The sequence below is a fragment of the Callospermophilus lateralis genome, chromosome 5 (assembly GCF_048772815.1).
Source record: "Callospermophilus lateralis isolate mCalLat2 chromosome 5, mCalLat2.hap1, whole genome shotgun sequence".
In the NCBI taxonomy this organism is placed as follows: Eukaryota; Metazoa; Chordata; class Mammalia; order Rodentia; family Sciuridae; genus Callospermophilus; species Callospermophilus lateralis.
The window spans coordinates 74,500,515-74,572,362 of record NC_135309.1 but is presented as its reverse complement, the minus strand read 5'-3'; the positions used below and the strand labels follow the sequence as shown (position 1 = coordinate 74,572,362).

General features: G+C 40.6%; 2 protein-coding genes, 1 long non-coding RNA gene and 2 other non-coding genes across 5 annotated transcripts in view; 1 reads left to right on the top strand and 4 right to left on the bottom strand.

Moving 5' to 3' along the window:
* Window positions 1-24,447: 24,447 nt before the first annotated feature.
* On the bottom strand, window positions 24,448-52,929 carry Etf1 (eukaryotic translation termination factor 1). Its single transcript, XM_076856889.2, has 11 exons — window positions 52,809-52,929; window positions 52,545-52,648; window positions 34,314-34,489; window positions 33,867-34,006; window positions 30,570-30,708; window positions 30,173-30,363; window positions 29,024-29,153; window positions 28,279-28,434; window positions 27,884-27,948; window positions 27,051-27,198; window positions 24,448-26,760 (listed from the first exon to the last, which is right to left on the bottom strand). Exons 2-11 carry the CDS (start codon window positions 52,628-52,630, stop codon window positions 26,678-26,680), a joined length of 1,314 nt encoding a protein of 437 aa, XP_076713004.1. The 5' UTR covers window positions 52,631-52,648; window positions 52,809-52,929; the 3' UTR covers window positions 24,448-26,677.
* Window positions 52,930-53,162: 233 nt separating this feature from the next.
* LOC143399274 (uncharacterized) lies at window positions 53,163-57,146 on the top strand. Its single transcript, XR_013091397.1, has 3 exons — window positions 53,163-53,855; window positions 55,509-55,580; window positions 56,978-57,146. It is a non-coding gene; the product is annotated as an uncharacterized LOC143399274 (long non-coding RNA).
* A 4,584-nt stretch (window positions 57,147-61,730) lies between these two features.
* Hspa9 (heat shock protein family A (Hsp70) member 9) overlaps window positions 61,731-71,848 on the bottom strand; it is a 14,739-nt gene continuing 4,621 nt past the window's right edge. Inside the window, exons 8-17 of the mRNA XM_076856887.2 lie at window positions 71,258-71,420; window positions 70,512-70,604; window positions 66,963-67,172; window positions 65,414-65,641; window positions 64,859-64,963; window positions 64,203-64,320; window positions 63,851-63,945; window positions 63,102-63,194; window positions 62,789-62,929; window positions 61,731-62,503 (exon numbers count right to left, since the gene is read on the bottom strand). Of these exons, the coding sequence (XP_076713002.1) occupies window positions 62,426-62,503; window positions 62,789-62,929; window positions 63,102-63,194; window positions 63,851-63,945; window positions 64,203-64,320; window positions 64,859-64,963; window positions 65,414-65,641; window positions 66,963-67,172; window positions 70,512-70,604; window positions 71,258-71,420 (1,324 nt within the window). The 3' untranslated portion in view covers window positions 61,731-62,425. The remainder of the gene's footprint in view (window positions 62,504-62,788; window positions 62,930-63,101; window positions 63,195-63,850; window positions 63,946-64,202; window positions 64,321-64,858; window positions 64,964-65,413; window positions 65,642-66,962; window positions 67,173-70,511; window positions 70,605-71,257; window positions 71,421-71,848) is intronic.
* On the bottom strand, window positions 65,260-65,331 carry LOC143400566 (small nucleolar RNA SNORD63). Its single transcript, XR_013091480.1, has one exon. It is a non-coding gene; the product is annotated as a small nucleolar RNA SNORD63 (small nucleolar RNA).
* LOC143400567 (small nucleolar RNA SNORD63) lies at window positions 66,291-66,365 on the bottom strand. Its single transcript, XR_013091481.1, has one exon. It is a non-coding gene; the product is annotated as a small nucleolar RNA SNORD63 (small nucleolar RNA).

Genomic DNA, 71,848 nt, shown 5'->3' with positions numbered 1-71,848 from the left:
ACCATGTCTCTAAATAGAATATAAAAAAAAACAGGGTTGGGATGTGGCTCAGTGGTCAAGTACCCCTGAGTTCAATCCCCAGTATCAAAAAAAAAAAAAAAAAAAAAAAAGTTTTGTCTAGAAAGCATTTACTAAATACCTGCTTTATGTCAGGCACTGAGCACAGGAAGATAAACAGGATAAACAATGTAGGGCAGCACAAAATTGGGTGGGGGGGGGATTTGGAAATAAATAATTACCAGACAATGTGATATATTAGAGGTGTGTTCAGGTCAGGGAGTGACTAATTCTGTCCAGGAGGAGGGATGTAGGAACAGGGTGGAGAAGGAAGACTGGGAGTCCACAGAGGATTTCCAGGCAGAGGGAACTGCAAAGCATGAAGGCAAAGAGGTGTGAAAGACCACAATGCTCAGGTGCTCAGGAATCGTGAATTAATAGCAGTGTAGTCAGGAAACCAGGAGAGGAGGAGCAGGGAATAGCTGGAAAGACAGGTCAGGGCCAGATTTAGAAGGACCTCAGTGATAGTGCAATGGGTTGTATTTTTCCAGAAGACAATTTAGTTTGACTGTGTTTGTGGGTATGTGAAAGGCTGCATACTTCCACTTCCTCCTTCTCAGGAGGTCCTAGTGCCCCTATTCCACTTCTGATCCAGCTGTTGCAGTAATAACATTAATTGAGATTGATCACTTCAGATTCTATGCATGCTTTTCATGTTCAGTTTGTAATACAGTATGAACAAACCAGAGATAGTACATACTTGTAATCCCAACTACTTGGAAGGCTGAGGTGGGAAGACTGCAAATGGAGTCCAGTCTGGGCAAGTTAGCAAGACCCTATCTCAAAGTAAAATAATGGAAGGGAGGGGCCAAGGATGTAGTTCATTGACAGATCACTTCTCTGGCATGTGCAAGGCTCTGTATTCAATTATCAGTACTGCCCAAAATAAATAAACACAAATAAACAAATAAATAAATAAAGTATGAGCCACCTCAAACTCAATTATTCAAACTTAACCAATTTTTTTCCAAGTAAGATATGCCTACTAACTATGCTTTCATTTCATTTCTTTCTCTTTTATTTAATATAATTTATTTATTTTGTATCAGAGTGGGCCTAACCTCTGAGTCACATTACCAGTCCCTTTTATTTTTTTATTTTGAGATAGGTCTTACTAAGCTGCTTAGGGTCTTGCTAAATTGCTGAGTCTGAACCCAAACTTGTAATCCTCCTGCCTTTGCCTCTTGAGTTGCCAGGCTTATAGGCATGAGCCACCATGCTGGGCTTTTAAATTTTTTTTTATGTGGTGCTGGGGATCAAACCCATGACCTAGTGCATAGGATGCAAGTGTTCTACCACTGAGCTACATCCACAACCCCAAGCCTCATTTTTTTTTTTTTATTGTGGAAACTTTCAAACATTCATAAAAGTAGGAGGGAAATGCATAATGAACCTCCCTATCAACCAGTTCAACAATTATCAATTCAAATGTGGTCTTGTTTCTTCTACACACTGGATTATGATAAAGTAAATTCCAGACATTATATTATTTCTTCTGTAAAAACTTCACTGTACATCTTTTTTTAAAATATATTTATTTTTTAGTTGTAGTTGGACATAATACCTTTATTTCACTTATTTATTTTTATGTGGTGCTGAGGATCCAACCCAGGGACTTGTACATGCGAGGTGAGCGCTCTACTGCTGAGCCACAACTCCAGCCTTTCACTGTACATCTTTATAAGTATTCTAAGTTCCTTTGTTTATTCAGGATCTCAAAATATCACACTTTACATTTAGTTGATATGTCTAAAGTTTCATTTCAGTCATAATAATCCCTCTTATTATTTACTGAAAAAAATGGGTTATTTATCTGAAGAATTTTCCACTTTTGGAATGTGTTAGATTGCATTGTATTTTAATTTTTGTTTAATATGTCTTTTTATCCCATGAATTTCCTGTTAACTAACTTTAGACCTAGAGAGTGGGTCAGATTCATGTGCAATATTTAGGTGATGCTTTATGTTTATATAATAAGTTTTTGGTTTTCTCTTTCCTCTAGCTCTTTAATTACCTGGATATAATTTTTTTCTTTTTTTTGGGGGGGAGGGGCTGGGGCAGTAGTGTGGATTTAACCCAGAAGCACTCAACCCCTGAGCCAATCCCCAGCCCTTTTTATTTTATTTTTTAAAATTTTGAGACAGGGTTTCGCTAAGTTGCTTAGGGCCTTGTTAAATTGAACTTGCAATTTTCCTGCCTCAGCCTCCCAAGTCACTAGGATTACAGGTGTGTGCCATTGTGCCCAGCCTGGATATAATTTCTAAAAATTGCAGTATAATTCATATAACATTAAATTCTCCATTTAAAAAAAATATTTTTTATTTTAGTTGTAGTTGGACACAATACCTTTAATTTATTTTTATGTGGTGCTGAGGATCGAACCTAAGGCCTCGAATGTGCTAGAGGAGCACTCTACTGCTGAGCCACAACTCCAGCTCTAAATTCTCCATTTTAAAGTGCACAATTAAATGATTTCCAGTGTATTTGCAATGCTATACAACCATTGCCACTATAAAATTTGAGAACATTACAATCACTTCCAAAAGAAACCTGCTACCTATTAGCACCCATCAGTGTATCACCTGACAACTACCAATCTACTTTCTATCTTTATAGATTTGTCTAATCTGGAAATTTAATACAAATGAAATCACATTGTATGTGGCTTTTTGTGTCTGACTCCATTCATTTAACATAAACTTTTTAAGATTCACTTATGTAGCATGTGTCAGTACCTCATTCCTTTCAATGGATAAATAATATTCCATTATATGGACATGACACATTTTATTTATCCATTCATCAGTTGATAAACATTTGGATTGGTTCCACCTTTTGAGTATTGTGAATAATGCTGCTGCTATGAACATTTATGTACAGGCTTCCTTATGTGCATGTTTTTTCAATTACTGTAGGGGTTGTCTGTTTTTGTGATGTTAAAGTTGATTGGTGGGTTCAGGTATCATTGGTAGTATATAAAGTGCCCCTCTACTTTTCAGCCCACAGTTATAGGTATCTCCCCACTTTTAATTTTTTTTTTTTTAAAGAGCGAGAGTGAGAGAGAGGGAGAGAGAGAGAATTTTAATATTTATCTTTTTTTTTTAGTATTTGGCGGACACAACATCTTTGTTGGTATGTGGTGCTGAGGATCGAACAAGGGCCACATGCATGCCAGGCGAGCGCGCTACCCCTTGAGCCACATCCCCAGGCCCCTCCCCCACTTTTAAAAAATTTGTTTTTAGTTATACATGGACACAATATCTTTATTTTGCTTATCTATTTTTATGTGGTGCTGAGGATTGAACCCAAGGTCTCACACGTGAGAGGTGAGTGCTCTACCACAGTGCCACAACCCCAACCCTCCCCCACTTTTTTTGAGAGACAGGGTGCTGTGTTGTCCATGTTGACCCTAAACTCCTGAACTCAAAGGTCCTCCTGCTTTAGCCTCCAAGTGTTAGGACTATAGGCGGATCCCACCACAACCTGCCTTCCTCCACTATTGACGATACTTGTCTAACTCCATTATCTCATTAGGAGTTGCAAAATGGTGATTTTGTAATTCTATCATTCCATTTGCATTTATTAGTCAGAATTTTTCTCTACTGAATCATAGGTATAAAAAAAGGCAAGATAAATACTTGACTCCTTTCATTTATCAAATAATGATATTTTTTACTTTCCTGTATGGAATCCTAATAAAATTTTGAGTGTCTACATGGTTAAAGTTCTCCATATTGTTGAAAAGAAAGAATTATGATTCTGGAGTGAGAAAATGAAAAGTTATTCTGAACAGGTGTCCACTTAATGCCCCACAGTAATACTTTTAAACATCCTCTTTTCTTTCCTGGCTTACCTCTCTCTCTCCCTATTCCCTTCCCCTTCCCTGTTCTTTACTGTATAGATCAATATAACTTCTTTGCCCAAACTCTCCTTCCTCCTGGCCTGTTAGGCTCACATCTTGTTTTTTTCTCACAAACTAGCACCCCAGCACCCTATTTCAAATCTACATTACAAAAGAGCTGGTAAAGGCCAAGCATTGCAACTGGGGAGTGGGTCTGAATTCTAAGCCGGAAACGTTCTGTGGTTGGGTAAGAGAGTAACACTCACACTTAAAAATTTTATTTCCATCACATGTATTGTCTGCAATGACCATGCATCACATATGGTGGAATAAAAAATAAATAAGATGTTTTAAAAATAAATAAAAGAGATGGTAGGGAAGGAAGTGAGCACAGTTCTTTCTCACTTTACACTTTCCTTTCCTCTCCATAGAGACTGCTGCATCCTTGACTCTGTGTTCCAGGGAAAGTGGAGTGGAACCTTTCCTGTGACTCAGGATTTGAAGTGTTTCCCACCCCCACAGGCCTGCTGCGGGGGTGGGAGCAATGGAGTCATGCTCCTGTACCAGTGCAGAGGAGCTCTGAGAAGGGCTCTGGAATCAAGCTACCAAAGGCCTTCAGGGAGAGAGGAACACAGGTCTCCCATCTCCTGGACTAGATCTGCTGGGCTCTCCATTCTGTCCTCAAGAAACATCTCCCTGGGTCTGAGACCTCTGGAGGTTTGTTCAATTTCAACACCTTGGCATCCCTCAGGAAAATCTCAAGGCTTGGGAAGAATAGTGGAACTGTATCAAGGCCTCCTGCCTCAGGAGTCTGCTATTAGAATGGGAGGCCACTGACATTGAGTTCTAAGAAAGACCCAGACCCAGGGCCCCATATCGCCCATCCATGCCTATATATCCTGATCCTATAAGCACTCTGGTGGTGAGTCTTGAATTAAGCCAAATGGACACTGGGCAGTTTTTTTTTTTTTTTTTTTTTTTTTTTTTTTTTTTTTAAATCTGTGTGCTGAACACAAGGAAAATGAAGTGTGGGCAGGTTTTTGTGATCTCAGTCTTTCTGAATAGGAGCCCCCACAGGAGTGAAGAAGCCCTGGTGAGTCAGGAGGCACAAGACAAAGTGGTTAAACTGCAAGTGCTCACACAGATCTGAACTCTAATCCTTCATTCTGCTCTTACATACTTACTGATTGTAGGCAAGTTCCTGATGTCACTGAACCTTAGTTTTGTTTCATCCTTTTGTTTTCTATTTTGCAGTACTGGGGATCAAACTCAGGGTCTTATACATGCTAGGCGAGTGTTCTACCACTGAGCCTCAGTTCTTATCCACAGAAAGTGGGCATATGTGTTCATATCATTGGTTTGCTGTGAGGATAAATGAAACAATGTCTATAGGATCCCCAGTCACTCTCATTAAATGAGTTATTAGTATTAAGGAACCCATAAACCTTACTTTTCTTTAAAACAGGAATAGGGGTTGGGGATGGTTCAGAGGAACAGAGGCTTGACTGGGGATTAGGATTTATCTGAGGGATGGGGATTAAATGAAATAATAAATGAAGAGTAGTTGACACACTATGAATAAGTATCAATTATTGACACCTCCCTGTTTTTTTTTTTTTTTTTTTTTAAGGTCACAGCTCAAGAGTTTCCTCCTCCTACTGCTTACCTCCTTAAAGTTTTCCAGTTGCCAGGAAATGACCCTTCTTATCTTTTTGAAGGAAGACTCACTGATAGAAGAATGACATCTAGAAAAAATCATGTAGGGAGCTGGGCACGGTGGCACACTCCTGTAATCCCTGTAGTTTGGGAGGCTGAGGCAGAAGGATCATGAGTTCGAAACCAGCCTCAGCAACTTAGTGAGGCCCTGTCTCTAAATGAAATATTAAAAATGGCTCAGTGTTTAAGCACTCTTGTGTTCAGTAGCAGGTACAAAAAAAAAAAAAAAAAAGCATTTAGAGAGAGTAGATCCTGGGGTCTCTCTCCTTCCTGAGATCTGCCTCTCAAAACATTCCAACCCACGGCTTTCTTATTAGTGTTTCTCTTGGGCCAAGCTCTGCCCAAGGGTTCATTTTAGCGTTTTCTGAAATCCCTAGAGGATCAGTATTAATCTTCCCTACCTATAACATGGCAGCTCAAAGCCAAGGGCTTCCCAGTCAGGGAGAGAATGAAATGGAAGTTTCCTCCTTTTATCTGTGTCTCTCTCCCCTCCCTTTTGCGGGGGAGCTGACTGCTCGCTCTGGAGGGACTGAGGGAAGCCGGGCTGGCTCTAATGTGATTTTGCCTAGATGAAGCTGGCAGCTGGGAACCACTTTTCCTCGGCTTGCCCTCTGCTGGGGAAACTCCATGACGGAGATGAGGCAGCTGGCAGGGAGAAGCCTCTGGATTGAGGCTGCCGGGCTGCTGCAGAGCTAGGCAGGGACACGCAGGACCATGTGGGCACAGAGACAGATGCTGATGGCACCTTTCCTTTCTGAGCACTCCCTAGAAGGGCGATGCCTTGGTGAAGGATTACTTCCTCAGTAGCACAGAAGAAAATACAAAAGAGCAGAGGACATCATGGAAAGGATTTGGTACCTGGTGTCTCAAGACTTTAATCCCAATCCTGGTGTTATCACTTCATGGTCATGTGATTTTTGCTCTCAAGTTGTTTAGTGTCTTTGCTCAAATTCTAACTTCCCAATTTAGAAAACGAGTGTCAAAAACCTTTCTCATAAAACTGTGGGGGAGAATTAGTTGAAATAACTATAGGAAACTGGAATATGGGCGATGGTTAATAAGTGTTCATTTATTCCACAGAGAGGCTGAAGCAAAAGGAAATCACTGGATTCTGTAGGTTTTGTGATTTATCAGCTTATTCTATAAGATGAGGCATTGGGCATCACATCATTGAGTGGATGCCTGATTTTAGCGAAAATGTTTCTATCATTAACCATGGGATCCCCAGAGGCTCCCTGATACTCTCTGTCTCAGAATTAGTTTCTCTGGGTATTGACACCCAGGGCAGGCGATCCAACCTGCATCTCCCTTGAGCCCTTGGCTGCCCTTCAGGAACCAGTCCTTTCTGGTACCAGAGCCACATTTCTGTTCTGGGGAGGACTAGATGACGCAGTTACCATGTCACCCTGTGGTGTGTATGTGTGTGTTGGGGAGCTGTGTCCATGCTGGAATTGAAAAGCATCCTGAGGGCTTTGACTTTAACAGGGAAGGTTACCATGCCAACCACAGCTTCCTTGCCCTACAGGGATGAAGGGAAACAAGGCCATGGGTGAAAGGCATCTATTGTGTATCCACAAACTTGTTTGGAGCCTATTAGGGGCTGCTAACTGCTGCTCAGCAGGATAGGGCAAGGGAGATTCAGGTTAGGTTTCAGTGGGACTTGGGACAGGCAGGTCTGATGAGGGCAGGGCAGAGTCAATGAGGGAGAATCAGGAAATGCTTTTCTGAGATTGATATCCATCTTCTGGTGAAATGTGTGGGTGTGGTACTGACAGCAGGTGTGGGAAGGGATGCTGTCCTAGATACAGGTTCTGGCTGTGATGGGAACTTCAACTTCTTCCAGGTTCTATTTGCCCTTTTCAGACTATACAGGAGGTCACCTATGCTTTAGAGGAAGTAGAGAAGGGTAGGGACAATAGGTAGGTAGAGCAGTGGCTGAACTGAGAAAAAGAGTGTCAGTGCCACAGGATGCTCTGGTAAAGGCATTAAAATCTTGGCAATAAGGTCCCCAAGACCTGGGGGTGTGGCTCAGTGGTGGAACAGCATGCCTAGCTCGCTGGAGGCCCTGGGTTCAATCTCCCAAATCAAAAGAAAGAAAGAAAGAAAAATAAAGTTCTAGGAGGACAGGCTCACCCAGGGAGGGCAAAGCTCCCAGAAGAGCGGCCATGTGCACAAGCCTGCATTTCCAGGTTAGGCATTTTACACAAGTGCACACACTCCGTTTCGTTTGATTCTAACAGACTTGCAAAACAAGCATTGTTTCCCCCATTTAACTGAGGACTTGGAGGTTCGGAGGACATAAGCACCTCTTCCAGCGTCAATCCACTGGTAAGCGGAGAAACTGGGATTGGAACTTCCTGTGTGAACCCCCCAAAACTCCAGACCTTAAGGGTGCCTTATTTTCTTCTGGAAAGATCTTTTTCGAAGCAGTCAGCTCCATGTTTCCCCATTCATTTAGGCTTCTCAGAGGCCCAGTTAGTTGGAAAAAGGATAAAGAGATTCAGACAGCTGGTGTCTGGGCAGACTGTCCTCGTCCACAGCTTCCAATAACCCAGTGGCCACCGTGGACCATGTCCTTCTAAGGGGGTGGTTCTGCGGCATCTTCTCATTTTATCCCCACCACCCTCCGCATAGTAGGGGCCGCTCAGAGACGAAAGCTCTCGCCCAAAGTAACACAGCGACTGCGAGGCGGAGAGAGGTTCCCGGTCGGCTTCCTAAGCGTCAGGGCAGCGCGGGGCCTCGGAGGGCCGGTCTGCAGTGCGCGCAACCCCGCCGGGCTGGAGTCCCGGGCTCTGGCCGCAGCGCGGGCTCAGAGGTCTGCGGCGGCGGAAGCGCCTCCCTATCAGGCGGGATCCCCGCCCCCGGCCCGCCCCGGCCGCCCCGCGCCATGTATGGTGCTTCCTCCCCGAGCCCTACAAGGCGCTTCCTTCCAGCCCCAGGCCCATACAAGGCGTTTCCTTCCCGGCGCGTCTGGCTGGCGGCCCGCGGGCGGCTGCGGGCTAGAAGCCCAGCCCTCGGGGGCCGCCCGCGCCCGGGAGCCCGAGGCCAAGGGACCCAGCCAAGGAGGGGGCGGCCTCGCCCCGTCGCCGTCCGGGCCCAGCTGAGGAAAACGTTGGACAGGCCGACTTGGGAGTCCCTTGGGAAGGCGCCTTCCTCCACCCCGCTAAGGTCAGAGGCTCCCACTGTCCTCTATCGTTTTCCTATTCCCACCCCTGAACGCAGCACATCCTTGTTGGAGATCCTTAAGCGGCCAGAAGCCCAGGACCTGAAGCCCACACTCCATGCGTGGTGTCAGAGCCTGCTGGCCCTCGATTTACCTTCCACCCCTTGCATTGGGCAGGTTGGTCTTTGGTAATATCTAATTGCTTCTATTTCTCTCTCCTTTTCTTTCCGTTTTTTTCACTCCCCCCAGCCTTTAATCAAGCTGTTCCCTCTGCTGGAATGCCCTTCCCGCACCATTCTAGTGAAACCAATGCTGCTGCTACCCATCCTCTACTTGATTCAGACGTTGGCTTTGTGGAAATCCTTCCCACGCCGCTCTATAGGTCCACAGACCTAGGTACTTCCCAGTGTCACACATCATTTGTTTATTGCAACTGTGATTTGGTCTTACTCATCTTTGAACTTGTTCTTACCTCAGAAAATGAGTAAGCCTGAAGAGGAAGAGGACCCTGTTAACAGGCCTCTACAGACCGTTTTCACCTTGGATAGAGGTTCTTCACTTAAGGTCTGGTCTCCAGGATCTCTGACCATGGCTCCCTGTGCTCTGGGGTTCACAATCCTCAGGTCCCTACAAGAGTAGTTTGGCTCTGTAGGGGATGTTGGGAGTGGGGTGGGGTAGTGCCCACTAGGTGCCCTCACCACCCAGAGGGCCTCTCTTGTTCACCCTGACAGCTCTGACTATCCACCTCTGTAAGAGCCAGCAAGCCCCCACAGGTGCTCCCTACAAAGCCTTAAATTTGGCCAGCCACCAGGTTACTGTGATCTGCCATGAGCAAAGGTCAGAGGGACCAGACTTCAGCAGAGACCAACAACACAACTATCATCAAAGTCCAGACTCTACTGGGAGGAGACAAGCCAGCTCCCATATTGCCAGCTGGACCAACCCGTGGCTCCTGATTTTTCTGCCTCAGGTGAGAACCAGAAAGAAAGCAGAGCTTGGGGCTGGGTAGGGGGAATATGCCAGAACAGGGGCTTCTAGTGCCAGATAGCCTCTGGATTTGATCCAGAATAAAAATGACTCACAGGCTTGTAGTTTGTACTAGTTGCAAGTGTACACACACACATTCGTGCTGTAACTACAGCACCAAAGTTAAGGAGTTTCATATGTCTCCCCAACTCCCTCTGAGAGAAGATCTCAAAGGTCTAGGAATTGGATTTCAGATAAGACCAGGTTTCAGGCTTCGCAACCACCGTCTATGGTACCTCTTGCTTTGTTTTCTACCTAGACTGCAGCTCCCCAAGCCTTCCCCAAGCCTTCTCTACCGGGCTGCTGTTTAGGATTGTGGGTAAGAGACCAGGCTCAAAGGGGTTCCTTTCCACCCTCTCTCCTACTCCTGCCTTCCGCCCCCTGCTGGCCACTGCCCTTTCCTGCTCCAAGCTGAGGGCAGTTCAGGGTGAGGAGGCGGTGCTTGCTCCTTACAGGGCTGGGAGATCCCCAGCTGGAAACCAGTTAGCTATTTATAACTGAGCCTAACTGAAGGGGAAGGCCTGAGAGGAGGTGTGGAGCTTCTGCAGGCTGCTACAGAATTTGCAAGAACCCCAGGCTTCTGCTTAGGCTGGCCTTCTGTTCTTTTCTGGGTGAGGGTACTTTGAGCCTCTGAAAGCTCTATGAAGCTTAAGGATCCTAGGCTGTTTTCTGACCTAAAAAATAGGACACGTGCTTCAATTGCCCTGCACTGGGAATTTAGGCCCTTCTCATGGGGAGTATTGAAAACTGGAATTGGTAAAATGATACTTTTTTTTGTGGGGTGGGGGGTGGGAATACCATGTGATGCACAATAAGATGGTCTCTGATATTTCCATGCATTTTTCTTATTGTATTCCTATGCTTGCCTTCTCAACCAAATTATATACTCTATAGAAATAAAGAGAGAGGAACTAAATCTCTTGATAATGGTACCAACCCCTCCTTACCAAGACTGGGTTGGGTGCAACTTTTGTTTCCTAACCCTACAAAACCTTTCCATTGCCTTTTGCTTTTGCTTGCCTGGTTTTGCTACTATTTGGTGACTTCTTATTGATATGGACTTATCTGCCTTCTTGATAATCCCATTATGGCATAGTAAACAATTGTTGAATGACTGAATATGAATCAGTGATGGCTAATTCTGCTTGTGGAATGCTTGATACATACTTAATTGTCAGTTTTTCTTTAGTATCAGGGGTTAAACTCGGGGATACTCAACCACTAAGCCACATCCCCAGCCCTATTTTGTATTTTATTTAAAGACAGAGTCTCACCGACTTGCTTAGCACCTCACTGTTGCTGAGGCTGGATTTGAACTCGAAATCCTCCTGCCTCAGCCTCCCGAGCCACTGGGATTACAGGTGTGTGCCTTACCAGCTCATTGTCACATTTAATCAGTGTTTTATAGGTTGGAAAACAAACTTGGCTGGGTGTAGTGCCACACATCTGTAATCCCAGTGATTTAGTAAATTGAGGCAGTAGGATCACAAGTTCAAAGCCAGCAATTTAGCAAGGCTCTAAGCAATGTAGTGAGACCCTGTCCCAAAAGAAAGAAAATAAGCTGGCTATGGTGGCACATTCCTGTAATCCCAGCAATCTGGGAAACTGGGGCAGGAGGATCGAAAGTTCAAGACCAGCCTCAGCAATTTAGCAAGGCCCTAAGCAATTTAGTGAGACTCTCTCAAAATAAAAAAGCATAAGGCCTGGGTCTGTGACTTAGTGACCCTGGGTTCAATTCCCAGTACCATAAGAAAAAAGATTAGCTTTGGTCATTATTTTTAAGTGCCTTCACCCAGATCTTTTTTTCTTTTCCTTTGGTGATAGTGGGGATTGAACCCAGGGCCTCATGTATTTTAGGCAAGTGCTTTACCACTGTACTACATCCCTGAGCCTTTTTAAAAAATTTTTTGAGACAGGGTCTCACAGAGTTGCCCTGACTGTCATGGAACTTGTGATCCTCTGCATCAGCCTCCTGAATAGCTGGTTAGATCTTAAGTGGAGCTGTGATAAGACCTGGTGTCCGACTTCAGAGTAGTGCTTAGAAGAAGGCTGCCTCCGTGCTGGCATCCAGTCAGAACCTGGTACCTGTGACTGCACAGCAGCCAGGTAGGTGAGGAGGGACACATGGGGTATTTGACTGGGTTCTGCTGGGAAACTGAGGCAACACAGAGACCTTCTTCAAACCCCGATTCTTGTGATCAAATCAGAAAGATTTCAGACATGTTGTTTAGAGTGACAGGCATGAGTTTATTAGAAGGGATAGGAATGGGGCTGAGGATATAGCTCAGTTGGTAGAGTATTTGCCTTGCATGCATAGGCCCTGGGTTCAATCCCTAGCATCACACAAAAAACAGGGATAGGAATGGGGAAAAGGAGAAGGACAGTGCACTTCTCCCGTCCTCCAGTTTTTTTCCTCCACATTTTTAAAATTAGCCCATTATAGTTGTATATAATGATGGGATTTGTTGTTACATATTTGTACATGTATAATATAACTATATAATTTGGCTAATATCCTTCCCAGCACTTCCTCCCTCCCTCCCTTCTACCCTGCCTTTGTCCTTTTCCCCCAGTCTATTAATCTCCTTTGCTATTCACGCATGGCTTCCCACCTTTCTTTTTCTTTTTTCTCTCTGGCATCCACAAATGAGAGAAAACATACAATGCTTGACCTTCTGAGTTTTCTGCCCTCCAGTTTTATTGAGGATCCCAAGGAGGTTTCCAGAGAGTCCTGCCCAGGTGCGCAGGACTTGGCCTTTTGTTTTTTTTGTAGCCATAGATGTATTACCGCTGCTTGCTTCCCTGAAAGCTGAAGTATAACACCAGAGAAGCACGCCGCGGCAAGTTTAGAGTGGAAAGTGGAAGCTTTATTAAAGGACAGCAAAAAAGACTTCTCCCCAGAGGAAGAAGGGGACCCAAAAGGTGGAACCTGTGGAAGGGGGAGGTTTTCCCTTTTTTATAACTAAGGTCTTCTTTTAGCTTTCCCACACTCCTGTCCTTTGTTTTCCTTTATCTTTCAGTGAAAGAATGCAGGTGGGAAGGCCCCAAAAGGTGGGAGATAGGTGGGCTGGAGGATTAATCTGGGCAGGAAGGGTCTGGGGTGGCTTTTGATTAGCATTTCCCTGTTTGCTGGGAGCTGTTTCATTAACAGTTCCTTAGAATGGGTTCTGGGCCTTGGGGACATTAACATTTCAATTTCCACAAGTATTGCTTTGGTTTCCTGGACTCCATTCTCTATAATGGCCTCCATTTTATTTATCTTACTTGGTATTAGACCCGATTTACCTAACTACACTAACTACCTATCTGTAAATCTGGCTTCAGATGGACATCATGTCTTTTGGTTTGTTTATTTTTATGTGATGCTAAGGATCAAACCCAGTGTCTCACTCATGAGGACAAGTGCTCTGCCACTAGCTACAGCCCCAGCCTGCTACCACTTGACTTTTGACTGACAGCAGGATGACATCAGGTTTTCAAGTCCCTACTGCCATTACCACTCTAAGTGACTTTGGCCCATGCTGACCCTGCTGGAACCTGTTCTTACAGATTTTATGGTTAGGGGGAATTATCCTTATCTACCCGAGTTCCAGGTGTAAGGGTCTCTCCTTCAGTGTAACTTGTGTGTGAGTGTGTTTTTTTTTTTTTTTTTTTGTACCAGGGATTAAACCCAGGGGTGCTAAAACAGTGAGTCACATCCCCAGCCCTTTTAATTCATGTTTATTTTGGGACAAGGTCTTACTAAGTTACTGAGTCTGGCTTTGAACTTGTGATTCTCCTACCTCGGCCTCTCAAGCCACTGGAATTATAGGCATGCACCACCTTGCTCAGCTAATTTGTATTCTTTCATGCCTACATTTCTTCTGCAGATAACAGGTGGTTTGCTGAAGAATGTAACATATCCTGTTGACTCAAGCCAGGCAGTACCACAGATAAATTGCTTTTTAAAAGAGAAAGAATGTGGGGGTCAGCACAGTAGGCTGGGTTTTATAGAATTCTTCCCTTAACCTCATGTTCCCACCCTCAGGTCTTTCTGTCCCCTATCAGCCTGAGCCTCTCCCTGCCAAGCTTGCCTGTCTTGTGATTAGTGTTCCCGAGCCTGGCTCAATGACGCAGATACTTCAGACGGCCAGGAAAGCTGCCAGGGAATCCTCCTCCTAAAAAGCTTATGGAGAGAAAGACCTGCTCTCATCTGCCAGTGGGAGGATCCTGAGGTAGCTGCTGTTGAGGCTGGAGTCGGTGGTTGGGCTGGAGGGCTGAGCGACAGGTCACTGGGATTACTGGCATGTGTGGCCACACATCCACCAGGCTAACACCTCTATTTAAACTTGAGGGAATGGAAAGAAAAGTTAAAAACATGTTCAAGACCACATAAGTATGTGTAAGAATTAAGATCTTACCCTGGACTGCTGGCTCCAGTGTCCAGTTGTTAATCCTGAAGTACTTTTAGAAGTAAACAGGAAGGGTAAAAGAAAAGTGTTAGGGAAAGAAAGGGGGCTGTTCCCCTCTCCAATCATGGAAATGCAAATGAAGATGTACTCCACCAAAAAAAAAAAAAAAGATACTTGAATAGTTAATAAGCATATGAAAAGATAATGTCATCAGAAAAATGAAAATCAAAAGCAGAATGACACCAGCCATGAACAATTTGAAAAAGAGATGAAAAGAATTTAATTTTCAATACTATCCAAAAGAATAAAATACTAGGAATAAATTTAAACAAGGACATAAAAGATTTATACACTGGAAACTATAAAATGTTGCTAAAATAGATTAAAGAAGTCCTAAATAAACAGAGAGACGTCTTAAGTTCATGGATTGGAAGACTTATTATTATTATTATTATTATTATTTTTTAGAGAGAGAGTGAGTTTTTTAATATTTATTTTTTAGTTTTCGGCAGACACAACATCTTTGTTTTTTGTATGTGGTGCTGAGGATCGCATGCCAGGCGAGCACGCTACCGCTTGAGCCACATCCCCAGCCTCTACTTGATATTATTAAGAATGGAAATGCTATCTAAAACAATCTATAGATTCACTGAAATCCCTATCAAAATTCCAATGGCCTTTTTTGCAGAAATGGTAAAGCACTAAATAGCTAAAACAGTACTGAAAAAGAAGAACAAATTTGGAGGGCTTGCACTTGTTTTAAAACAATGCAGTTGGGTGTGGGGTGCACACCTCTAATCCCAGCTACTTGGGAGGCTTAGGAAGGAAAATTGCAAGTTTCAAACCAATCTCAGCAATATATGAAGACTTTGAGCAATTTAATGAGAACTTGTCTCAAAAAAATAAAAAGGTAAGGCATCCCTGAGATCATTCCCCGGTACCAACAACAACAAAAACCATTTACTATAAAACTACATAATTCAAAATAATATACTGTTATTAAGATTAGATATAGACTGATGGAATAGAATTCAGAGTTTAAAAACTATCCCACATGTCTGTGGCCAACTGATTTTCTCCAGTAGTGTCAGGACCATTTAATGGTAAAATAATAGTCTCATGAACAAATGGTGCTGTGCCATACATAGTGGTCCATACTTGTAATCCTAGCTATTGAGGAGGCTGAGGCAGGATGATCAAAAGTTTGAGGTCAGTCTGAGCAAATTAATGAGACCCTGTTTCAAAATAAAAATCTGGAGATGTAGCTTACTGGTAGGATGTTTTCTTAGCATATGCAAAGCACTGGGTTCAATCCCTGGGATCACAGAACAAAAACTGGGACTGGGACAACTGGGTATTCATATGCAAAACTATGAAGTCAGACCCACCCTCCAATCTCACACCACATGTAAAACAAATGAGCTAAAAGGTAAAATTCTTAGAAGAAAACATAAAAGTAAATCTTAATGACTTTGAAAGTTGCCAAAGGATTCTTAGATATGGCAAAAGAAAGAAAAAAGATAAATTGGATTTCATCAAAACAAAGTTTTAGCATGGTGGTACATGCCTGTAATCCCAGCAGCTCTGGAGGCTGAGGTAGGAGGATGGCGGGTTCAAAGCCAGCCTCAGAAATTTAGCCAGGCCCTAAGCAACTTAGTGAGACCCTGTCTTTAAATAAAATATAAAAAAGGGTTGGGGATATGGCTCAGTGGTTGAGCGCCCCTGGGTTCAATTCTTAGTACCAAAAAATAAATAAATAAAATACAAAGTTTTGGGATTGGAATATAGCTTAGTGGTAGAACACTTTCCTAGTATGTGTGAGTCCCTAAATTAAATCCCCAGTAGAGCACAACAAAATAAATAAAAAGTTTTGTGCATCAAAGGACAGAATCAAGAAAGTAAAACAACTTACAGAATGGGAGAAAATATTTCCAAATCATATATCTGGTGAAATTCTAGTATCTGGAAATATGTAAAGAATTCTTATAACTCAACAGCAAAAAGACAAACCAATTAAGAACAAGGAAAGGACTTGAACAAACATTTCTTTATAGATATACAAATGGCCAACCCGCAACAAACAAAACCATTTATACAAAGATTTACATGTGCATTTTCATGGTGGCATGAGAATTTCTCCAGCTAAAAACTAGAAACCACCTAAATATCCACCAATGGAAGAGATAAAATGTGGTATACATACAATGGTATACTACTTCTCTGCTATTTTATTCATAGTTCTAATACCAGATATGTGGGATTTTGTTTCTATACCAAATAGTTCTCCAACTCTCCAAACACTATTTGGGTTTCCTACCATTCAAATAAATTCTGACACTCATTTACCTAGAGTTAGGGCAGACCCCATGGCTTTAAGGATCAGTCCCAGAAGACTACCTCTATTTCAGAAGACAGGCACAACTCCCAGGTTGCCAACTATACTTTTTTTTGGTACCCTGGATTGAACCTAGGAGTGAATAACCACTGAGCCACATCCCCAGCCCTTTTTTAATATTTTATTTAGAGACAGGACCTTGCTAAGTTGCTTAGGGCCTTGCTCAGTTGCTGAGCTGGCTTTGAACATGGGATCCTGCCTCAGCCTCCCAAGTTGCTGGAATAACAGCTCTGTGCCATGGTGCCTGGTCCAGCTATACTTCTGATTGACTCCTGGCTCTAAATCATGGGTTTCCATGACCCCCTCCTCAGGTTTGATAATTTGCTAGAATAGCTCACAGAACTCATGAAATTTGCTTACTGGTTTATTATAAAGGAATACAACTCCTGGGTGAGGAGGTGCATGCCTGTAATCCCAGTGACTCAGGAAGCTGAGACAGGAGAATGGTAAATTCAAGGCCAGCCTCAGCAATTTAATAAGAGACTGTCTCAAAGTAAAAAATAAGGCTGGGGCTGTAGCTCAGTGGCAGAGCGCTTGCCTAGCATGTGTAAGGCACTGGGTTCTATCCTTAGCACCACATAAAAATAAACACATAAAATAAAAGGCATTCTGTCCATCTATAACTATAAAAATAAAAGTTAAAAAAAAAAAAAAGGAGTAGGGATGTGGCTCAATGGTAAAGTGCCCTGGGTTCAATCTCAAGTACCAAAAAAGCAATAAAATTTAGGGGCAGCCAATTGGAAGAGATGCATAAGGCCAGATATGGAAGGAAATGGGGTTTAGAACTTCCACACCCTCTCTGGGTATGACCCCTCCCAGCATTTTAATGTGCTCTTCATCAACCTGGAAGCTCTGAGAACTGTCTTTAGGAGATTTTAGGAAGGTTTTGTTTTTGTTTTGTTTGTTCGTTACTGGGGATTGAACCATTGAGCTATATCCTAAGCACCTTCCCTTTTTTTTTTTTTTGTACTGGGAGTTGAACTCAGAGGTAATTTACCACTGAGCTACATCCCCAGACCTTTTTATTTTTATTCTGAGTCAGGGCCTTGCTAAATTGCTGAGTGCTAACCTCGAATTTGCTATCGTCCTGCCTTCCCTCCTGAGTTGCTGGGATTACAGGATGCACTACTGCACCCAGCATCCTAAACCCTTTTATTTTTAATTTTGATGCAGAGTCTCACTAAATTGCCCAGCCTGGTCTTTTTTTTTTTTTTTTTGGTGCCCAGGATTGAATAAAGGGGCACTCGACCACTGAGCCTCACATCCCCAGCCCTATTTTGCATTTTATTTAAAGACAGGGTCTCACTTGCTTAACTCCTCACCATTGCTGAGGCTGGTTTTGAACTCCTCAGCCTTCTGAGCTGCTGGGATTATAGCATGCACCACCTAACGCCCGCAGGCTGGTCTTGAACTTGCAGTCGTCCTGCTGTGACCTCCTGAGTAGCTGGGAGGTGCCACACTGTCAAGTTTTAAAATTTCAATATGGTAGACACGGTGGCACAGCCTATAATCCCAGTGAATCAGGAGGCTGAGGCAGGAAGAGTGCAAGTCCTGGGCCAGTTTTAACAATTTAGGACCCTCAGCAATGTAGCAAGACCCTGTCTCAAAATAAAAAATAAAAAGAATTGAGGATATTGCCCTGTAGTATAAGCACCTTATGTTTAATCCCCTCCTCAAAAAAGTTTCATTATTTAGGTGTGATTGATTACATCATTGGATATCAGTGATTAATTTAACTTCCAGCCCTGTCCCCTCTTTGGAGGTGGAAGGCTGAAATTTCAACTCTCTGATTGTGCTTTCCAATTAGTCTTTTTGGTGAACAGTCCCCATTCTGAATCTATCTGTGCGCACTCAATCACCAGCTCTTTCATTAACCTACAAAAGATAATATATTTATAATTTTATTATACTACCTAACAATAAAAATGAACAAACATGAAATAACAAATGTACTTAATCTTTATTTTTATTTATTTATATGTGGTGCCGAGAATCGAACCCAGTGCCTCACACGTAAAAGGCAAACACACTACCACTGAGCCACAACCCCAACCCAACAGATGTATTTAAAAAAATTATTATTTGAGAGGATTAGGCAGGAGGTTCACAAATTTGAGGACAGGCCTGGGGATATATGTGGCTCAGTGGGTACAGCCCTTGCCTGACATGCATGAGGCTCTGGGTTCAGGTCTCCCCCCCCCCCCCCCCCCGCCCCCAACTTGCCTCCCAGAAAGAAAAGAAACAAAAACACATATTACAAGTTCAAGGCCAGCCTTAGCAATTCAGTGAGACCCATAGCAACTTAGCAAAACCTTGTCAAAAAATAAAGGGCTGGGGGGCTGGGAATGTGGCTCAAGCGGTAGCGCGCTCGCCTGGCATGCTTGCGGCCCGGGTTCGATCCTCAGCACCACATACAAAGATATTGTGTCCGCCAATAACTAAAAAATAAATATTGAAAAAAAAAATTAAAAAAAAAAATAAAGGGCTGGGGATATAGCACCCTGGGTTCAATCTCCAGGGCCAAAAACAAACAGAAACAAAGAAACAAACAAAACAAGTCCAAGTCCAATATAAGTAGTGGTAGCAGTGAGGCATGTTTGTGGGATAAATAGAAATGTTACCAGCAGTTTAGACAGGGAGCATGCCTGGATCTCAACTGCCCGGATTAGACCACCTATCCACATAAGAAATAGGCAAATGAGGGACTGGGGCTGTGGCTCAGGGGTACAGTGCTTGCCTAGCACATGTGAGGCCCTGGGTTTGAACCTCAGTACCACATAATAAATAAAATAAAGATATTGTGTCCAACTACAACTAAAAATAAGTTAAATATTAAAAAAAAAGAAAATAGGTAAATGGTATACAAAGGGATATGCAGTTTGATCAAATTTAGCCAGCTAGGATCCAGGCAGGTTCCCTGACTTGACTGCCACTAACAGAAGGCTGGAGGAAACAGTTTCTGAAGGTCTTTGCTCAGCTCCCAAGAGAGAAGCAAAATTACCATGCTACTTCGGAGTTGAATTGGAGCAAGGAGCACAAGTATGCTTTTTTTTTTTTTTTTTTTTTTTTGACGTTGCATATGGAACTCAGGTCCTTGGGCATGCTAGGCTAGTGCTGTTATCACTGAACCACATACCTAGTCCCAGAATGCAACTTTACTACGAGTATCTTTATGGCCGCCTCTTTATGCAACTCCTATCTTACAGAACCCATTGTGTAGGTCTTCCAGGTGGCTCATCTTGTCCCGCTAGAGAGCCTAGGCTGGGGACTTATTTAGGTCTGGAGAGCCATTAATATGGGGCAGGTGTCCTGTCATCAAGCCTTGATTCCTCTGCATTCTCCAGCCTACCTTTTTTCCCAGGCAGCAGCAGATCTGCAGCTTTGCCTGTAATTTAGGAGCATCTTGCCTCTCTAGTTTAAAACTTTCTCTGGGTTCAATCCCTAGGACATAGGGTGGGTTGGAGAGCCTGAGACCAGGTAAGGTATCTTAGCAGAGTAGAAAAGGATGCTGGGAACCTGGCAGTTGGGGAAACTTAGGTTGAGCTATTTTAGAAACCTGGGGACTGAAGAGTCAAGTTAATGTATAGTCAAGCCAACCCTGACTCAGGGAAGTGACTTCAAAATAGATTTCATAACCCCACCTAGATGTTAGCCACCTTTACCCTCCCCGCACTGACTTTGGTGTTATCCATTCACTTGCTCCCTCTGATCCTCCCTTTTCTATATCTGGAGAGAATGGGGCTTAGCAGAAGAGTAACAAGATCATCCATCCAGATTTGGAGTTGAAACATCAGGTGCTCATGTTGGCTCTGCTAATTTGCTGAATGGGCCAATAGGCCATTCATTCTGTTGCTCTCTGGACTTCAGTTTTCTTCTCTCTTCAACAAGGGGATGAGGATGAAGTCCAAGGCTCTTTCCAGTATTAAAATGATGATTTCTTAAGGAATGAAAGTGTTAGGGTACCACAGAGAAGAACTATAGAAGGGTGCAGTATAGACAGATTCTTAGAGATTCTTGTCCTTTCTGAGAATGGGCTCAGTTTCCAGGTATAGCTTTGCCTTCCCATCACCTAGCTAAGGGTCAACCCTTGCCCAGTTAGCCCTTGTATTTCACAGTACCCCATCTCCCCACCCAGCTCTGGACCAACCTCAAGGCCGATTCTATTACCAAGGCACAATGATAGCATCTCCTTTATTGGTCCTGCCCCTGCTCCCTTCCAACCTTGGCCCCAACTCCCAAGTCTCATCCTCCAGGCCCACTGGTTGACTCATGAAGAAGCAAATGAAAGTGTCAAGTAACTCGTGAACCATTTACAACCCCCAAACTACACATTGTTCTATAATGGGTGTTCATTAATGATCCTAAACTGTTAAAGACAATGGAATGATGCTGTTTTTCTTTATTTCTGATATTTCAAAAATTTCCTTAATGTTTGTCTTATTTTAAGCTTGATACATTAATATATACCTCCTAAGGAAATAAGTAATATATAACCACAGAAGTTTTTAAATTTAGGAGCTTTAATATTGATACTTTTTTCTATAGTCCACGTCAGGTTTTGTTTTCATTTTTTGGTACTGGGGATTGGACCCAGAGACACTTAACCACGGAGCCACAGCCACAGTCAATTATTATTATTTTTTCGTATTGAGACAGGACAGGATCTTGCTAAGTTGCTGAGGTTCTTGCTAAACTGTTGAGGCTGGCCTTGAACTTGTGATCCTCCTGTCTCATTGGGATTACATGTGTGTGCCATCACACCTGACTACATTTCAATTTTGTTAATTGTCCTATTAATGACATAATTTTAAGAGCAGGGACAAGTCAGGCAGGATAGTGCCTGCTGGTACTCCGTGCTGGCCAGGGTGCTGAGACAGAACTGCTTGAGCCCACGAACTTGAGCCCAGCCCAGGCAATGTAGCAAGACCTCATCTGTTAAAAAGGAAAAAAAAAAAAAAAAAAAAAAAAAAAAAAGCAGGTGGTAGTGATACAGTGGTACATGCTTTTAACCCTAAGTGGTTTAGGAGACTGAGGCAGGATGATCAAAAAATTGAGGGCCAACCTGGACAACTTAGTGATAAGTCATAAAAAGGGCTGGGATGTAATCTAGTGGCAGAGCACATCTGGGTTCAATCCCCAGTATTGCAAAAATAATAATAAAATGAAAGGGGTTGGGATTGTAGATCAGGGGTAGAATGCATGCTTAGGATGTATATGGCTCTGGGTTTGGTCCCCAGCAACACCAGAAATTAATGTTTTACCCTCCCCACCCTTTTGTGGTATTGAGGATTGAACCCAGGAATGCTTTATCACAGCCACATCCCCAGCTCTTTTTATTTTGAGACAGGGTCTTACTAAGTTGCTTATGGTCTCGCTAAATTGCTGAGACTAGTCTCAAACTTGCAATCTTGCCTCATCCTCCCAAGTTGCTGGGTAACAGGCATGTGCCACCACACCAAGCTTAAAACCCCTTTTTAACAACATTTTTTAAAAAAGAAAATTATATAATGCTCAACAAATGTCATTGCCTCTGTCTATCTATGTATGTATCTGTGTATCTATTTTGGTGCTGGGATTGAACCCCGGGCCTCATGCATGCAAGGCAAACACTCTACCACTGAGTTATATCCCCAGCCCCTGACTGTAGTTATTTTACAGATGGATAATTCAAAACCCAGATTGCAGAGTGCTAAGAAAACTGAGCAGACTCAGTGAGACTCCTAAGTGCTCCTCCCTGTTCCCTCATCCTTGCTTTCTTTAGTAGACTGTCCTCTCCATTTCTCCAAAATTTAAGGGCAAAGCAAGCTGTCCCAGGCACCTCTTAGAACTTTTTAGAAATCTGCTGTCCTTCAGATGAAGCAAAATTCTTCCACTGCCATTGTGGTCTAGCACCATCTTGTGGCCTCCAGCACAAACTCACTCTCGCCACTTTAGGTCTACAGTTGGAAACAAAGCATTCACCGAGGCTCTCATCTGAACCCTAGCTAAGTCGCCAAGCATTGTACCATGGACTTCATATGTCTTTGTCTATTTAATGCTTAAACAAGGCAACATTATTACAGGTAGAAAAATTGAATCTTAGGGACATGGGATAATTTGCCAATCTCCTGGAGAGTCAGGATGTCTATTCCTATGAGATGTGAAACTCCTGCTCCCCACCATGCTAGCCTGATAAGTTTCACAGCTGGAAAAGCACTTCAGATTTAAGACCTGCCTTATAGTGAGAGGGAATCTGGACAGGAAGGGACTTGTTTGAAGTCAGAAGACTAGCTAATGGCAGAGCCAGAAAAAGGGCTTTATTCTGGCCTCTTAACTGAACCTGCCATGCAAGTTCAGGGAAGTTCTGTTGAAGATGGCTCAACCTGAAACTGTTCGCACCTATACCTCAGTCCCTCTGTTCAGCCAAATCTTTAGCAACTTAAGGCACCAAAACACCTACAAAATGAGCACGTAACTGGCTCTATTTCATTGGCTCTAGTATCAGTTTCACACCCTTTGGCTGGAGTCAGTTCCTAGGTCTCTTTAGGCACAGGATGGGGCTTGGAAGCTAGAAGTCTCAGATGGCATGCATTCAACTTGGCAACAAGGGAGAAGCTGGCATGAGGCTTTAATTCCACCTTGGCATTCAGCCCTGAATCTACTGGGCCTGTCTAGGAGTGCATGGTATGGGAATTAGAGCCAGGGAACAAAAGATGGCAAGAGCTGCAGGCCAAGACAGGTGAGCACTGCAGCCCACACATCCGGCTGGCACTACTGTGCTGCCTTCCAACAATTTGGCTTCAAGAACATCACCTAAAGATGAATTAGAAGGAAAACTACTTGCACAGGCATGCCTGCCTCTTCTCAGAGTGACTAGTTTCATCAGGGGATTTTATGGATCAAATGAGAAAATGGGTGACAGTATGCTGAAAGAGAAGTGACAGAAAAAATGTTAAACTGACCAGTAATGGCAGTTTATCTCAAATCTGGAGAAAGTAAACCATGCACCATCTTGATTCCTCAACTAGGCAGGCATCCTAAACTACCAAACAGAAGAGGCTTCAAGCAGCTTGAACTCTGGGGAAGGAAAAGAAATCCTCTTCTAACCTGGTCTAGAAGCTTTGCTCTACAGGGCCAGCCCAACTTGCTCTTGGATGGTCTTGTTATTCTCCTACCTACAAGATACCTATTCAAGATAGGGGAAAGCATTAGGAAAAGGCTCAGGCCTAGTTAGTTTTTATCAGAGATGTTCTATTATAGGACTCAAAGGCAAGCAGAATCAACTTTGTAATTGGGATAATTTTTTTTACTTTATCACTATTAAAACCTCTTGGTCGGGCTGGGGATGTGGCTCAAGCGGTAGCGTGCTTGCCTGGCATGCGTGCGGCCCAGGTTCGATCCTCAGAAACAACCATGTTGTTTCTGCCAAAAACTGAAAAATAAATATTTAAAAAAAAAACCTCTCTCTCTTAAAAAAATAAAATAAAAAAAAAAATAAATAAAACCTCTTGGTCCATTTTTTCCCTCCCCCGCACCCCTTTTTTTTTTTTTGCAGTGCTGAGATGATGGGCATCTAAAGCTTCATGCTTGCTAGTCAAGTGCTCTACCACTGAGCCATACTCCCTACCTTTATCACCTGTTAATAGTTTGGCCTTATCAACTTGAATCTCTTTCCTCTAATATAACCTTGGGATCATGACCCCCAGACATCCTTTGAAATACCTTTGCACAGGCCAATGTAGTGAAGAAACTAAAGTCTAAGGCTGCAAATTTATCAGCCATGACTAATCTGACATAAACTTCAAAGACCTCTCATACTGTCTCTAAAGTTCAGACTTTTCTAGGAAACAGTCCTAAAAAATCTCAAGCACACAAAGTATATTCTTAAATATGGTTTAATACTCTTCTCCATTTCTGTACATCACAACACCAAGATTTCGCTGCTTAGATCTCTCTGCAGAGGCTATAGAGAATGCAAAGGCTACGTTTTTCACCCCCTCTTATTTATGTGTTTGCATGTGTAAGTGTAATACATACCAGTATATATTGATACACACATCAATATATAATGCAATATATATCACCGAAGAGAACACATTGATTAAAGAAATACAAAAATTTGGCATCATTTCCAAACTTAAATAGTAAAAATAAAAACTACAAAAGGAGCTGCATACCCTAAATGTATCATGTGAAACAACAAGCATATTCAAAAATGTAAATTTACATCCAATTTCTCTGGTCTTGTCATATCACATTAGACCCATTTACAATGGCAAAACCCTAAGGTACTGCTGTGAAGAGAGCATGTTTACTTGCTCTTGGGTGTTCTGCAAACAAACAGCAGAGCCCAAAGCAAAAAGCCTGTTCCGGTGAAACCTCCCACATCGGTGAACACCAAAGAATTGACTCTTCTCGCTGGGGGTTGAGACATCAGGTTATACATTGACAGACAGTTATTTGGACCTCAGAGCACAGTGTGAGAACCAGAAGCTTTACATTTAAGACATACTCCCTTCATTCAAGTGAAACAGGATTATTGGAACGATAGGCAGGTCTGTAACCTGGGAACAAAGAGTTGGTTCAGACCAATAAAGCTACGAGTGACTGAATCAAGTCAGTGAAGAACAGCAGTCAGGCACTAAGTGTTGAAAGTACCCAATTTGAAAACCAAATGCACCCCACTACCCTAGTCACTGTGGGGGTGATACCAATTGACTTAAAAAACCTTTGGTCCTTCAAAGTCCATTCGGTATACACTTTCTCATTGTTAGCACTGGGCACATCCTATACACTTTGTTCACTGTCACCACATCGAGCACGCCATGACCTTGCATGGGCTGGGTTCTAGTCCACCTTATAGCCTAGTTATGAAGCATAAGCTTCAGGTTTTCAGGCCAACTTTTTAGATCCAACATGGTTTAGTCCATTGTGCCAGAAGCTGTGTCCCATCCCTTCCCACCCCTTCCCTTCCCACCCTCCTCCCATAATTTCTCATCTGAGAGGTGCTTTTAAGTCCCACATTTGAAACAGATGCTCAACCCCCACCAGGGGTTTATAATTACATGCACAGTCATACATGTCTTGTCTGTCGTCCCGGTGAAAAATCTTGCAGTTCATTTAAAAAAAAAAAAAAAAAAATCAAAACATTCACATAATCTCATGCCACCCAACACAAGGAAACACGACCACCTCCCTTTTTACCAAGGGTAGAACCAAGCAAAATAAAATAATCTTTAAATTTCTTTGCTTCCACTAAAATTGTTTGTTTTATTTCTCCCAATCCCAGCAAATAGCACAGAAGCCCAACCATATCCATCCCAAACTGATTTCTAGTAGGCTAGGTTTATGGGGACCCTTGTTAAAGTAAATGATACAAAGGGCTCCCAAACATTGGGCACAAATGTGTCTGCCAAACAGATGAAAGTAAACAGTGCACTGGCCTCAATGCTTCATGAGTCAGTTTGACTTTACAATGCAATCTGCATCCTTGAAACTGACAGTTTGGGGAGGGGGTGTGTGGGAGTGAGGTTGAAACTGCCTCCTATTAGCTCACCCTTTCAACATTAAACAGAGACCAAGAGAGAAATGGTTCCAACATTTCACCACATGTATTTCTTCTTATGCAGTCTAAGCTGAGAATGCCATGTAAATGGGTCACTGCGAAATGCAGCAATTTAATTTTTCTCCAATCAAAATAAGAAACAAACCAGTATGATCTCGCTTCTATTAACTTTTGAAGGTTTACAGCAGTTAAAGTATTTTGCTTCTATGTATGAAGGTTAAAAAAATCATTTTTTTTTCATAAAATACAAGAGCAACCAATTTCACCATCGAGTAAAAGTAAAAACTGGGATTCTTTTTAAATTAGTCCAAAGTGGCATTTAGGAACTTAGTTGCAGGCTGCTGCGCTGACACCATGACAAACCAATGTACAGGGTTGGGTCTGGTTTTGTTTCGGTTTTCTTTTCAGTATCCAATGCTCATGGATTAAGTTCTGGAAATGTTCCAATTGTAAGGCAGGGATCTGTTTGGATTCCACCACGGGTATGCTCCTTGGGTTGGATGCTGGAGGGTGAGGCACATTTTGCCGGACCCATGTCGACTACCTAGTAGTCATCAAGGTCAAAAAATTCATCGTCTCCTCCTTGGTATTCCATTCCCTGGAAATCTACTCGGTACCGCAAGATACCTAGAGAAAAAAATCAAAGGGTAAGTACCAAAGTTCATGGAATAGGGAGGGGTTGCTCTATAAGGGAAGTCCATTCATTTGCAGAATTATAGAAAGCAAAGAGTGACTGATTAAGATTGTTCCAGCTGGGTGTGGTGGTGCACACCTGTATTCCTATTGACTTGAACTGCCAAGTTTGAAGCCTGCATTGATGTAGATCATGAGTACACTTTACCTGAAATTACTTAATCCAGGAGAGGCCCTGGCCTGAAACCCTTGTTTTAAGTTATATTTGCTGATTTGCTACTCACCTCCAATTCCACCAAATCCTTTCACAAATTGGGATCCTTCTTGTGACTTATCTGTGACAATTTCCAATGTAGCTCCAAATTTTTTATAGTTGTTAGCAAACCATTCCAAGAGGGGCATGCTCTCAATCAGCTCATGTTCCTGCCCCGTCTATAGATGCGACCATGAGAAACAAAAAAATTATACACAATGAAGTTCATCTTAACCCTCTCAATCCCCCTTTCCACCACTCTAATTCTCCTACTCATTATGCATATGTATAAAATGTGTGTAAAATAAAGTGAATTCTAGTTTCTGGTAACAGAACTGAAATAGCAGAGAAATTCTGATTACTTTAATACTTCTCAGGCTCTACCCTTTAATGAAACATTAACAAATTCTTCAACTTATGATTCCTACTGTTGATTCCAGAAGTCATGCTGTTGCTCACTCATTCACACCCCAGAAGAAGCATGCCACAAATGCTTTTGGGAGCAGCTTCATAAAGGACCAAGTCCTCCAACTCAGAATTTTAAACTGGTGATACATTTACATCAAATGCAGAGAAGCCACTGCAGTGGAAGAACTGATAAAAGCAAAGAAAGCAGTATAGGTTCACAGATTGAATATATTCAAATTATTTCAAGGATAACAACAATGTTTTCCTGACTGCTTAATTACTTAAAAAAGATCTGCAGTTACCATTCCTAGGCCCCCTTCCTTGGAATCAGATCAGTGCACGGCAAATAGAAGCTGACCCCTTCCTGCTGACTCCCTAACTAATATGAGGTTTGGTCTCCCAAGGCTGAGAGTCTGTGCTTCCTTGCATTTATCACCAAAGAAAACAATCACATACCTCTTTGTCTGTGAAATGAGATTTATCCTTCTCTTGTTCTGGAGTTAAATAGAGAATTTTCTCCTCTGTAGTATTAAAAGGAAACAACAACAAAAAGAACTTGTTAATCTGGCTCTCATGTATTAATAGGTATGAGCCCTGTGACATGAGATGAGAAAACATCTCCTGGACTCATTGTATTAACCTCCTTTTCTACAGAGTTTAGCATGCACTCAGCATCTACCAGGTACACTACTTCTACCATAAAGACATATCAAACAACCAAAAGAGAGTGGTACATACAACTGCCTTCTGGTTGCTTCTGAAATCAGCCACATGTCCCCAAATGCCCACCCCAGATTTCCAGCATACACAAGAAAGTAACAAATAACAATCTTATTTTCTAGTTTTCTTACCTTCTGTGCCTTGGCAATGAAGAACATATCTCATTATATCCAGATTTTCATAGACTATTAGAATCTCTACAGCGCCCATTTCCAAAGCCTTTAATGTATCTTCAACACCAAAGCAGTACTTGCCTGTGTCCTGACTAATTTCATCAAAGTATCGTCCTGTGGATTAGAGACAGGACAATAAAACATACAGTTGGTTGACTATCCACAAATTCAATGAACTTCAGATCAAAAATATTCAGGAAAAAAGTTACATTTGCTTATGTGTATTATGTACTTAGGTCTATGATGGATGCATCTGTACTGAACACATACACCTTTTCTTGACATTGTTCCCTAAACAATATATGCATAACAATTATTTACATAGTATTTATGTTGTAGTGGTTATTATACATAATAATCTAGAGATAAAGTATACAGGAGGATATGTGTAGATTATATGCAAATACTAAACCACATTTTATATAAAGGACTTGTACATTCAAGAAGATTCAAGATTGTGAATCTTCTGCAGATACTCAGGGATGATTACATATTACATTTTCTCTTGTAGCTACAAACACTTATTAGACCTAACAACTAAGGAAGATTAAAAATGATTCCATGAAGGCAGAAAAATTTATGAAAATTAAAAAAAAAAATCTTCTATATTTTCAGTGCCTTTTCATAACATAACATACAGTTATGTACGTACCTACATTTACACACAAATATAATGAGCAAAATAGTTGCATTTCATTGATACCTATTAATTTCTTCTCTTGAATGAATTTCACGTTGGAGAGGACTTCAGTAGATAACTCAATAGCTTGGTTGAATCCATTTTCACCACCATAGGATATATCAACTAATTTTAAAACTTTTGATTGCAACCTCTGATACAATTAAAAACAAAAACAAAAACATTAGCACTTCAAAATACCCAGAGGTGCTCAACCTCTCAGCCACATTCCCAGCCCTTTTTATTTTGAGACAGGTCTTGCAAAATTGCTTAGGGCCTTGCTAAGTTTCTGAAACTGGCTTTGAATTTCCTATCCTCCTGCCTCAGCCTCCTCACAGGCATGTACCTTGCTAGCTCTTTCACTTAAAAAAAAAAAAGAAAAATTTTTAAGTTGCAAGCAACACTGAGCCTCAGCCCCACCCCCAGCTCTCACTTCTGAACCCCTATCACAAACCAAAGATCCCCTGAATTTAAATGCTTTGATCCTTTTATGGGGGCACCAGGCATTGAATCCAGGGCACTCAAACACTGGGCCATATCCACCCACCCCCCTTTTTGGTATTTTATTTAGAGACAGGGTCTTGCTGAGTTGCTTTACTAAGATATTGAGGCTGGCTTTGAACTCGAGATCCTTTTGCCTCAGCCTCTGGAGCTGCTAGGATTATAGGCGTGCATCACCACACCTGGCAATGCTTTGGTCTTAAAAGTCTGTCTGTCATACAGCTGAGTTTCACTACTTGATTTAATTGCAGTTATAACTCAGCAAAAAAAAAAAAAAAAGAGCTGCTAGTTTCTCTGAAATCAAACCATTTTAAAGCTAATTATGGCAACCTGCCTAAAAATGATTTCAACAGAGAAAGTATCCAGAAAAGAATGAGGCATTTTAAAATAAATGCCTATAAACCTATTACTGTTTAATTTAGAGCTAACTTTTTTTTTTTTTCTTTTTCTTTCCTTTGCAGTGCTACAAGATTGAACCTAGGGCCTCATGCATGCTAGACAAGCACTCTACCACTGAGCTACACCTCTAGCTCTCATAGCAAGGTTTTTTAAAGCCAGGGAAATATTTCTGTAAATTCAAAAAGATATGCATGTCCCAGGGTAAATACAGAGGACTTACCTATTCCCACTTAGAGACTTACATAAAAATTGATCCATCTATTTCTCACTTACCTGATCAAACATATCAGATTGACTTAGTTCAGTTTTAAAGTCAGCTGATCCAGCTAAAACGAGACCAGCCACATTCACTTTGTCCCCAGAAATAAACAGCTGCACAGCAGTCTCTGCTACTTTCCGAACATAGTTATGTCGTTTTTCCATTCTTAAACGGGCAAAACGCAAGGCTGACTGACCTCCTCTACCTATGACACAAAAGGGTGATTATTGAGAAGTTATCCAAACACAAAAAGTGAAAGTAAAAGAAAAACAAAAACATCTATCCGAGAAATGAATAGAGAAATATAAATGTCACCATTCCCTTAACCACATGTTTAGCAGAATAAAATGCTCCTTGTTTTCAGAAACTGACTTTCTTGCTAGACACAAAGTTAAAGGGCTCATGCATTACCATGTTTCTTTGGGAGATCCACAGTGAATTTGTGCAGGACTTCTCTTGTGTTTCCTTGGAGTGTGCCAAAAAGTGCACCACTGCCATCTATTACAATGAAGCCAAATTTGCTGTCATCTGAAAGTAGTGCTGTAAGAGCCTGAAAAACAAACATAAGTATCACATTATAAACTTTATAGCTTTGCTAAGGTCAATACAAAACCTAGGAGGACATGAGCCCTTTTACCCAACTCGCTATCATATAAATACTGTAGTAAAACCATTTTACGGAATAATTTGTAGACTTCAGCTATAAATATGTAACTTATGTAAAATGGTGGTTGCCAGGGACTGCAGAGAAGAGGGGAATAGGGAGTCATTTCTTGTTTATAGAGTTTTACATGATGAAAAGGACTTTGGAGATGGATGGTAGTAATGGTTGAATAACATGAACGCATTTAATACCACTGGACTGTACACTTAAAATAGTTATGATAAATTTTATTCAATTTTTAAATTATTTTGGGTTACCAAGGATTGAACCCAGGAGCACTTGGCTACATTCCAACCAATATATTTTGTATTTTATTTTAAGACAGGGTCTCTCTTGAGTTGCTTAGAATCTCGCTTTTGCTGAGGCTGACTTTGAACTCATGATCATCCTGTCTCAAGTCTCCAGAGCCACTGGGATTACAGGCGTGTGGCACTGTGCCTGGCATAATAATTTTTTATGTACTTTACCACCCCCCCACACACACATAAAAAGGAAAGGTGAGGTGGCACATGCCTGTAAATCCCAGGAGCTTGGGAGGCTGAGGTGCTATAAACTCAGTGGGACCCTGCATCTAAATAAAATATAAAAAAGGGCTGGAGATGTGGCTCCGGGGTTAAGCATCCCTGTTCAATACGCAGTACCAATAAAACAAACAAAAACAACAATTAAAAAAAAAAAAAAAAAAGAGAGAGAGAGAGAGAGAGAGAGAGAAGAAAGAGAAAAGAAAACAACAACAAAAATCCTTCCAAAATCCAAACTCAAGGGTTATAACTTCAACTTCTTCCTATTTCTTGACTTCATTTAGATAGTTTGTGGAACATAAACATTCAAATCTACCTTCCAAAAGTTGGACTTTATTTTTATTTTTTTCTGGGAGCAGTGCTAGGGATGAAACCCAGGGTCTTACACATGCTAATAAGCAAGCTATCCACTAGAGTTACATATATCCCAAACCCCAAAAGCAGAGTTCTTGATCTATCGTAACAAATAAGACGATACTGTACCATCAACTCCAAAGCAGAAGTACATAAGCACAAAACTCATAAACAATCTTTAAAAATATCTTCTAGTTTTGAAATGTTTAATTCCTGTGGTCTTGGGCAACATTAATATTATCTGGAAACAATTTCAAAATAGTTTCAAGGCTAACAATTCTGAATTTAATGCAGAAAACTTCTGGGTTAGACTGAGCCCAAGGGTGTTCTACCACTGAGCTACATCCCAGTCCTTTTTATTTTTTTAAATTGTTAAAGGTAGGCCTTGAATTTGTAATCCTCTTGCCTCAGCCTCCAGAGTAGCCAGGAATACAGCATCGTACCACTGTACCTGATCTTCACAATGGATTTTTGAAAACTACAGGCTTGGTAATCACTAATTGCCAGATAGCAATCTACTTAGAAATAAGGAATTATTATCCATTCCATTTTAACTAAGGAACAAAATAGTTCCTTCAAAGGAATGTCTGGGAAGCAAATTAACCAACCAAGAATCTATTTTCAACCACACCATGCTTAATAATTAGCATTAAGACATGAATACTGCACGCTAAAAATAGGCTAGGGTTTTACCTTAGTGGTAGAGAGCATATACAGCATGCACAATGTCCGGGGTTCAACCCACAATACCCCCAAACAAAAATAGCCTTGTATTATCATAATCATGTCTCTTAGCTTAATTAAGGTTTTCAACAAATCTGCTTATCAAGAAGGATTTTATTATTATTATTATTTTTTTTCAGTACTGGAAGAATTGAACTCAGAGCCTTCTGCATGCTAATTACTCTTTATAAGAATGTATAATTACCTTATTAAACTGGACACAAACTGCAACATCAACATACCTCAATCATTTCTAGTTATTGATATCATATCAGTTATAGCCAAAATATGAAAAGCCAGTAAGATTAAACAGTATCATAAGAGAAACTGAGATTTAAAAAAATTAATTAGGAGGCAGACAACATAAGTAGCATATACTATTTAAATCAATAAAAATCTGCTTTCATCAACCCAGATACAGGTAAAAGTGACAGAGTGGCTAAGAATCTCTTCAACAAAGCCTCTTCCAGAAGGAGACTGTGGTATCTAAGAAAAAAAAGTCTGGATCATCTATGCAGTCAAACAAGATTCAACTGGAACCGGACTTCCTGTCAACTTAGCAAAAATCATCTATTGTAAACAGTGTCGACAAATGTCAGTTCTAATTCCACTGTAGAGATTTTTCCCTAGGTCAATGAAAGGAAAGAGAATAAACTGGGAGCCAGCTGTGAATTCCTGATTGTTCTACTGTTGACTGATTTAGGTCACTCTAATGAGGTTTCCTTTCCACCATTAAAGTTCATCTTATGGCAGCTCTGTCACTCAAAAGTTTCATGGGGAAATGTAAAGGAAAAAACAAACAACAACAAAAAAATTACAAATACAACCATAAAAACTTCCATTATTAAAAACTATAACTTGCCAGCTGAAAATTGAGAATATAGAGAACATAGGCAAGTTATCACTGTAAATAGGAGGAGAGAAAGATTAACCAGCCAATTATTTCTCTTTTTTTTTTAAAGTTCCTTTTTTAAACATTTATTTTTTTAGCTTTCGGTGAACACAACACCTTTGTATGTGGTGCTGAGGATCGAACCCGGGCCGCACGCACGCCAGGCGAGCGCGCTACCTCTTGAGCCACATCCCCAGCCCCGCCAATTATTTCTTTATCTCTAATTAGTTCTCCAGGTTAGCACATTCTTTGAACATAAAGAATGACTAGTGTCATAATAAATGTGAGTTATTTTATTTTTTAAAAATAGTCAGCTGTGTAAAATGTACCATTATTTTCCATCATGGTTTGGAAAACTGTAACAACTTCTCAAAAAAAAAAAAAAAAAAAAAAAGGTTTGATACAGATTATTATGACCTAGCAGTTCCATTCTTAGATATAGAATGAAGTAAAATGAGAACATGATCACACAAAAACCAGTACATGAATGGTCATAGTAACATTACTTATAAAGGGCACAACAGTGGAAACAACCCAAGTGTTCAAACTCTTACCTCTGTGTGGAATTTGTTGTCACACAAATACAATGACGTATTAATTGGTTTGAAAGGTTCAAAATCAATGTTGACTTTCTTTTCCTTTCCTTCTTCTGTTACAATTGTTCCACAGTAAACAACCAGACCATTTGGAGGTACTGCAAATAACAAACAATTTCTCTACTTTAAATGTTCCCAGTCAAAAATCTAAATAAAGCAGAAATATCCTTAAATCTCTCAGAATTCTCTCCTAAATTTAAAAATTCTCCTGAGGTATTTCAGTAGAATTTATTCCTTCAAGTAAAGTTAACTTTCTATAAATAAAAATGTTAAACAGCAATGCTATGGAGACATTGATGATGGCTGGCTGCAGGAAACCTTAGTGAATAAATCACCATGTCAGAATCCGAGTGGAAAATGCAACCAAGATAAAGCAGAGAACAAAATGATCCAGTTCCAGATTACCTTTGTTATAAAGTTTGAGTCTTTGTTGTACAGATGTAATGGCTCCCAGGACTGAAAGGCGGTTTACTCGTGACTTAATGTTAGATGCAGTTCCAAACTCATCTGCTAACATTTTTGCCACTCGTGAAATCTGGTCTTTGGGAGGAATGATCAATGATATCATGCTGGTGCCATTGCTGTGAAAGAAAGAATAACTCATTAGAGGTTCAAAGACCACTAAAGCAGAATTTACATAAGTTAGGGTGAGCTGCCCTTAAGTAATAATAGAAAAGTTATTCTCAATGTGACAAGGACTATACTAGTAATATACTGGCTCACACTGAAAGTGTTTAATTATTTGAATGAATACTGAGTAAGATTAGCCATGTGAGGAAGGCACTTGAAGGGGATGCTTGGCAAACAATTTATTTCCCCGAAGATGAAGAAAGAAGCTATAAGTAAGCCTTTGCATGGCAGAGACTTAGAATCTGGGCATAGTGGCTCAGTGGTAGAGTGCTCGCCTAGCATGGGCAGGACCCGGGTTCAATCCTCAGCACCACACACATAAAAATAAAGGCATTGTGTTGTGTCCACCTACACTTAAAAATTAAATATTTTTTAAAAAACGAGTTTTGAAGAAAAAAAAAAAAAAGAGTTTAAACATAGTTAACATATGACCTAGCCATTCCATTCTTAGGCAAATACTTAAGAGAAAAGAAAACATATGTGACACACAAAAATTTGTGCTTGAAAGTTCACTGAGGCATTACTCTTTTTTTTTTTTTTTGGTGCTGGGGATTGAACCCAGAGCCTTGTGCATGTGAGGCAAGGACTCTTACCAACTGAGCTATATCCCCAGCCCTGAGGCATTACTCTTAACAGTAAAAAAGTAGAAACCCACAAATCTGAAGAATGTATGGATAAACAAAATGTGGTTTAAAAATACAATGGATTATAGGTTGGGGCTGGGGCTCAGTGGCAAAGCGCTTGCCTAGCACCACATAAAAAATTAACAAACAAACAAACAAAAAGGCATTCTGTCCATCTACAACTACAAAAAATGAAATTAAAAAAATTACAATGGATTATTATTCAGCAGCAAAAAAAAAACAATGATTTTATTTACATTATAATAAGTAAAACCAGTCACAAAAGATCATATATTGTACAGTTCTATTTAAATATGTAATGTCCAGAATAGGCAATCTAGATACAGAAAGTAGATTAGTGGTTGCCAGGGGATGGGGAGAGGAAGGAACAGGGTGTGATTATTAAAGGATATGTGTATGTGGTTTATTTCCAGGTTGATGGAAATATTTTAAAATTAATGATGATGGTTGCATAACTCTGAAAGATTAGTGTACTGAGAATTTTAAAGGGGATAAGTTTTATGTCATGTAAATTAAATCTTAATAAAATTACCATTAAAGAATATATATATGGGGGGATGGGTTGGTGGCTCAGTGGTAGAGTGCTTGCCTACCATGTGTGAGGCACTGGGTTCCATTCTCAGCACTGCATATAAATAAATAAAATAAAGGCCCATTGAAAACTAAAGAGTATTTAAAGGCTGGTGATGTGGCTCAGTGGTGGTGTGCTTGCCTAGCACATGCAAGGCCCTGGGTTCGATCCTCAGTACCACATAAAAATAAGTAAACAAAATAAAAGTATTGTGTCCAACTAAAAACAAAACAAAACAAAAACTATGGGAAAGACAACAGTACATAAGACATTGCGTTTTTTTTTAAAGTCTTTAAACTTTACAGTTTAGTCTAGAAAAGTCAGTTTTTTTTTTTAATATTTATTTTTTAGTTATGGGTGGACACAATGTCTTTATATTTATGTGGTGCTGAGGATTGAACCCAGTGCCTCACGAATGCTACGCGAGCGCTCTACCTCTGAGCCACAATCCCAGCTCCTCAAAGTGTGTTTTCCTGAGAAATGTGCTCATTTAATTACCAATGCTGCATATAAAGAAAATTATATTACATTGAAAATTAATTCCCAAAGCTGCCCTGACCAGAAAAAGAGGCTAGCTTTATTTATCACAATAGCTACTAGTATAAACTGAGAGGATTTACACTTTCAAGGAATCAAGTCTGATCTGATATGAACCAAAGCATGTTAAAAAATTTGAATATGGGCTGGGGTTGTGTTGTGGCTCAGTGGTAGAGCAGCCCTCAGGGCCTAGCTTGTGTGAGGCTCTGGGTTCATCCTCAGCACCACATAAAAATAAATAAATAAAACAAAGGTATTGTGTCCAACTACAACTAAAAATATAAATATTTAAAAAAATTGTGACATCATTTTACAAACTGTGATACTTGAGTGTAAGTCTATAAGAAAGTTACTTCTTGAGATCCTTATAGATCAGGTCCTTAAAGACTATAGAGTTTCATACTTATGGGGGAATTGGTGGAGTCAAATCAAGATACATTAAATTGGGAAGACTGCCAGAATGTCTAAGCTTTGTCACTAATTACTGAGCTTGTGTATTTTCACAGCAGCCCAATATGCCAGTCTTGATAGAATTTCACATATCCAGAATCCAGTGGAAGCTGGCAAGAAAAAATTTACAAAGTTAGGACCATCAAGTCAAATGAGCTTACATGGAAAGTGACTATTAATAAAAGAGAAGAGAGGGCTGGGGTTGTGGCTCAGTGGTAGGGCACTCGACTAGCACATGTGAGGTCCTGGGTTCGATCCTCAGCACCACATAAAATAAATAAATAAAACAAGGGTGCTGTGTCCAACTACAACTAAAAAATAAATATAAAAAATAAAAAAATAATAAATAAAAAGAGAAGAGGGAATGTGAGGGGGTAAGGAGAATAAAAACAGCAAACATTTCTCCTTTTTTTTTTTTTGTTACTGGGGATTGAACCTAGAGGCACTCAACCACATCCCTTGAGCTGCACCCCTCCATCCCTTTTGAGACAGGGTTCATTGAGTTACTTAGGGCCTAGTTAAATTACTGAGGCTGAATTTGAATTTACAATCATCAACCTCAGCCTTCCTAACTGCTGGGATTATGGGTGTGCACCACCACGCCTGGCTCTCCTTTTTTAAACAGTTCTGTGGACTGAACCCAGGAACTCTACCACTGAATTACATCTCCAGCTCTTTATTGTTTTTTATTCCGAGAGGGTCTTGTTAAATTGCCCAGGCTGACCTTGAATTTGTGATTCTCCTGCCTTGGCCTCTGAAGCAGCCATCATGCCATGGCAGGCTTCCTATTTAACTTTATTACTGCAGCTGAGCTCAGTGGCTACACCTGTAATCCCAGCAATTTGGGAGGCTGAGGCAGAAGGATTGCAAGTTCAAGGTCACACTCAGCAAAAAAAAAAAAAAAAAAAAAAAAAAAAGGTGCTAAGCAACTCAGTAGGACCTTATGTCTAAATAAAATACAAAATAGGGCTGGGGATGTGGCTCAGTGGTCCAGTGCCCCCGAGTTTCATCCCAAATTACCCTCCTTCCCTCAAAAGGGATTGCATTTCCAGAAGACCTTGCCCAGGATGTTTTTTCCTAGCAGTAAATTCTACAAGTCCTCTAGACAGAGTTTTATTTACAAGCAGGCAATTTGCTTATCAAATCCTTTTCACTATCAAAAATGGTTACTCCCAGATTGTGAGTTCAAGCAACATCTCCAAAACCAGCAGTGTTTGCTTAAAACCAAGAAGGCTTGTTTATAACAAACTTTATGAAAAATTTCCCAATAAACTACAAATTGGATAAAAGCCAATAAATGTGGAGAGTATGGTGTGTACTTTGCTGCCACCCCTTGGATATGGGAGCAAGTATTCCAGCCAAACCAGGGAATCAAGGAAATTTATGGTAAACAGCTTCAGCTATCATCACACTTGGTATGCTTCTAAAACCAAATTGCCAAAAATACCTTTCTGTAGTTTTATGTAAAACTCTGTAGACTAAAGAGTAGAAAAGGAATTTGCTGAGAGGCTGGAAATATTGAATAAGCAAATTTAACCTAAAAAAATAATTCGGAGACAGGCATAGTGGTGCATTCCTGTAATCCCAGTGGTTTGGGGAGATCTTGAGTTCAAAGCCAGCCTCAGCAAAATCAAGGTGCTAAGCAATGAAGTGAGACACTGTTTCTAAATAAAATACAAAATAGGGCTGGGGATGTGACTCAGTGGTTGAGTGCCCATGAGTTCAATCTATGGTACTGAAAACAAAAACAAACAAACAAACAACAAAAAAAAAAGGTCTGGGGACCATGACATCACTGGGTAGGGTGATGTAATCCCAGTGACTTGGGAGGCTGAGGCAGGAGGATCAAGTTTAAAGCTAGCCTCAGACACTGAGAGAGGCCCTATCTCAAAATAATAAAAAAGGATGTAGTTCAGTGCTAAAGTACCCCTGGTTCAATTCCCAGTACCAAAAAAGTCTGGTCTGGGAGCTGGAGGAGTAAGTAGCTCAGTGGTAGAGTGTATGCTTGGCATGGATGAAGCTTAGGTTCAATCCCTAACACCTAAACAACGGCAACAACAACCAAACCAGTCTAGACTGCAAGTGCCACGTATTTTCTGTCAACTTATACACACAAGAACATGAAAATATACAAGATGGCAAAATGAAGAAGACAAGAATGGCAGGGGCAAAGGCTAAGAGTTGAGGTGAGAACAGGCACCAAACCACAAAGGATTGGAAACTTTCAGGCTAAAGAGAAGGTTGGGACAAATTAACTGAGTGAACCCAAAAATGCCTAAAGGCAATCCTTAAAGCAAGATAATGATATGGATTACACAGCAAAGATATTAGATAATAAGCAGCTATTAGGGCTGGGGCTCAGCGGTAGTGCACTTGCCTGGCTAGTGGGCACTGGGTTGTATCAACTTAAAAAAAAAAAAAAAAGATAAGCGACATGATCTTGTTATAGATTCCATTTTTAAAATGGATTCAGAAATGTAACTAATAAGAACTTTGTTTGGTAGGTTTCTACCAAGTTGCTAAAGTCTTGGACTCTCAGAATTTTGAATTTTAGGCACAAAACTTCCTTTCATTACTTTCTCTGCATGCCTCTCCCTACTCTCTGTATTGAAAACCTTAAACTTTCTGAATTCACCTTTATTATAAGACATTGACTGGGGGGAGAAATGCAGATTATTAAATATATGGCTTCTTTTAAAATTTAAAGGCTATTTTAATAACATTTAGTATTTATGTTTTTGTTTTAATACAAGAAGATTAAAAATTTTAGGAAAATTTTCAAACAAGATAAACATGCTTTTATCCCCCAGGCAAACCAATCAAAGTTGTTAGACCAGTTTGTGTAAACACAAAAATAAAGTCAAGGAAGCTTAATATTTCAAGTAGAGCCAATACCTCTCAGAGGAGAAATATATAAAGCTCTACAGAGCGGCTTGCTACAAAGGCAAACTGCAACCTTAAATTTTCCTCCATTTTCTGCTGTCATTATTTTTCTTTTCCAAAATCCAAAGACTCTCACCAAGAAGTCAGTGAATCATGGGGTACAGCAATGACTCACATGCAGGTAGTAAAACCTCTTACTAAACATGACACAACATATAACGACATATCACACAAAGCTCCCAGGGCCCCCTGCTCTTAGATTCCTTCTTTTTCTCATTGGTTTAGGGGTACCCTTATCAAAGAAATTTTCATTAATGCCACATCCAGAGGATTAATTTCTAAAAAATCAAATAGTTGAAAACAGGAAGAAGTATTTGAAAATAAATACAGAAAGTAATCACAACTAGGCAAAATAAATTAAAACAAAAACCAAAACCTGAAACAAAATTCAGGAAGGAAAAAAGATTTAAATAGCTGCACTCTCAAGAAGAGCATATTGATAAGGAAAAGTTTCTCTTCCCAAGATAGGAGGATAGGGCTGGGGATGTGGCTCAAGCGGTAGTGTACTCGCCTGGCATGCGCACGGCCTGGGTTCGATCCTCAGCACCACATACAAAGATGCCGTGTCTGCCGAAAACTAAAAATAAATATTAAGAATTCTCTCTCTCTCTCTAAAAAAAAAAGATAGGAAGATAGGGTAGTACCACCAATCACTCATCCAAGGATTCATGGTCCCTGAGCACTGTGGACAGGGAAAACATTTAGATGGTAACTTAACTGCCAGGATCAAAAGATCTCTAAGGAAGAAAATTCAAAGCAATCTGAGCAAATCCTGGGTCACACTGGATGCAGGGAGGTGTTTGAGTAACTTTAGGCCTCTCAGTCCAAAGACTGAGACATACACAGACAAAAAGCAACAGGCAGGGGCTGGGGATGTGGCTCAGGCGGTAGCGCGCTCGCCTGGCATGCGTGCGGCCCGGGTTCGATCCTCAGCACCACATACAAAACAAAGATGTTGTGTCCGCCGATAAAAAAAAAAAAAAAAAAGAAAAAAGAAAAAAGAAAATTCTCTCTCTCCCTCTCTCTAAAAAAAAAGAGCAACAGGCAAACAAAATCTAATTACCTTTTTACCTGCAAAGATCTGACCAATACCCATCATCTTACTGATTCTCAAGGACACTTTAGAAAGGTAAGTGAAAAAGAAAAATGTAATTCCTACAAACTTAAACACTGACCAGTTTGTACCAGAACCCCAGAATCTATGAAGAGCTTTCTTAAAAAGCAAAGTGTTGCTAGGCTTGCAGCACAGAAGTACTTGTCTAGTATGCATGGGACTGATCCTCAGCACCACATACACAAAACAAAATCAATAACAAAAAAGGTAAAATTTGAGTGGGGTGGTAATTATGGATAAGATAAGAGTCTCAGGGGGGCTTGGGTCATGGCTCAGTGGTAGAGTGCTTGCCTAGCACATGGGTTCCATTCTCAGCACCACATATAAACAGAATAAACAAAAAGTATTTAAAACAAAAGTCTCAATTTTCCAATGAAGAACTAGGATTAAGAATTACTGTTCCACCGAGTGCAGTAGCACACACCCGTAATCCCAGCAACCCAGGAGGCTGAGGCAGAAAGGCTGCAAGATCAAAGCCAACCTCAGCAACTTGGAAAGATCTTGTCTCGTAATAAAAAATTTCAGGCTGGGGATTTGGCTCAGTGGTTAAGGGCCTCTTCGTTCAATTCTCTGTATTAAAAAAAGAATCACTCTTCCTGGTTTTTTTCTGTACCTCCTAGTGTTGGATAATCAGCCAAAGGCAAACAGCCTCCAGGAGCACTATACTCACTTTAAGAGGAACTCAAAAGAACTTACCTACTGCACTTACCCTGTGCTATGGATTGAATACGCGCTCCAAAATCCATGTGTTGGGAAACTCTGTCCCCACGGATGCCAAGCATTCAAGGCACCACCTTGGAGGACCCTTCCTAGACAACCAAACCCGACAGTACTTTGATTTGGGACTTCAGATTCCAGAACTAGGGGAAACAAGTTTTTCTTTTTTTATAATTTATCCAGTCTGTAGTATTCTGTCATAGCAGCACAAAGCAAGATACCCTATCTATATAACACAGTCACACTGAATAATAGCTGAGAGATGCTTGACTTTTACCAGCCAGAACACCCATGCCCCACCAAATATCATACCAACCAATTCATCAAATCTAAATAACAGAATTACTCTCAGGTTAGGGATCAGGAACATTTCAGACTCCTTACCCAAATCCCAAATTAAAAATTTAGAGTAGAGGCACCTTAAGAAGCTTTCATTCGAATGTTCAATAATTTGATTGTGCCTAGGATATGGATGAACAAGGTTTTCACCATTCCCTCTTCCAAACTCACATTTACTCCTGTCCCACAAAGCTCAACTCAAAACAAAAATCAATCAATCCCCCTCCAACTTCTACTCCATTTTCAAGTCGTCCTTATTTGATTCACTGTAGGTTTTCTATCTTTTTACCTCTTCTCCTAATTGTGCAAAACTAAGTTTAAACTTTTAAACCAAGACAATCAAGATATAGGTTAAATATGGGAACAGACTAGGAGGAATACAGGTTTTAGAATCAAACATTCAGGCTCACGTCCTATTGTTATTTTTAGTTGTAGATGACACAATATATTTATTTATTTATTTTTATGTGGTGCTGAGGACCAAACCCAGCGCCTCACATGTGTGCGAAGGAGGTGCTCCACTACTGAGCTACAGCCCCAGCTCTCCTATTGTTATTCTGTGACCTAAAGCAAATCATATAAATCTCTGTGGATCTCTGTAACTACTTATTTCACAAGGTCATGAAGGTCAGGCATGGTTGTGCATACCTGCAATCCCAGCTTTGAAGGCAACCTCTAGATAACTTAGCAAGACCCTGTCTCAAAACAAAAAAATTTAAAAAGGCAGGGTGGAGCTTAGTAGCAGAGTGCTTGCCTGGAATGTATGAGGTCTTGAGTTTAATCTTCAATAATGCAAAAAAGAAAACCAAGGTTTGGTGCAGTGGTGCATGCATACCTGAAACCCTAACAACTTGGGAGGCTGAGGCAGGAGGATCACAAATTCAAGGCTAGCCTCAGCAACTCAGTGAGACCCTGTCTAAAAATAAAAAGGACTGGGTTATTGCTCAGTGGTGAAGTACCCATGGGTTAAATCCCCAATACCCCATCACAAATACATATGTGTTTGTCAATTATATATCTTGAATAGCAAGCAGATACCAGAAGATCATTAAATGACAATGATGAAGCTCTAACTCTTTACCTCTCTCACCTAGCATGGTAACAGTAAAAGTAAAAAAAGAAATATTACTGCACAACTAGAAATGGGAGGAGGAGGAGAGTAATGTCAGGTGATGCTGAAGTCTTATCTGAATTTGGGTAAGCCCAAAGAAAGAGGTAAGAGTTGACTTTGTGGTAGATAGTAGCTACCTTTACGGGATGGGAAGAACAAGAGATTCCTTTCCTTTAAAATAGTTATAAAATCTTCAGTGTCCTTATTCTACATTTGTGGCTTGAGCTCAGTATTTTGATATAACCAAGGTCCTGTTAACTTCTATTTGTGCATCAGTCACTTCAAAGAAGCCTCATATTTGTTTTCTTTTCCATCAAGTATCAAAGAAAAAAAAAAAAAACAAAAACACATTGCATCAGGCACAGCAATCCATGCCTGTAATCCCAGCAAAATGGGAGGCTGAGGCAGGCCAGCTTCTGCAATTTAATGAGGTCCTAAGCAACCTAGTGAGACCCTGTCTCAAAAAAAAAAAAAAAAAAAAAAAAAAAATCAAATACTGGGGATATGGCTCAGAGGTTGAGAGTTGAGAGCCTTTGGGTTCAACTCCCTGTATAAACAACAATAACAAAAAAAACAGAAGAAACACTGATCATACTGTATCTACATAAGCTTCTTGACAGCAGAAATTTTAGGACATAATGGTGCTTAAACATTTGAGGAATAAAAAATTCCCAACAAAACTAGGGTCTTCTCTATAAACTTTTTCCTTGTAAGTATTTTTATTTGTAGATGGACACAATACCTTTATTTTATTTATTTTTATGTGGTGCTGAAGATCAAACCCAGTGCCTTACACGTGCTAGGCAATCACGCTACCATTAAGCTACATCCCCAGCTCTCTATATACTGTTTTATAAAGCAGACCCCAGAAATTTAGTCTAAATTACCAAATAAAACATCAATTAAAAGTCTGCCACTCCATGCTGGTACATTCCTATAATCCCAGCTCTTCCAGAAGCTGAGATAGGAGGACTGCAAGTTCAAGGCAAACTCAAGCAACATAGTGAGAATGGGTCAAAAAAACAATCCCCGCCTCTATTCCTTGCAAAGGAACACACACGTGCCTTAAAAATAACTGTCCCCAGATTCGCTTCATTAAAAAGCTCAAACCATCACTTTTAACAGTGTTTTTTTATTTTGCGAATTCTCACTATAATGTCACCCCACCCCTATTCTGCAATCATCAATGAGGAAGGTCAGGAGGTAGAAAGGGCTGCCTTTTATAAAAACAACTTGGTTAATAGCATGTAGAAGGGAGTATTCTGTTCCTGTTCCAGTTATCTAAAATTGGTTTGTCAATTGACCAGATACTACCGCCAGATGGGAGAAATATCAAGATTTGAACTTACTGAAACATTAAAGCAGCCTTCCGTCTCAGGTACAGAATAGCTCAAAATTCCCAGTATTTCAGCAGAAAGTTTGCAAATACCATTTTAGTGTTCTACCCTCAAAAGCACAAAAATTACTCAGTCATCTAAAATAAAAATGTAACATCTGGTAGAATATTACTTTTTCTATAGTTATAGGCATTTACTAAAAGAACTTCATAAAAGTAAACTAGTGGAATATTCCACCAGGGAGCAGCAGAAGCTGAAAATTTCCTTTAGTTTTCTCACAGCAGTGCAAAGCCAGGAAACAGCAATCACAAACAACATAGAGACTTACTACCAGAGTTCTACCTTGGACCCTATAATAGAGTCATATATATTTTTTTAAACTTTTTTTTTTTAGTTGTAGATGGACACTATATCTTTGTTTCATTTATTTATGTGGTGCTGAGGATCAAACCCAGTGCCTCAGGCATGTAAGGCCAAGTGCTCAACCACTGAGCCAAGACCCCAGCCCATAAAGTCTATTTTTCTGGACCACTACTGAACTACTTTTCAAATAAACCCAAAGTCACAGCCTTCTCATTAATCACCTTTTTAATATACAAATGATGGGGCTGGGGATGTGGCTCAAGTGGTAGCACGCGCTCGCCTGGCATGCATGCGGCCCAGGTTCCATCCTCAGCATCACATACAAAACAAAGATGTTGTGTTCGCCAATAACTAAAAAATAAATATTAAAAGAAAAAAATATATATATATATACAAATGAACATCCAGTGCAGCCACAAGTTATTTCCCTCATCACCAATGCTCATTAAGAGTAAACATATTTGGTACTCAAGTTCTTTCTAAGGAAGATGTACAAACGGCATGCCTGTCTTCCTTTTATCTTGTTCCTGAATTCAGCACACCTGCTCCCTCTAGAAAATTATAAATCTCCTTAGACAAAAATTCTCCTTTCAAAAGAGAACGGGAGGATGTTTCCATTCAGCAAAAGAAATGCCTGACAAAGAGCGATAGGGAGTAGAAGCACAGGCTTTGAAACTGGAAAAGCGGGAATAGAATATGACACTGCCTCTTACTAGGCTGTGATACTAGGCAGCTACCTACTCTTTCTGTACTTCATATTCTCCAACCATGAAACAGCAATATCTTCCCTCATACATCTGTTATAAGGAGTCAAAAATGTATGCTACTCATTTATTTACCCCCCCCCACCCTTAGGGATTGAACCCAGGGTGCTTAACCACTGAGCTACATCCCCAGGCCTTTTTAGATTTTGAAACAGTCTAAGTTGCTTAGGGCTTTGCTGTTGCAGATGCTAGCTTTGAATTTGCAATTCTCCTGCTTCAGCCTCCGTGCCACTGGGATTATAGGCATATATACCACACCTGGCTCATTTACTTATCTTTGGAAAAGTAGTTTTATTACTTGATTAAAATAATCTCAGGGGGATGGGGATGTGTCTATTAAAAGTCTATTTTTCTGGACCACTATCGAACTACTTTTCAAATAACCCCAAAGCCACAGCCTCTCATCACCTTTTTAATATACAAATGATGGGGCTGGGGATGTGGCTCAAGCGGCAGCACGCTCGCCCGGCATGCGTGCAGCCCGGGTTCGATCCTCAGCACCACATACAAAACAAAGATGTTATATCCGCGGAAAACTAAAAAAAATAAATAAATATTAAAAAAATGTATCTCAGGGCTGTGGGTGTAACTTAGTGGTACAATGTGCACTTGGCATGTGCAGAGTTCAATTCCCAGCACAAAAACACATCTCAAGCTAAATCTCTAAATCTGCATCTTTCCTGGGGGTCTATCTTGCTCAACCAGAGTTAGACCCTAAAATACCACAAATATCAGAACATAGGTAGACCAAAGCTCTTCAGTAAAAATATCAGAAACATTAGTACCAGGCACAGTGGCACATGTCTGTAATTCAAGCTACTTAGAAGGCTGAGGCAGAAGGATCACAAATTCATGGCCAGCTTGGGCAACTTAGACCCTTTCTCAAAATAAAAAAGGTGGGGGGTGTGCTCAATAGTAGAACATGTGCTTATTAGCAAGCAGCTCTGGGTACACCCCTAGGACCAAAAAAGAATGAATTACAATTTTAAAGTTGCAGATCAAGTATAGCTCTACTTTACTGCTGTATCAAAGACACTGTATCAGTCCAATAATACTAACATCTAAGTAACATTCTTTGACACTTGCCTTGCCTAGGAAATTGTTAAATTTTTCCTGAGTAGTTACACAATCTCTTTTCCTTTTTCACAATGTCTAACACCTCATTCAAGATCCTAATCATCTGCTTATACTAAACCTCTTCAACATATACTGGCTATATCATCATTATAGGGATGTGTAGCTGACCATGTTCTCATTTTATTACACACTTCTTTCAAAATGTCTAGCCCAACTCAGAGCAGATGTTTGCTGAATCCTGTTGGTTCACTGGTCAGTAGTAAGAATACATTTATAGTGCTGTGCTTGGTAGAGTATGCCTGTAATCCTAGGGATCGGGAGGTCAAGGCAGAAGGATTCCAAGTTCAAAGCCAGCCTCAGCAACTTAGTGAGACCCTGTGTCAAAATCCTGGGCTTGATCCCCAGCACTACAAAGTCAAACCTAGACATAGCAAGAAAAAGAACCTTTTGACTATGATAATTTTTTTCTAAAGGAGAAATTAGAAGATCGAATGAAATATGAAATAAATATTGTTCTAGCATGCAAGTTATTTGCATGGTAACAATCAATTGCTGGGTACCTGAAAATGTCAAGTCTTAAGTATGTCAAAGAGCATAAAATAAAGCTGTTTTCAGAGGCATTTTCATCATGCTGAGGACACAGCCCAAGTGAGAAACCTCACATTCATAATTTCTAACATGGTGAAAAATCTTAATCTCTTTTTACCCTAAGATAGTAGGCTGAAAAATGAAGAGACAGCTATAGAATGTATCCCAGGAGAAGGTTCTATTCTGAGATCCCTAGAGAATAGGCTGAACTCAGAAGAAACTTCTGTCCTTCCTATTCTTCAAATGGGATCTAAGACCATTTAGTCCTGCAAATCTCAAAATTTAAGTTTTTTTCACAACCACACATCTTTCCAGGATAGGGGGTCTATGCTGAGCATATCTTCAATCCCAAAATCAAAGAAAAACAGTCCCCCCCTTCCCCAAAAAAAAGGATCCAACTAGTGGAGGCAGGGGGCAGGACAAACTTGTAACCTACAATGTACTCTGCTTTAAATGGTGTTATTCTTGCTTTACCTAGGAGAGTGTTCAGAGAATGCCATCCTTTCCTGGAAGGATAAGTGTATCTCCTATTACAATGAGAAGTTTGTTGAGACTTGAAATTCAAAGAGTGATTGTTCCCTAAGCCCACAATGCACAGAACATCAAGCTAGAATACTACAGCTGTTACAACTAGTTCTAAGTTGAGACAGGAAGCCTATGACACTTGTGAAGACTGAGGAACACCAACACATCCCATTATATATACTCTGATCTCCCTCTTCCCTTTATCACCTCTTTTCTCATGGCTCAGATCTGTTGGTGGTATTTGTATCTTTACCCCTTAACAATTCTTTTAGAATTTTTTTCTGGTTCTGGGAAATGAACCAAGGGGTGATCTACTACTCAGCCACATCCCTAGACATCCCCCCCCCGCCGGCCCCCCATATTAGGGGTTGAGTGCCCAGGGGCACTTAACCACTGAGTCATACCCCCCAGACCTTTTGTGTATTTTATTTTAAGACAGGGTCTTATTGAGTTGCTTACAGCCTAAGTTGCTAGGGCTGGCTTTGAACAGGCATGTCGTGGCACTTTAGTCCTTTTAAAGACAAGGTCTCACTAAGCAGCCAGAGCAGGCCTCAAATTTACAATCCTCAGTCCTTAGCCTCCTGAGTAGCTGGGATTACAGGCTTGTGCAACTGTACCTGGCTTCTATTTCTAAAGGCTCAGTATTTGTGTACACAAAGGAGAGAATTAACATTTGCAGAACACTCTATGGGATAAATGTAGTATTTGACTTTTAAACCCATATCACATTGACTGTTACCACCTAATCCAAGATATTGTTCATAGTTAATCGTGAAAACCAAAGCTTTGAAAGAATAACTTGCCATAGGTCAAATAGGTAGTTGGGGCCATTAAGACCTCTGAAGTTTCATCTCTTTTGGAGAAACTTTTAAACATTCTAATTGTTGAGTTTTCTCTCAATGGTCTTTTATCCCATCAGAGATGGGAGTGGAAGATGGAAGGAGCAAGAACCAAGGATAAAAAAGTCCTCTTGCTTGTAATCTCAGAGATTCTAGGATACAGAAGGAAGAGCTGAAGTCTTTGTTAAGCCAGGTGTGGTGGTGCATGCCTATAATCACAGCGACTCAAAGAGGCTGAGGTGGGAGGATTGATCCCCTGGGTGTATCAATCCCCACCACAAAACAACAACAAAAACTTCTTTAAAAACCTGATCCCAGCAGCTTGGGAGGCTGAGGCAGGAGTTTCACAATTTGAGACCAACCTCAGCAACTTAGTGAGGCCCTAAGGACTTAGCTAGACCCTGTCTCAAAAAATTAAAAGGGCTGGGAACATGGGTCAGTGATTTAGCACCCCTGGGTTCAATCCCCAGCACAAACAAACAAACAAACAAAAACTCAAACACGGAATAGTTCAGTTATCTATATGAAAGATTACAAGGTATCCCTAAAAGGGTATTATAATTTTTGGCAGTGCTGGGGATTGTATCAAACCCAGGGCCTTATGCATGTATTCTACTGGTAAACTAATGCTTAGCCCAGGGTATTACTTTAGTTAAAAATCAGCTCTCCAAGAATACCGAGGAATTAAAACAACAACAACAACAACAACAACAACAAAACCCCCAAAATTCAGTGATTTGGAAGTATTCACTTTATCAACTAGGTGATGATGAATCAATGTCAACTTGGGGACGGTACTAAGACACATTTAACATGTTATTCAAATTATGCCTCAATAAGTTTATACTTGAAATATACAAGATTTCTTCATGAAGATAAGTGAAAAATATTCTAAGACCTACAGACATAACCCAAACTAACACCATATTTTTCCTTGTCACATTCCTCATGACCATTGATTAGATGAGGCTTTGGTTATTTTATTACATAAACTATAAAGCTTCCAACACCATTTCTGGGGCTACCTCTTGCTTGCTCAGAAAACATCAGGGGAAACAAAAACAACCAGAAATCCGTACCTAACTTTCTTGTGACATGTTCACCTGCTTTAGTTCCTTATTTGAAACCAAGGATGGTTCAATTCACATGGCCCTATTCCCAGGCTATGTACACATTTGTCTTCATCGCCAACTGGGAAGAATATGCCAGGAACAATCATAAGTAGGGAAAAACTACCATCAACTTTAAGTGAGGCTTATGTTTAGCAAAAGAGCTGGCTGGTTATTTTACTTGTCAATATAGACTAACATTCAATCATACTTATATAAAACCAAAATAAAGTATGTTCCGCCCAACTTAAAAAAAATCAGATTAAGTATAATACTATGAGAATGTTAGCAAAGTTTCCCATTTCAGAAATGTCGCCTTTATAAATGTTCTTCCACAGGCATAACATAGTCTGTTATAGTTCAGATTATGTTGAATAAATCCAGACTTTCATATTTTGGAAAACATAAAATATATCCAGTAGAACACACTGGTTCAAGTGATACATTATCACTCTATGACATTATGGACAGCAAGTTATCTAACTTCTCAGTCTGTGTCCTTGTCTATCAAATGGTGGCAGTATTTATTGTTGTGAATGATACAATGTATTGTTTAAAACAGTGTAATATACTAAGTGCTCAATAAATTATTTTATTTAGATACCTCATTCTGTTCTAATGTATCATTTTGCAGGTGGTTCTTTTTAAGCTACACTACATTTGGGTCATATATCAAAAGATAATCATTTATTATCTAAATTTCAGAATAACACTTACTCATATCTTAGAAAGAAATGTTAAAAATGAACTAATTCCTGATTCTCATGTTCAGAATTCTATACCGTTGGAGAAGTCATTTTACATTCTGTTAACCCACCATTAAATTTCACCATCTTGTGCTAATCAACATGCTTTAACACAACCCATTTTCTCCTGAAAGCTACACGGTAGCCCCGCATACACCAGCCCACATTGATTGAAGGCACACCAGATTGACTCAGTTTGTCTTTAAAGCTCATTACAATTACTCCTAAAATATTTAACTTTAGGTAAAGAAGAAAAACATTTCTCACTATACACTATGAAAAACTAGAGTTTGACTTTAACACAAAAAGAATTGAAAATACAATCTTTTTGTTTCCCAAGAGAAAATGACATATACCAGGAACCTTGTGAGTCACAGAACAAACTTGACTCCCTAACCAACATGAGAAATGGCTAAGATTTTAAGTTTTCATGGAATCAAGATGCAACCAAAGCCCGACTAGAAGCAAACAGGACATGATCATTAACCACATTGTTTAGAGGAAGAGTCCCTACTATTTTAGACAGTTTAATCATGTCTAAAATGTTCAAACTATCACTTGGAAGAGCTGTGCCTAATAGCTTCATTTTTTAGCATGCTTCAAACTTTACTAAACAAAGAGGTAAAGCCTTCAAACCTTTAAAAGGAGATGCTTATAACTTTCAAGTGGCTAGGTGACATGCTTAGGAACAAATTTAAGAATAAGCTTTCTTCATCAAAGACTAGAAAGGAATATTATTACTTATTAAGCAGCATTATCAATGTTACTTCACTCAGACAACAGGCCGATTAGTAATAAATTCATATTTTAGACTGCTTCAGAGAATATAATGTGAACCTTCCTCCAAACAAAGAGAACAAATACTTTAAACAACAATCTACAAAAATCAATATACAACTGAAGGCTTCAAGTAACATGACAGAAAATCCTAGTGACAAAAAAGTACTTGGCATCATAATGGCTCATGACCTACATTACTCTTTCACATTTTCGGAATTATTTTTTTTCTTCTATTGTGGTACAAATTCCCATAAAAATTAATAAGCAAATATGATATTCATCCTATCACTGCAAATGCAATGCCAACGACAAGCATGAGCTGAAAACCAGAAACTCCAATTCTTATGCTGAAATCAACTTTCCAAAGTCCTGGGACAAAACCACTATGCTAATCTAAGAATGCACAGACTTAAGAATATGTTCCACTTTTGGGGGCCACTTCCGGTAAGTAAAAACTTTCTATGACTGGGAAAGTCAGGAAGTGAGGAAACAGGAATACTCTGGCACCTTCCTCAAATGAGCAATATTTTAAAAAAGAAAAAAATAAAGGCTAATCTTAATCTAGTTTACTCTTCTCAGAATGGATACACCTACAGTTTCTTACTAAAACTTAAAACAGGAGACAAGAAGTTCACTTAATTCAGTTCTGAATTTCAACAAGCACCCTCTACAGTGATATCATAAGAAGTTCCACCGGAAGGTCAACAGGAACTCTATTATTATGGCCCATATCAAACAGTCCCACTATCCAGAATTCTCCTGGATATACACATATAGGTTTGTCAACCAAAAGCAGCCCCCACCCCCCCATGCCGCACACGTTGGCATTTTCAGTTTATAGGCGGGTCCTGGAACAGCTAGAAACCAGGAAGCTCCAGGATAATTAGAGGACTTGAAGGAACTCATCCTGGGAGAGGTGGGAGACCCTCAGAGATCATAAGGAGCTAGAATGAGGATGTCCCTGTCCACCTCTCCTTCTCGCCCCATCCAAACTTCACCCGGGTCTTAAAGTCCAAGAGGGGGAGGCCATTTTAATAAGGCCTGGCTGAAGAACGTGAAGGGAGGAAACCAGGGAAGGACGTTCAGAAAGGAAAGCCAAGTACTTTTCCCCAAAAGCAGTCGAGTCTGGTGTCAGCACCTGGAGCCTGAAGAGTGAGGAGCAGGTCTTAAGGCCTGAGAGGGGTACAAAAGTAGTAGTGGCTTATCACGAGGGGGGGTCGCATGGTCTGAGCCTAGGGAGCGCAGGCCCCTTACCCCCAAATGGGGGAAAGACCCCTTCTCCGGCCAACAGCTCCGACCCTCGCCCCTGAGTCAGAGGCTACTACCCAGAGGTCCAGAAGGCGGGAGTTGGCTAGTGCCGGGTTCTCCTCATCCGGCCATGCGGCGCGGGGGCGGCCATCCTGAGGGGTCCCGGATCCAAGAGGGCACGGGGGGGCCGGACGCGGCGCTCACCCGCGGGCCGCCTCCAAGCTCTTAATGAGCTTCTTGATCTTCCAGATCTCCACGTTCCTGTCGGCAGCACTGGGGTCGTCCGCCATCTTCTCGCCTCCTCCTCCCTAGAGCGGCCCGGCGGGGCCCGGAGACACCAAGACCACAGAGTTAGCGCCGCCGCTGGGGCAGAGCGGCCCCCTTCCTTGCCACCCCCGAAAGGCCCTCCTCTCTCCGCCCCGCGCGGCCCGCCGGATAGGTCACTGGCCTTTCCCTCCCCTGTCTCACCTAAAGGCCCAGTCCTGGGCGGTAGCGGCTGCTCCTCCCCGGCGGCGGCTCCGCGGCGGCGGCGGCTCTGACGTAGGACACCGGCTCCCTCTCTCCAGGCAGCTGCATGTGTTGCAATCCGCTCACATGGGGCCTGTGATATCACTTCCTCCGCCAGGGGCGGAGTGGAAGGCGGCGGGCGGAAGGGAGGGGGCTGGTTCTGATGAAGAGAAGCTCTGCGCGCGCCGCGACTTTCCATTGGCCCTTTGTGCCGCGGCCTACAACGGGCCTGGTGATTGGTTGCAGCTGCGGCCGCACTGCCTTGTGAGGTAGAAGCAGGGGGCGGGAAGTACCGCGTTTCTTCCGTCCCGGCATGCAGAGAGTAGGAAGCGGGCGGAAGCTAGCGGCTCTCGCGACGATTTGCTTAGAGCTTCGCCAGGCTTCAATGGGGGTGGCTCTTAAAGGGCGAGGCACTGGGGTCGTCGTCTTTTGCGTTTTCTTGAGTGAACAGGGTAGGCACCGGAATCTCTGCGACACAAGAGAGGAGCTTGGGGCTCGACGCGCACGTCCAGTGTTGCTTCAGAAGGCTCAAAGGAACGTCTCGGGCTAAGCGACTTCGCTGACGAAGTGTTTGGGCCTGTGTGCGTCACTGCTTCGAGGACTAGTGTTCAGAATCCTGGCCAGTGAGCCCGGATCAGGAGCCTGAACTAGCTGGTCCGGGACCGTCATCCACAGAGGCGAAGGAGGCACGTTCCTTGTCGCTCTGTATGGGTTCACTCTGGACTTGGAACTGTGTGAGGTTTAAGAAAACAGGAGTGTCTGAGATAGGAGATCTGCGGTATCTTGACTCCACGTATATAGTTTGGTCTGAGCTGTCTAGTCTTGACTCCATGTATGTTTGGTCTGGAGCAAAATGGGTAGCTGTATATATTAGAACTTTTTCCTATTTGAGCTTAATTTTTTTTAGTTGGCCATTTGGTCCCTCTCATCTCAGATTCATTCAAATATTTGAACCCAGACCGTGTGATACATTCTGTTTTCCTGAGGATACAGGAGTGCATCAGACAGGTAACAGTGCCTACCCTATTGGAATTTACTGTCTAGTTGGGTTTATATTCGTTTTCGGTTTTTTTTTTTTTTGGCCGGAGGGAGGGTACCGGGGATTGAATCCAGGGGTGCTCAACTACTGGACCACAGTCCCAGCCCTTTTTTTTGAATTTCATTTAGAGGCAGGGTTTCGCTGAGTTGCTAAGAGCCTCGCCAAGTTGCTGAGGCTGGCTTTGAACTCGCAAATCCTCCTGCCTCAGCCTCTATGGGATTACAGGTGTGCGCCACCGCGCCCGGCTTCTAATATCTTGGTGTAATAATCTAATTGAACAGATAAATTGTACTTAAGGCTCTAAGTGTGGATGATGGGAGATCCAACTCTGAAATGAGGCGTAAAAGATGAATAGAAGTTGGTCAGCGAGGCGCATAGCACATTTGAGGAACTACAAAATTAACCAGTGCTGGAGCAGGGGTTGGGGAGTGTGGTTTGAGGAAGCAGCAGGGGAAGGGGTCACGTAGTGGCCTTTTAAGCTGTTTGGCTTTTTTCTCTAAATATTTAAAGACTTTAGAGCCCTTGCTTGGATTGGAGAGGGCAAAAGTAGAAACCTATAGACCCTTTTGGTCGCTTCAGTACCATGTGAAAGATGACTGTAGCTTAGAAGAGGGTTGCGGCAGTGCAGATGGAAGTGAATGAATAACGATACGGTATATATGAGGTTAATCTGTATGGATTGGACCCATATATGGCCTGGATAAGAAAGAAAGAAAGAAAGGTTCCCATAGAGTACTGAAATGATGACATTTACTGAGGTAGGAAACAGGAGGAACAGGTTTTGCTCCGGGATAATTGAGAATTTCATCTTAGCTCTGTTAAGTTTACAATGGTTGGAGCCTGGCTTGCAGCTCAGCGCCAGAGCATTCTCCTAGCATGTATGAGACTGTGGTTCAATCCCCAGCACCACAAAATAACTACTGCTAAGTTTGAGATTGCTTATAAGATGTTTAAGTAGTGATGTCAGTCATGCAGTTGCGTTTATTTGGGCTTTAAATACTTTTGGCATGTTTTCTCAACTTTGTCTACACTTTGGAAATGGGAGTGTCACCCCCATTTCATGCATGGGAAAATTGAGGTAAATAAAGGTGAAAAGGTCTTGCTCAGTCACTCAGCTAGTTTGTGCTTTCCCAGCTCCATATTGATTATTCAGTGCATAATATCAATGATCTGATTACCTATCTCTCCATAGGGTGGGAACACAGACTTCTGTGGGGCAAGTTTTCTTTCCCCCTAAAAGCATCTCTTTAGGTTCTGTTTTAATTTCCAGTATGTTCTCTCTCATTGTATAACATTGTACTCCAGCTCTGCCTGTTATTCACTGTGCTTGGCAGTAAGGTCTTATTATTATTATTATTATTATTTTTAGTTGTCAGTGGACCTTTATTTTATTTATTTACATGTGATGCTGAGAATCAAGCCCAGTGCCTCACACATACTAGGCAAGCGCTCTGCCACTGAGCCACAACCCCCGCCCCAGTAAGGTCTTCTTAAATATACTGTTTACTGACTAGGGTCTACTGTGTCCCAAGCTTTTCTCTACTTCATTTCCCTTACCCTACTTTCTATATTAGGTTTCCTTGCTTTACCTTCCTTTTGTTATGTTTATATTGTGTCTTTAGGTTCCTCTGAAGACTTTCCAAGCTTTTTAGACCGGCTCATGGTTTCATCTGGTCACATCTCAGGTGGAATTGGTATTTGTCAACCTTTGAATTTTTTTTGGGCGGGGGGGGGTTACTGGGGATTGAACTTGGGGATGCTTGGCCACTGAGCCACATCCCCAGCCCTATTTTGTATTTTATTTAGAAACAGGGTCTCACTGAGTTGTTCAGCACCTTACATTGCTGAGGCTGGCTTTGAACTTGTGATCCTCCTGCCTCAGCCTTGCGAGCTGCTGGGATTATAGTGTGCACCACCGTGCCTGGCTAACCTTTGAATTCTTGAAATGTGTTTCAATATTGCAGCTCCTGGCAGTTCAACTGTATCCCTAAAAGCTCATTTGCCTTATTGCTGCAAATTCACCAACTCTGCATTTAAACTTGGATATCAATGCATTAGAGGCAAAGGCTCTGACAGGAGAGAATTTTGGAAGGAATGGAATGGGAAGCTAGTAAGTGAAGGCTTTTAAAATGGAACGATGGGGGGTGCTGGGGTTGTGGCTCAGTGGTAGAGCACTTGCCTAGCATGTGCAAGGCCCTGGGTTTAGTCCTCAGCACCACATTAAAATAAGGTACTATGTGGAACTGAAAAAATATATATATTAAAAAAAATAAAATGGAACTATAATCATTTAGGGTTGAGAAGGAAACTTGTGATGTCAGGGTGATGCTGATTTGTCAAACTGCTACATGGTAAGAGTAGAATATATAACCTCTGATTCTCTGAATAATGAAGGAGTTGTTCTTGATTATCAAATCTTGTTCAAGAGTTTTTATAAAACTTACTATAGATTATATAGAACCTATCTGGGTATATTGCAGCACATCTGTAATCTCAGCTACTCAGGATACTGAGGCAGGAGGACTGCAAGTTCAAGGCCAGCCTGGGCCACTTCGCAAGACCCAGTCTTAAAAAAAGGGCTGGGGATGTAGCTCAGTAATAGAGTAACCCTGGGTTCAATCCCTATTACTCCTGCTCCCTGACCCTCACATCTCTAGAATCTCTCCTTCCCAGAGGTCTTTGCATTGGCTGAAAGTTCCAGCCCTCTAACCAGCTGATCAGCCCCTCCAGAGGTTTCCTTTGGGCCCCTCTCCTAAGTGCTTAAACTCAATATAAGCTGCGGCCCTCTGAAGAGGCTCATATGAACAACAAAAGAAACTCAGAAAATTCCAAGGATTCAAGAGTTGTTACTGGAACTGAAAACTTCATCATATACCACAGCTAGGGTATATAAAGACCCAATACTTTAAATTGTAATTCTGAAAGGCTCTAAATTCCTAATAGTTGTTAACACATCAGCCTCTTATGCAGGATGAAAGATCCTACATACCCATTCTACAGACTCCGTCTTTCTACCAGGATAAACAAATCTCCAGGAATTATACTTTGGATTTGCTTTATCTTAGACTCATAACTTTATTTTCTGCCACAGATTTGGTGAGTTTCTGGGTTGGTGAATGCATCCTTAAACTAGGAAGATTCTGTACTCCAACTCTACAGGAATAGAAATTCCTGCACTCAGAGGACGCTCATGAACCAAACTCTTGTGTACTTCTTCATTTGGCTGTCCATATGCATCTGTTGTAATATCCTTTATAATAAATGGCTAAATTGAAATAAAGTTTCCCTGAATTCTCTGTTCCACCACCACAGCAAAATACCAAACACAAGGAGGGTTAAAGGATCCCTGATTTTATAGTCACTTAGTCAAAAACAGGTCACAATCTGGAACTTGTGATTGGCATCAGAAGTGGGGATAATCTTATGAGGCAGAGCCATTAACTTGTGGGATCTGATTCAAATTCCAGGTTGATAATATCAGAAGTTAAAAGTGAATCATAGGATACCCAGCTCGTGTGCAGAAAGTTTAAGTGCTTGATGTGGAAAAAACCCACCATTTGACCATGACCAAAGAAGTGTTCTTTGTTGAGTGTAGAAAAACGGAATTTGTATTTCTTCATTAATATAAATTAAATGAACAACATTTTCCTGGGTGTCTTAATAGTTATATGTCTGTCTGCTCTGCCCCGATCAGAGATTTTTTTGAGGGGAGGGGTACTGGGGATTGAACTCAGGGGCACTCAATGACAGAGCCACATCCCCAGCCCTATTTTTTTTTATATTTATTTCTTAGTTGTAGATGGACATGATATCTTTATTTCATTTTTTTTTTTTCACGTGGTGCTAAGGTTTGAACCCAGTGCCTTTTGTGTGCTAGGTGAGCACTCTATCACTGAGCCACAACCCCAACCCCCTCCCAGCCCTATTTTGTATTTTATTTAGAAACAGATATCACTGAGTTGCTTAATGCCTCAACGTTGCTGAAGCTGGCTTTGAACTCCATCCTGCCTCACCCTCGTGAGGTGCTGGGATTATAGGCGGGCACCACCATGCCTGTCCAGAGAGTTCTATATATTTTTAAAATTTTTAAATATTTTTTCACTTGTAGGTGCACACAAAACCTTTATTATTACTTCTAAGTTTTTTTAGTTGTAGTTGACACAATACCTCTATTTATTTAGTTAGTTGTAGTCAACACAATACCTTTACTATTTATTTTTATGTGGTGATGAGGATCGAACCCACGGCCTCACCATGCAGGACAAGTGCTCCACCACTGAGCTATGACCCCAGCCCCAGAGTTCTGTATTGAGGCTGGGGTATACTCAGTGGTAGAGCAGGAAAAAATAGTTTGAAAAGTATCTGTGGATTTGGTTATCTCTAAGGCACTTAGAACTTCAGTAAGTCCCAGCAAGATGCAGTGGCACACACCTGTAATCCCAGCAATTTGGGGGACATATCCTGGAAAATTAAAACCAAATACGTGGCCCAAGGTTTTTCTGGATAGCACACAGAATGGGAATGACCAGAATAAATGGCAATCCTATCTCAGTCCACTTTGTGCTGCTATAACAATACTGACTGGGTAATTTATTATGAATATATTGGTTCAATTCTGCAATGTGGAGAAATCCCAGAATCAAGAGCCACCTTGCTGATACCAAGTGTGGTCATGCATCCCTGTAATCCTGGCTACTAAAGAGGTCGAAGCAGGAGTATTACAAGTTTGAGGCCAGCCTGGGCAATTTAGTTAAACCCTATTCTAAATTTTTAAAAAGTGCTCTGGGTTTAGCTCAGGTATATAGTTCTTTCCTTTTTTTTTCCGGCAGACACAACATCTTTGTATGTGGTGCTGAGGATCAAACCCAGGCTTCATGCATGCCAGGCGAGCTCACTACTGCTTGAGCCACATATAGTTCTTTCCTATCATGAGGTCCTGGGTTCAATCCCCAGTTGTCACCAAATAGGGGTGGGGGGTGGGGGTGGGAAGCATTGCTGCATAATCCAAACAGAAGGACAGCAGAAAAGAGGAAAAGACGGAACTTGTAGCCTCAATCTCTCATAACTAGCATTTGTGCACTCATGAGCCATGCAGACTTCCCTTGTATGATCTTAAAAAAAAAATTTATGCCATGTTACCTCAGTTGATTTTTTTTTTAAATTTCATACATTCTTGGGAAAATAATATGGCTGAGCAGGGTGGTGCACACCTTTAATCCCAATGGCTCAGGAGGCTGAGGCAGAAGGATTGCAAGTTCACAGCCAGCCTCAGCAACTTAGTGAGTCCCTAAGAAATTTGGTGAGACCCTGTATCAAAGAAAAATGCTGGAGATGTGGCTCAGGAGTTAAGGGGCCCCTGGGTTCAAACCTTGGTACTTAAAAAGAATGGCACACACCAATAATCCCAGTTAAAGTGTAACCTTAGCTATTTGGGAGGCCGAGAAAGGAGACTTGCAAGTTTGAGACGAGCCTTTTCTAATTATTTTCATCTTGTTGGCCATGGTGACACATGCCTGTAGTTCCAACTACAGAGGCTGGGAAAGGATTACCTTGGCTCATAAAATTATAAGAATAGCAATGTGGAAGACCTCAATTTAAAATGAACTCAAATTCACCTTTTGGCCTGGAGATGGAGAGAATACGCGAACGCATAAATTTGATCCACAGCACATTATCAATTAAATTTGGTATAAGCTCCCCCATTGAGAGTTTGACAGACAAGGGTGTGATTTATAAATCAATTACCAAAAGGCTTTAATTTCTAAAATGGAAATGTAAAACCACCCTGAATTTTGGACAGTAGAGGTATTTTGAAATATTTTAGTGTTTATGTGCTAGGAATTATTCTGGGTACAGAGACATTGTCAATGAATAATTTTTGGTGTTAATGTAGCTCACATTTTAGGTGGGGAAAGGACAAATTGAATAGTAAAAAATGCTAAGAGGAGAGTAGGAATAGGAAATGACAAACTTGAGAAGGGGGGGCTATTTTTATATTTCTCTCAAAAAAAAAAAAAAAAAAAAAAGTGATAGGTGAGTCAAATGGAAATGTTGAGACTATTTCATCAAGGGATAAGGCCAGAAGATAAAATTGGGAGAAAGGAGTAAAGTGGTAATGAGGGAGCACATCATGTGAAGCCTGTAGGCCTTGGGAAGAGTTTAGAGAAGGGGAGTGCCATCTCACTGCTGTGAGAAAATACCAATGTGCTAATATAGCAATGGTTTAAGTGGATAGACTGGTCAAAACTCAGGGTAATTTACAATAAAAATAGTAGAGATGGTAATTCTTTACATATTTTGGTAAGATTTGATGACTGCAGGTTTTGGTTTGAGCAAAAAAACTTAAAAAAAATATACATACATTGGTACTGCAAAGACCAACTTAAGGAATAGCAGAAAAATTACAAGTTACACTTGTGATCCTATCAAGTACTTATAACAACAAGAAACTTTCAAGTAGAGGAAATTGTGTTCTTTCTAACGTGTGAAATAGCAAAGTAAGTGCCCTGATGGGATATAAAAGGTAGAGGAAAATTGGAATTCTTTGCTTGCTTTAGCAGATGCATTCATCTTGGATAAACCATTAGTATTCTCCAGCGTGCACACAGTAGATAGGGTTTCTGGATCTCCACAATTATGAGCAAATTTCTTATAGTGAGCCTCAGACTACATAATAACCTATTAGTTTATCTCTGGGAAATCCTAATGAAATTTTTTATGCTATTACGGCTTAGATTGAGAGAGAACTGAATTACAGTTCAATGTGTTTATTTCTCCCACTGGGCACCTTAAGACAATAGCTATAGACATCTACTCAAGTACTCTTTCCAGTAGAACCCAGATTCTGTTCAGGGCAAACCTTGATTAAAACATGCTATTAATGACCAGTTAGGGTACTTGGAAATCTTGGAGGACAGTTTAGCTTCCATACTGATCTGAACACAGCAGAGGTCAATCAGAAAAGCATCTTCCAACATAACACAAACCATCTTTTATGACAGAACCATTGTAGGTTCCTCTCAAGTGTTCATGTGGCTGAAAACCTGAGTATCATCAACTCACACAAATCCTAATAATTTTCACATGGGTGTTACGAATTGGACAAGTGAATTTTCTAGTTATGCAATGTAGAAATCACTCATTTCCTCCACAGTAGGGCATTGAACTGATTTCTTGTATTGACCTTAAAAAAGGAAATTTCTGATAGGCATGGTGGTACATGTCTGTAATCACAAGACTCTGAGGCTCTTAGCAATTTAGTGAGACCCCTAACTAAAATACAAGCCCCCCCCAACAGAACCCTACATTTCAAAATACCATTAAATTATAAAGGAGCTATGTTACATGGTATAAGTTTACTTCAGTATCCATGAAATTCAAAGAGAAGTATGTTCAGAGACATGGGAAATAATTCTACTTAATGAGACATAAGAACAATATCACTTAAGTCATTGGCATGTGATATTTAAAAGTACATCAAAATTTGGGACAAGCCAATACACTGAGGATGGGAAAGCACAAACAGATCAAGAATATGGGCTCCTTATTTTTGAAATCACTCAAAATACATCTTATGACTACTACATATCAGTTTCTTCAACGTACGCCAGGCTTGGTTGTATACATTTCTAAGCTGACAGCAACCTGAATAAAAAGACCTGGTTTTTATAATAGACATCTAAAATTTGCCAGTGACTTTTTATACCAATTCTTCTGAATCTTTGGATTTGTTCGTCTCTTTACCCAGTGCTAGAAAATTCTGTTTTCTTCCTTGGAAAATATGGAAAGTGTGACATGTCATAGCCCTGAAGCTAAACTGCAGCTCACACCATAAAAACAAGAAATCAAGATGTTTTTCATATTTATTTTTTTAAAAATCCAGAATGGATCAAAAAGAACAATCTCAAGGATGTAAATGCCAGATGGGCCAGAGGGTAGCTAGAAAAGTATGCCTTAGGAACATTAGGGATTTAAGAACTACCTTATTTTAAGCTACCTAACATAAATAGCTTAGTTTTCCACTGACCAGCTTCCTCTGTCCCACCTACTACAACCTTAGCACAGCTAGCTCTCTTGTGCTGCAAGGCCTCAGCCGAAGGACCCTGAGTACACATCGGCTATTACAGCAGTGCTCTTGACCAACTAGGATCTTCATCCTCATTATGGTCTCATTCCAGGTTATTATGGTACATCTCCTTCATTGTGTTTGATATAGTTTCACACCTTGAAAATATTGCCACTTTAGCACAAACCAACAGGAAGTCTTTATAATGATTAGTAAATCGTCTACCCCTAACCCTTTCACATGCAGCTGAAAATTAACAGGCCACGGAGAGAACATTGTGAACTTTGTACTGCGTAGAATTATTGCCCATTAAATGTTCATCAGCTAATGGTCACTAAATTTACATATCAAGGAAATTATATATCGAATACTGCAAAAATACAGTAAAGACTGAAGGTTGCCCATTTCTGCTCAGGAAGTGCCTTCACTCCTAAGCTTCATATAGAATGTGGTCTTTTTGGCTCCAATGTACTATTACTGTTTCTCCTCCTTTTGATCTTCCTTTTGTTCCCCAGTGCCAGAACTTCCAGAGCCTTCTCTCTCAGATGCCATCTGTTAAGAAAACATTTGATACCCATTCAGAATATTAAGCTAATAGTTTAACACCAAAACAAAGGAGTCTCATCCCGCGCACTCCTGTTCCATCCCCTACACTAGTGCTTTCCTGTGATTCCTTTGACACTATCATCATTCCCTAAATAGAATCAAGATGGCAGAAGATGTTTTAAAATCCTATTCTCAATTCCATAAATGACAATGGAGAGAACACCTGTAACAGTAATTAAGAAAAGTTACAAGAAAAGTAATCAGGATCAAAATACCGGTCAGTCCTTGTACCTTTTTGTATGCCATTTCAAAGAGCTTTAATGATGCCTGCTGAAGGGAGGATGCTGCCTGCCTGATGTTTTCTCCCGTTTCACTGTCTTTTCGAGCCAGGAGCTCCCTCATTTTGGATATCTCTTCTTTAAGTTTGTTGCACTTAAAAAAGACAAAAATTTTCATTTTCTCAGGTCTTCTGTCCCATTTTGTGATGTAGTAATATTCAGAACACTTAAAAAACTGATTACTTATATCATGATACACAGAAAAACAAACTTCACTCAGTGGTGATAATTCCCCCAATCTCTTCAGTTGTTTGAGAACAGTTTACCTCATCAGCAGGTAATTGGTCCTTGAATTCTTCCATCTTGGTTTCTGTGTCATGAATAATTCCTTCAGCCATGTTAACTGCTTCAACTCGTTCCTTAGAGAAATGAGAAGTTTAATATGTTTTTCCAATCAAAACTCTGAGAGCAGTTTGACCTAGACTCTTTTCATAAGAATTCTGATAGGAGAAGACTAAGAAAAAACATTTCAAGCAAGGATGTGGTCATGCACACCTGTAATCCCAGCTACTCAGGTAGCTAAGGTGGGACATTATTTGAGCCCAAGAGTTTGGGACCATAAAAAGACCCTATATGAGGGCTGGGGATGTGGCTCAAGCGGTAGCGCGCTCGCCTGGCATGCGTGCAGCCCGGGTTTGATCCTCAGCACCACATACAAAGATGTTGTGTCTGCCGATAACTAAAAAAATAAATATTAAAATTCTTTCTCTCTATATATATATAAAAAAAAGACCCTATATGAAAGCAAAAGAGATCTGAGTAATAAGTAAAGGTGAAGATAGTGGTAAAAGAGTTCAGCCAAATGTTCAACTCTTCTTTCATGTGTCAGCTTTACTAAGATTAAGAAGCCAAAAAGATGGGCTGGGGTTGTAGCTCAGTGGTAGAATACTTGCCTAGCATTTGTGAGGCACTGGGTTTGATCCTCAACATCAGATAAAATTGAAATGAATAAAGGTACTGTGCCCATCTACCAACATTAAAAAAAAAAAAAGCCAAGAAAAACAAAAGTAATTACCTTCTTTCGCCGGTCTTCTTCAGCATACTTCTCTGCATTTTTAACCATATTTTCAATATCATCTTTACTTAATCCACCAGAGGACTGGATTACAACTGTAAGAAAAAACATCTATTAGCTCTTTGGTAAAATTACATACCTCTGGCCAAGGTCAACTGATCTACTTTTTCCTACTTAAAATTCACCAGGGGGCTCACTGCTTCCCTGTTTGCCTCCATTCCCTGAAAAACATTATACTTGTAAAGAAGACTCATTCTCTCCTCAAGACAGAGAAGAAAAAGAGGTGCACTAACAACAGGGTCTAATTCCCAACAGCGGTCCCTCACCTTAATCTTAACTGATAAGGACTTACTCTGCTGCTCACGTCCAGTGCCCTTATCTTTTGCAGAAACATGTACGATCCCATTGGCATCAATATCAAAGGTAACTTCAATCTGAGGGACTCCACGAGGGGCAGGGGGAATTCCAATCTAAAGTAAGCAATACTCAGAGTAAGATACTTTAACAGGAGGTCCAGTGCTACTATTGTCACAACTATATGATCATTAGGTAAACAAATTATTTGCTTCCTGGAAGGAACAAGTGATACCTTCACACAGTGCACAAAACCACAAGTTTATAAAAGTGAGGGTGGTAGCTTCATTGCTGTATGAAATCAACAGGGCTTTATACTTGTGAAATTTAGTTAGATTTACACTGAATAACTATAATGGCTATATTTATCTGGGGACATGGTAAATGATAGGAAACCTCTCCACTGAAGTTTATATCACTAAGAACAACAAGCAATACTGATCAAAAGCCAGTAACAACATCAAATGACTCTTACATGATAAGAAGAAACATTTTATAAAGTACTTGATGAAATTTCTAAGGCTCTGATAAACACCAAAGGCATGGATTGCAGAATTCATCCTATATATGTCAGCAGTTTATAGGATTTGAGTACTATCTAACTTTAGAATGAAGCAATTGGAGAACACAATTTTCAGATTTTTCAATACCTACCAAAGTAAACTGTCCAAGAAGTTTGTTGTCTCCAGCCATCTCTCTCTCACCTTGACACACTTTAATTTCCACTTGAGTCTGTCCATCAGCAGCAGTAGAAAACACCTGGGGAACAGTGCATCACAGGTTGACAATCTAATTAAAACACTCTCCTTATAGAAGGCAAACAAGGGAAATAAATTCACTGGATAGGAATTTATATTTATTCCTATCCAGTGAATTTATTTCTGGAAGGATCCCAACGTACACTATCCCCAGAACAAAGGCCTATGTCTTTTCAGGGAATAGGAGTAGGATTGATACAGCAAAATGGCACAGCTATTGTTCAAACTAAGCAAATGTACTGTACAAAGATGTACATTAGCACAGAAGGTGTTAAAGACAAAATTCAGATGTTATTATGTGCTCAGTCATAGGATGTCATCACATACTTTTTCCTTCAGAATGATGTGTTGACAAAAACATCATTGCACAAATGCAGCAATAGCTACAGTTTTTCAGAAATATAAAGAGATAATACTTCTGTGATAAGGCAAAGAGAAAGAGAGCTCTTACCTGACTCTTCTTGGTTGGAATAGTGGTGTTTCTATTAATAAGTTTGGTAAAGACACCTCCCAGAGTCTCAATGCCCAGAGACAAAGGCGTGACATCCAGGAGCAGTACATCTGTGACATCACCAGCCAATACACCTCCTTGAATGGCAGCTCCAATGGCCACAGCTTCATCAGGATTAACAGCTTTACTTGGGGCTCGGCCAAAAAGATCTTGCACAGTTTGCTGAACCTGAGCATTAAGAAGAAAAATGTCAGCCAATATTTAGGGTAATTGCCCGATAAGAGTGAGACAGAAAACTTAAGATGGAGAACATAATATACTCCAATTAAAACACAAACAATTTGGTAGGTAATAAAAACCTGAATATCATGTTCTCCAATTAAGCTAGTCAGAACTAAAGACAGAATTCTACCAAAATTGTTTCATAGTTGAATTCTTGTTAATGCATTCTTTAACCAGAGTTTCTCACTCATTGCCCTTTTATATTTAATTTCCTTTATTACTAAATATCCCTAATATTTATTATCTGGTTTCCTGCACATTAATGAAATCATTTTAAACAGATGGTGTTAAGGCAAGGGGACTTAAAATTTTGTCATCCAAATCCTATTAACTGAAGACCAAATAATGGAAGCAACATAATAAAACTGTTGCTAACATGGGGCACATTCTTCGGTTTATTGGGACTAACCAATACAACTAGAATAGGACCATGAATAAGTTGTTAAAATTCAGGACTCCTCTTGTCCCAGAAGCCCCCACCATTAATTTTGTGCTCTTTTCCTGAGCCCAAATACTTCATCAGAAAAATTAAGAAAATACCAAAGATCACTAATTCAGAACCCAGAATAATTCTAATTCAGACTATCAATAGGTTTGTGCTTAAGTCATTATTTCTCCATATATCTATGCTTTTCAGATTGATGTTGATAAATAAAATGCATCACTGTACAAATCTTTACAGAAGAGATACAAAAAGAAACACTAGGCAATAAATTGTAAAGACATATATCCTGCCAGGTATGGTCGTGCATGCCTTAATCTCAGAGGCTTGGGAGACAGAGCCAGGAGGATCACTAGCTCAAAGTCAGCCTCAGAACTCAGGGAGACCTTGTCTCTAAATAAAATACAAAAAAGACGTGAATGTGTTTCAGTGGTTAAACACCCCTGGGTTCAAGCCCTAGTACCAAATAAATAAATAAGAGATGGGGATATAACTTCAGTGATACAGCAACTCCATGGGACAGTTCTCAAAGACATTCTGCTTCCCTTTAAAAAAAGCCAAAAAGGGGGCTGGGGATGTGGCTCAAGCGGTAGCGCGCTCGCCTGGCATGTGTGCGGCCCGGGTTCAATCCTCAGCACCACATACAAACAAAGATGTTATGTCTGCCGAAAACTAAATAAAACAAATATTTAAAAAAAAAAAAAAAAGTTTTAAAAAAGCCAAAAAGTCTCTAGTGAGGACACAATCACATCCCTCTTAAGTCACCCTGGCAGTTTACATGCTGGCCCCCCTTTTCTCCATGCCAAGAATCCCATGGGTTCACACCTTGGGCATTCTAGTCATACCACCAACAAGAATCACTTCTCCTATGTCACTTTTGCTGACTTCTGCATCCTGCATAGCTTTTTGACATGGAGCAATGGTCCTCTTGATTAAATCAGTGACAATCCCCTCAAATTGAGCCCGGGTCAGCTTCATATTCAAATGCTTGGGTCCAGAAGCATCCATTGTAAGATATGGCAAATTGATGTCAGTCTGCAAACAAAATGTTTAAATTGCATGTTAGAAAGTTTAATGTTTTATGTAGAAGCTAGAGGAAAATATAGGAAATGGGGAGGAAATGATAGGATGGCTAAGGGGAAGCAATGCAGAATGAACTCTTAAGAAAACAGCCAGGTGCAGTGGCTTGGGAGGCCAAGGCAAGAGGACTGCAAATTCAGATCAGCCTCAGCAACTTATCAAGGCTCTAAGCAAGACCATTTCAAAATAAAAAATGGGCTAGGGGTGTTGCGCAGTGGTTAAGTACCCCTGGTTCAATCCCTGGTAATCCCCCCAAATCACATTATGTACATATATGAACACATGACAGGGAACCTCACCTTTATGTGTAGGTAGAAAAAAAAACAAATATAAATTAATAAAAATGAGCAAAGGGAAGTCAAGACAGCTTTAATTTAAAAAATAGACCAATTGTAGTTTAAGGGGACACAAAACTTGAAATGCCACAAAAGGGGGGGTCAAACCCACTTAACTGATTAGCCAAAGGCAGTGACTGCAATTTATCTTTCTAGACACAAACATTTCAAAATCCTTCTTAATAAGGTCTATATATATTGACAACTAAGAATGAGTGGACAAGGAAATCCCCAGTCAGAAGAAAGAATTGTTCTGCCACTTAACATTTAAAACCACACTACTGTTTTGGGTCCCCCCCGCCCTTGTAATACTAGAGAGTGAACCTAGAAACACTGTCACTGAACTACATTGCCCACAGCCCTTTTTAGACAGGTTGCCCAGGCTGGCCTCAAAATTGCAATCCTCCTGGCCTCAGCCTCCCAAGTAGCTATGATTATGGATACGTGCCACTGTGCCTGGCACACATTTTTTTTAACCAAGTTTTAAAAATATTCTTTGTACATATGCCTTAAGTTTGCACTCAAATAACCTGAGCTTTATACATTCCAGAAAGTTTATATATGTTAATAAAGCTGCAAAAATACTCTTTTTAGAGAGATTTCAAGAATTGACTTATACTGCCATTACATTAATGCAGAGCAGTGAATAGTCCCATTGTGTAACATCCAGTATTTTATAAATCCCAAATGAAACATGGGATCTTATAATGTGTTACTAAGAATATTTAGGTTAAAAGTTCAAAAAAATTTCTAGGGCTAGGGATATTGCTCAGTTCGTAGAGTCCTTGCCTTGCATGCACAAGGCCCTGAGTTCAATTCCCAGCCCCCGCCCCGCCCAGTTTTCTGAAAAGTGTCCCAGAATGGACCCTCAAGAATAAAATTCCTACAAGGTGTGGTGGCGCACGCCTGTAATCCCAGTGGTTCGGGAGGCCGAGGCAGGAGTTAAAAGCCAGCCTCAACCTCAGCCAATGTGAGGCGCTAAGAAAATCAGTGAGACCCTGTGTCTAAATAAAACATAAAATAGGGCTGGGAGGTGGCTCAGTGGTTAAGTGTCCCTGAGTTCAATCTTTGGTACCAAAAAACAACAAAAAAAAAACCAAACATACAAACCAACAATAACAACAACAAAAAAACCCAAAACACTGTTGATCTTCTAAGAAGTCACTGGGATTATAGGCATGCACCTCCATACCCAACAATAATACTTTTATTACTGAAACCAATTCTAACAGCAAAAGTATTATCCAAGAGATTAAGATAAATAAGTAATTCATGCAAGATCATGCAGTTAATTGATAAATTAAGGAACCCCAGCAGTTTGCCTGGAGAACCATCACTCTTTTGCTTTTCTTAGTGCTTGGATCAAGTACAGGGCCTTGTGCATGCCAGCAAGTGATCGAGCACTTAGCAACAACACCCCCAGCCCCTAAAACCATCACACAAAACTTCTATTTTATATCATTTCTGAGCACTCTGCCCTTCAAAGTGTCCTGGGAAGCATTAGCTGGCAGTTTAGTGACAAATATTTTAACCCTATCTCTAACCACCACATTGTGAAGTTCTGCCATACTACCTGAAGCAGAAACGAAACAACATTTAGAATGACTGTACACAACTTTACAAACCACTTAAAAAATCCAGATTTAGGCCAAGTGTGGTGGTATATGCCTCTAATCCCAGTAGCTCAGGAAGCTGAGGCAGGAGGATTTTGAGTTTAAAGTCAGCCTCAGCAACTCATAGAGGTCCTAAGTAACTCAGTGAGACCCTGCTGCTAAATAAGAGAAAAAAGAGCTGGGGATGTGGCTCAGTGGTTAAGCGCTCCTAGATTCACTACCCAGTAGAGGGGGAAAAAAATCCAGATCTGGGGGGCTAGAGATTACCTTGGTGGTAGAGCATGTGCTTTGGGTTCAATCCCCAGAGAATCCAGGTTGATGAGTACAAGTTAATGAGCAACAATCACTTTATCAACAGGATAGTATCATAAATAACTTTTCCCTATGGATGATCAACTAGTCACTGCTCTGCTTTTCCTGATGTCACTGAAGAACTCAGAAATAGATTACAGGACTTCCATCTTGGTGGGTCTGAACCCAGATCCAATGATAGTAAAGGCAAAGTTAAGTTTCACCTCTCAAAACTAAAGCCAAATGTGCTGACATCTTAGATGTCATCTAAGATGACATCTTAGATGACAGATGCTGAGCAAATTTGATGCTCAGAGAGAAAAACACAGGTGCATATGCCTCAGACTTGAACCAGGTTTCTTTCACAGCACATTTTCTAGTCTGATAATCCAAATTATTAAATGAGAGGCAATTAGACTCTTAAAAGATTCACAAGGACATGTACTCAATTTTAAGTGAAAAATAGCAGTTTTTCCAGGCTAGTGATTCTAATTCTGCACATTGCTAGGCTAGCTTTTTAAATCAATGAATTAGGCTGAGAATCACTCAGTGGTAGAGCACTTGCCCTGGGTTCCACTGCGGCACACACAAAAAAATCAATTTTGGGAGCGGGAAAAGGAAATCAAATTTGGGGCTTTGTACATGCTCGAGAAGTGCTCTACCACTGAGCTACATCTCCAGCCCTAAAATAATTTAAAGGTATAAATATATGATCTGTCATTTGTCCATACCACCTCTTATTTTGGTGGCTAAAAAATTTCAGCGCATCCAGATGAGGGGCTGAGGCTGTGGCTCAATGGTTAACGCACTTGCCTGGCATGTGAGGCACTGGGTTCAAATCTCAGCACCACGTATAAATAAATAAAGGTCTATCAAAAACTAAACTAAAATAAAAACCTAGATGACTGCACTGCTCCTTTGTTCATGGCAAAGGTTTTACGAACCAAAAAACTGTGAAGAGATTACACTTCCATTGGGACAAACAGAATATACTATTCAAACAAATTCAAGTTAAGTACAACCATAAATACTGCTAGGATTTTCCCACATCTTACCTGCACAGATGAGGAGAGTTCACATTTAGCCTTCTCAGCAGCTTCTCGAACCCTCTGAAGTGCCATATTGTCTTTGGTCAAATCAACCCCTGTCTACAAAGTGATGATATGATGTTACCATTAGTGAGGTGATAAATACTACTTAAATTGCAGTAACAATGCAAAACACCATGAAACGCAGCCATATCTTCATAAGCAAACATAAATTACTTTTCATTAACCGTAAAAATCTGTGGGGAAGAAAAGAACTTATTCTTAAACGGTTATCTATCTGCCTGGAGTCAGGAGACTGAAATGAATGATTTTCAGCTCTTTCTGGCTCTTGAACTCCTAATTCAAAGAAGGAATCCCTTAATGCCTTTTCAAATACTCTATAGTGATTGACATTATTCCCATTCTAAAGCTACAATAACCAGAATAGTTCATTGCCCATGAAAGTGAAACACAATTATTTCAGTAGTTCAGAGCAAAAAGTTGTAGGAAAAAGCCAAGAGCAGCCTGGTGTGATAGTACACGACTGTAATCCCAGCTGTTCAGGAGGCTGAGACGGGAGGATTGAGAGTTCAAAGCCAGCCTGAACAACAGAGATATGCAAAGCAACTTAGTGAGACCCCATCTCTAAAAAAAAAAAAAAAAAAAAAAAAAAGTGGCATACGTGAGGCATGGGTTCAATCCTCAGCACCACATAAATAAAAAAATTCTCAAATTCCCCAAGTTCACACTTATTAAACACAATGGTAACCAACCTCTCTCTTGAACTCCTTCACAATGTGTCGTAACAAGGCCTGGTCAAAGTCTTCACCACCAAGGAAAGTGTCCCCATTGGTGGATTTCACCTCAAACACGCCTTTCTGTATTTCCAGGATAGAAATGTCAAAAGTGCCACCACCTAAATCATACACAGCAATGCTAGAAAGAAAAAGAAAGCCTTATGGTACAGAACTTATCCCAAGGACTGAATTTCAACAACCAAAGGAAGTTAAACTTAGCTATTAAAGTATAGTCATGATACATGCCTAAGTGACATTTGAGCACACATTAACACAAGGCCTTGATTTTAAAAAAACACGGAAAATGCAGAGAGAAAATGAACTCGATTTTTAGTATCAGTAAGACAGCACTCAACCCGGTTTTGGAGAAATAATTGTCAACATGAATATCAAGAGAAAAATAAATGATCAAGGCCCCAAAGTAAATAATGGAATGGTCTTAAATAACTTGAAGGAAAAGGAAGCACATTTTTACTCTAAATACAAACAAAGCTCAATCAATAAAAAAGAGGATTCAGAATGAGTCTCATGGCTACATGACCTTAGTTTCATGCATCCAGGCTGGAC

What these genes read in the sequence shown, in the direction of transcription:
- Etf1 (XM_076856889.2), bottom strand. Translation starts at nt 52,630, where the DNA reads ATGGCGGACGACCCCAGTGCTGCCGACAGGAACGTGGAGATCTGGAAG. An exon ending in AGCTTGGAGGCGGCCCGCGG is followed by an intron (nt 34,490 to 52,544) that starts GTGAGCGCCGCG and finishes TTTCTTTCACAG; the next exon opens with CAATGGCACCAGCATGATAT. An exon ending in AGGATTTGGTGGAATTGGAG is followed by an intron (nt 26,761 to 27,050) that starts GTGAGTAGCAAA and finishes TTTTTTCTCTAG; the next exon opens with GTATCTTGCGGTACCGAGTA.